Source organism: Vipera berus, assembly GCF_964194415.1.
Source record: "Vipera berus genome assembly, chromosome: 9".
Classification (NCBI taxonomy): domain Eukaryota; kingdom Metazoa; phylum Chordata; class Lepidosauria; order Squamata; family Viperidae; genus Vipera; species Vipera berus.
The window spans coordinates 19,309,707-19,381,795 of NC_138212.1; positions in this window are offsets into that span (position 1 = coordinate 19,309,707).

A 72,089-nucleotide genomic window follows, 5' to 3' on the forward strand; every position below is an offset into this window, starting at 1 on the left:
CCTTTCCTGAAAGCTCAAACTATAAGGCAGGATCAGATCTAACAGACAAGCATCTTCCACACAACACCCTAGACTTAGCAACTGTCGGTAAGAAAGACAAAGTCTGGATAGTGGACATTTTATGAGCTGGAGACCACAGAAGAGAAGAGAAAGAGCTGGAGAAAATCACCAAATACAAAGACCAAAAGCAAGTGTGGCAAAAGAAAGCCAAGATAAGATCAGTAATAATAGATGCCTCGGGTGCAATCCCAAAACATCTGGAGCACCACTTGAAACAACATCAGCATGGACAAAACCATCACCACTCAATTGCAAAAGGCAGCTTTACTTGGAACAGCATACATCCTGCAACTCTTAACACCTTTAATACCATCAAACAACAATTTCTGCCTATTCCAGGTCCTTGATAGGTGGATAGAAATGTCAAATCCAGTCTAAACATCTGGCTGACTGTGACCAATCCTAATAATGTAAAGATTACCCAACCCCAAAGAGCCTCTATGTATTTTTACAAGACCACACTTCCCAAACTCATTACCTGAAACTTTGATAAAACAGCCAGCTTTTATTATTATTGAAAAGTTTTACAAAGTTTTAATGAAAAAAAACCCTCCCCACCAACCCTCCCCCCCTTCCCTCCCCCCCCCTGGATTTCCCAAAGCAGAATACAGGGTATTACATATAGCAATCTTAAGCAAACATATGCTAAATATCTAATACAACATTAACAAACCTTCCACCCTTTAACTCCCTTATAACAAAACTAAAATAATTATAATAACACTTCTATAATTATTAAAAATTATTCATATGCTATTTGAAACTTTCTAGTCCCGTATTTGTTTTGAATATAATCAATCCATCTTTTCCATTCCATTCCATTGGTCTTTCAAATATGCTGAAACTTTTGCCATTTCAGCTACTCCCATTACTTTAAGTATCCATTGTTCTACTGTAGGTAAATCTTCTTTCTTCCAATATTGCGCCAACAACAATCTGGCTGCCGTTATTAAATGTAACATTAATTTAATTTCTATAACAGTACAATCCGGAATAATCCCCAATAAAAATAACTGCGGAGTAAATCTTATTTTTTTCTTAAAAACTTTCTGAAAAATCCACCATATTTTTATCCAAAAAGCTTTAACATTTTTACATGTCCACCATATATGATAATAAGTTGCCTCTTCATTACCACATCTCCAACACTTAGGTGGTTGAAACAGCCAGCTTTTTAAAGTCCTCCAGGACACCTTCACTGTGGGCTGCAATTCCAGAAGTCAAGATCCTGTAGTGTCCAAATCCCTAACTGTGTGCCATTGAATTTCATCTCTCCCAAGAGTCTGCAGACCGTAAGCTGCACATCTCTGATCTAAAGCATATTCTACTGTTCAAATATAAATCCTGCTACACTTAAATCCCAAATTACGTCTCAATACAGGTCTTTCTCAGACCTGCACAGATACTTCTAGAAGAGCCAAATTCCGCTTTAGAGCCTGTGCAAAACAAGCAATGAAAGTAGTAATAAAACCTGGCAAGTTTATCTAATTGTTACTGTTTATTTCATGCTTTTTTATTGTGCAGCTTGCCCGTGAGAGCTGTGGATGGTTATCATAAACAAGTTAATACCCTGAAAACATTCATACAAATGGCTACAAATGTGTAGTGGGCTGGGTTATGTTTTTTGCTAGTGGTTTTTAATCTTCTAATCAAACTGTCGAGCAAACTATCTATCCAAATTGCCACACAACCAACCTGCCTTTCTCTTCTGCTCTGTGTCTTTCATATTCAAAGATCATTTGCAACATGGGTGGAAACTGAAAGTTGTGTGGGGGGGAGGTCCTATCCTGTCTTCCATCACCCATTGAAATTGCTGTGCTGGAGTTAATTCTTGTACTCATTGGGAATCCTTTTTGTGCATGCTCTCTCCATGCTCTCTGAGTTTGGTTGCTTTCTTGCAGATGTTTCACCACCTGAGTAGATAATATCATCAGTGCTGGAAGGGAGTAAGGTTTGCTCTCTTTTTATATACAAGTGGCTTGCCCTGTCCATGTCGGTGGGAGTGTTCTTAGTAGTTCCTTGATTTAAGTTGTTGTTTACAATTTGTTTGTCTCAGTTGGTAGTTCCTTGATTGGGGAATTGTTTAGCACTTGATTGTTGGTCTGGTATTAATCCTAGTGTTAATTCCTGTTTAATGGAATGTTGATTTCTGGTGAGGAGGTGTGTTGGTCTTTTTGTTTCCTTTTAGCTGTTTGATCATCTTTTTTTTGGTTGGTGTGTAAATGTTGTTTTTCTCTATGTGCTTGTTGATGGCTGATCTGTGTGAGTACAATCCCCAGAGTTTTTGGACTTAGCTTGTAATCCTTTTAGAAAATTGATGGGGGGGGTGTTAATATTTTTTCTTCAGTAAACTCTTCCCCACATCCACACTTGAAAGAAACTCTTGGCTGATTCTGATTCGAGCAGAGAAAGTGGGGAGCCATTTCCCCAATTTCCTTAAAAAGGAGAAATTCACCAAGCATTTTTCAGTAGCAAGATTCTTCAAGTGGATTAGGGAAGTATGCCTTGCAGTCCCAAACTGCCTCATGTTTTAAAAGTCAGTCTGATGAAGAGGAACTAGATTCTACCCAGAAACTATTTTTGGATTAAAACTTAACATATGCATTTGGACCACATCCCAGATTTGGGTTCATGTATGTTTAGAGCTTATGTTTCAATTTTATTAGAAGCCTGACATCTAATTTCTTATAGTTTATAACTCTAGTTAGTCACTGACATTGTGTGAACTAGGTAGTTTTGTTTAAAACTTTAGCAAAAATTCTTAATGTTTCTTTTTTTAAAAAAAAAAAGTGATAGAACATATTTCATAACTGGATATATTGAAAAACTACTGTCCAAGATGAGAGACAAATTTGTGTAGTGGTTAAAGCACTATGCAAAACAGGCTGAGTTCTACTCTTACTTTAGCCACAAAGCCAGCTGGGTGACCTTGGGCCAGTCACTCTCTCTCAACCCTAGGAAGGAAGCAATGGCAAGCCACTTCTGAAAAATCTTGCCCTGAAAATTGCAGGGACCTATCCACATAGTATCAACACTGACTTGAAGAGGGAAAAAATATCTATAACATTTCAGACCCCATGTTTCATTACTATATGTTATCAGTTTATTCTTTTATTTTTTATGTTTTATTATTTGTATAAAACATTTCAGAATATTTAAAAGGAAGAGGGATTTCCCCCAATTCATAGGGACATAGACAATAGACAAACTAAGTGAGTACTTCTATATAGTTATTTTTACCCTCTTCCATTCCATTGTGTCTAATTCTTGCAGACTTCCTGGACCAGACCCTGCAGTTTTCCTGGCAAGATTTTTCAAAAGCACTTTGCTATTGCCTCCTTTCTAGGGTTGAGAAAAAGTGACTGGCCCAAGGTCACCCACCTCGCTTTCTAGCTTCATGCCTCATGTATCCATGTATTGTGGTTTGGTATGCTGGTCTGACAGCCGCGGATAGGAAAGTATTACAGAGGGTAGTGAGCACAGCACAAGACATTGTGGGCTGTCCCCTGACACCACTGGATGACCTCGCCAGGGCTCGTTGCCTTGGAAGAGTGAGGAAGATTCTCAGGGATGACTCACACCCTGGACGGTATCTCTTTACTCTCCTACCATCCGGTAGGAGATATAGGAATATAGCCAGCCGTACCAACAGGCTGAAAAATAGCTTTTATCCGTGGGCTGTTAGGCTTTTGAATGGGACATAATTTTATGCAGAATTGACTTGGGAGGCCGGTGTGTGGTGTAGTTGGTTCACATGGTGTGGTAGGATGGAGGGTTTGTTGTCACTGTGTGTTGGGGGGAGAGAGCACGGGGGAGGCTCAGCTAATCTCAATGTACACATGTTGTACTTTGACAATAAAGGTTTATTTATTATTATTATTAACCACCATACCAAACCTGTGCTCAATATATGATATTAGATACTAAATAGCAACTAGGAAGGGAAAAATACAGTAAAATGCCCAGTCCTCTTTATTCCAGCGTCCAAAATTTTAGCAAGGGACCAAACATGTAGATGAACAACAGAAAAACGTGATGGGGAAACCAAAAATGGTTAGGATATCTGAGAGCAAACTTGCTCATTTTACCTATATAGAAATACAATTTCCGGAACTCACCAAATAGCAAGGCTCTGCTTTCAGATCAGAATAACAGTGTTGGGAGGGACCTTGGATGTCTTCTACTCCAACCCCCTGCTCAAGCAGAAGACCCCCATACCAGTCCAGACAAGTGACTGTCCAGCCTCTTCTTGAAAGCCTCCAGTGATGGAGCACTTACAACTTCTGAAGACAAGCCATTCCACTGATTAATTGTTCTCACTGTTAAGACATTTCACCTTAGTCCTTGATTAGGTTTCCATTCATTGCTTCTTGTCCTGCCTTCAGGTGCTTTGGAGAATAGGCTGACTGCCCCTCTTCTTTGTGGCAACCCCTGAGATATTGGAACTATCATGTCACTCTTAGTCCTTCTTTTCATTAAAACTAAACATACCCAATTTCTGCAACTGTTCTTCATATGTTTTAGCCTCCAGCCCCCCAGTCATCTATCTTGTTCTTTTCTGCATTCTTTCCAGAAATCTCAACATCTTTTTTTATAATGTGGGGACCAAAACCTAAATCTCTGGGGTGTGAAAAATACATTGCATTAGGAAGATTATATTGAAAGTTAATCTGGTGCAACAGTCAAGATACTGAACTGTACAGACTGTAAAAACCTTTTCTGCTTTCCTCAGCCTTCTGATTTCTAATTTGGACCAGACTGTTTAGAGCTCCGATTTGGCATCTGTCTTGCACCTAATTCCAGCCGGGAGCTTCCCAGAATCCTTTCAGCTATGCCTCCTTACTCTCTTTTTTCTGGAATAGAGTTACACATATGGCAAGATTCCTCTTCACATCAGCAAAAATATTTCCCAGATTATTATCAGGAGCCACTTCAGTTCCAATGAAACATAAGAAGATTTCCAGATTCTCTAGCCAGGCATTGATGCCAAATTCAAAAGGAGAAATTTACCCTCATCGTATCACACACAGCCTAACTGGCAAACTAGCTGAACAAAAATGAAGGAAAATAAAATGCAAATATGTACACAACGGAGGACCCTGGAGACAGATTATCTAGAAACATAAATTGGAAACATGACAAATGTGAATTATGTTCCTCCATTACCTAAAAAGGTACAACTGGTTGAAAATCTAAGTGTTAAATCGTCCTTGCAACTTGGAATGGGCAAATGTATCTTTGTATATTCATGAACATTATTATTATTATTTTGCTACAGACCTTGTCTAGAAAATTTTTTAGGCAAAGATTTGGTGAGCTGCTTTGAAGAGTTTGGAGAAGTGAAATGTTGAAAGATAAACTTCTGGTCTGGGTTTGAAAATTTGAAATTAGATGGTTCACATTCAGGTCGAAACTTTTTTTTTTGGCAACCCTCTATTGACATTATGGATCTACTGGGTGCTTCAGGGAACACCAATTTACTGGGGGGGCAGTATTATGCCATTTGATACCCAGGGTAAATCTGCTATTGCTGGGAACACATTTTAACTGAAATCAAGAGTTCAAAGGAATTGACTAATTCCAGTAACAGCCAAAGTTGCATAAATCAGTTCTCAGCAATCAGTGTGCAAATGTTAATTCTCTTTGTCCCTCTGAGGAGTCCCTTCAACACATCTAATACATGCTATTCTTATTTCTATGCTTTATGCACCCCTAAAGCTTACTCCTTCCATCTCCACAATGGCCCCCACAGCTAGTCCTCCACTTATGACCACAACTGAGCAACAAATATGGTTAGAGACAAAAATATATGAAGAACGATTGCAGGAATCGGATATGTCTAGCCTAGTGAAAAGAAAGACTAAGGGTGATATGATAGCAGTGTTCCAATGTCCAAGGGGTTGCCACAAAGAAGAGGAGCTCAAACTATTTTCCAAAGCATCAGAAGGCAAGACAAGCAATGGATGGAAACTAATTAAGGAGAGAAGCAACCTAGAACTAAGGAGAAATTTCCTGCCAGTGAGAACAATTAACCAACTTGCCTTCGAAAGTTGTAGGTGCTTCATCACTGGAGGCTTTTAAGAAGAGACTGGACAGCCACTTCTCTGAGATGGTATAGGGTTCCTGCTGGAACAGGGGGTTGGACTGGAAGATCTCCAAGTACCCTTCCAACTCTGATATTCTGATATATTCTGTTATCCCCAGTCTGAATAGGAAGTTTTGGTTATGTGGATGAGTGCCAGAGTTCCACAGTTCCAGGCAGCATAAACATTAAAATGGAATAAAGGAGTTAATCCTTAATGGACTCAATTATAAATTGAAAAGATGGGCTAAATGATAAAACTACTTAGATGAGCAGAAAAACTGAACATTTGAAGAGCCGGAAAATACGCACACGGGCAGTGAAATAATGAGTTATGTCGAGTTTTTCCCTTAGACTCCGTGTAATTATAAAATGAGTGTGGGGGGAATAAATATTTCTGTGAGAGAACAAAGCATTTAGCTAAGTCTGCAATCTGTTCAAGCCTCAAGACAACAGCAGGCGACATTCCTGCAAACTAATTAAAAACTCTACCTTATTCATTTATTTTTAAATATGTGCACCCAGCTTTTCACCTGAGCAGGATTCCGATTTGTCTTTTTAACATGAGAGAGTAATAAATATTATAATAAAGCAGGATCAATTCAACCCCTATTCCTTTAAAAGATCTCAAAAGTATTACAGGTCCAAGGAACACTGGACCAGAGCTGATCTGTGCTTGAGGGATTCATCCCATTTGCTCAGAGGTAAGAAGCTGCCGGGTAAAAAAAGCAAAACTCTTATATTCTGACTGTTGCAGCAATATTTTGAGGTTGCAGGACAGCTGGGTTGGGATGTCATAGTTTAAATATGACATTCTGATTCATGCATGCATCATCCCAGCCCAAGGCACCCAATGCCATACATTGGACACAAACTGCCACCTAACTCCCCGCCTGCTTCCTTTCCTTGCCACAAGTCCTTTTGCCAGAATAGTGGCCTGGCTCCATTCCATCAGTGGCCCTTCCCCTTTGGACGTGCCAACAGGACTAGGTGGAGCTTCAGCCAATCAGGGTTTTCAAGGCATGATTTGGAGCTGCCAATGTTTGGAAGAGTGAGTTTCCTCTCTTTCATCTGAGCAGAATGCAGAAATGAATTCTGATAAAAAGTTGATGGACTTAGCAGAGACGGCTAAATTAACTGCTTTGATCAAAGAAAAGAATACAATTAATTTTGTTCCTACCTGGAAACCCCTTATCAATCAAAATAGAGCTGCAAGGAACCTTGGCGGTCTTCTAGTCCAACCCCCTGGTTGTCCAATCTCTTCTTAAAGACTTCCAGTGTTGGAGCATTCACCACTTCTGGAGGCAGGTTGTTCCACTGATTAATCGTTCTAACTGTCAGGAAGTTTCTCCTTAGTTCTAGGTTGCTTCTCTCCTTGATTAGTTTCCATCTGATGTTTCTTGTCCTGCCTTCAGGTGCTTTGGCAATAGCTTGACTCCCTCTCCTTTGGGGCAACCCTTCAGATATTGGAACACTTCTGACAAGCAAAGTCAATGGGAGAATCTGGATTTACTTAATGACCCTGTAAGTTAAAAACTTGAAAACCAGGATGATTTTAAAAACCAACCATGGCAAGAAAGGTCATAAAAATTGGGTGTGACTCACTTAACAACTGCCTCATTTTGCAATGGAATTTTCAGTCTCAATTGAGTCTTTTTTTTTTTGCTGATTTTTTTTTTATTTTTTATTTTTATTAATTTTATTATTTAAAAACATTGGACACAGTACCAGCGAGCTGACAAACCTTTTTGTCTACAATGTTTAAATATATATATATACATGTATATATGTACATCAAAAATACACTTAAATACACTTATATTACAAATCGATAAAATACCACAGTATTTAAAACAGTGAGCTAGTCTGTAGAACCTAATAGAGACCTTTCTTTTTATCCATCCAAAGATACAATTTGTTCCAAATTCTATAATAGTCTGATTGATCTTTATTCTTTAATTCCAAAGTTAATTTGTCCATTTCAGCGCAATCCCAAATTTTCCTAATAACCTCTTTTTGTCCTGGGATCTCATTCTTTTTCCATTTTTGCGCAAATGATAATCTAGCTGCTGTGATAATATGGATCGTTAAGTATAGCACATCTTTAGGATATTTCTCTTTCGTGATTCCCAACAAGAAAAGTTCTGGACTAAACTCCAGATCTTGATTCAATATTTCTTTCAGCCAAATCCAAATCATTCTCCAAAATTTTTGTGTTTTACTGCAAGACCACCACGTGTGGAAGTATGTTCCTATCTCTTCAGAACACTTCCAACATTTGGGAGATGCTGTTGTGTACATTTTTGCTAAGCGAGCTGGGGGAAGATGCCATCGGTAAAACATTTTAAATAAATTTTCTTTATACGATGAGGCCAGTGTTATCCTTTTATTTCTATCCCAAATTGTTTGCCAAGTATCTAGGTCGATGTTATGTCCTAAATTGTTAGCCCAGGTCAACATGGGGTCTTTCACTTGCTCTTCAAACAGCTTATATCCCAAAAGTAATTTATAAAAATTCCTTATTTGTTTAGAGTCCGGTCCCAATAATATTTTGTCCAATGCTGTTTCAGAGGTATATATCCCCCATTCATTTTTATCCTTCCTAAATCTCGATTGGATTTGTAAGTAGGCCCACCAATCGAGTTTTATACCTTGTAATTCTAGTTCATTCCTAAGTTTCAATTCCCCCTCCTCATTCAGAATATCCTTGTATGAGATTATGTTACCCAAATCAAACAGATTTGGGTAAACTATTGCTTCAAGGGTGGATAGCCAGACCGGAATTTTGGTGTAATTGTGAGATCTAATTTTTTTCCAAGTATTAAGTAGCGCTTGCCTGATCCGATGTCTTTGAAAATGCGAGAAAAGACCTTGTTTCTCCGTCCATAGGAAAGCATGCCAGCCATATTGCAAATCGTGACCCTCTAAAGTTAATAGTCTTCTATTTCTCAAGATTACCCATTCTCTAATCCAGCTCAGGGCCGCGGCATGGTAATATAATTCCCAGTCTGGCAATCCAAAACCCCCATTTTCCTTCGTGTCCTGTAAATATTTCAATTTAATTCTTGGTTTTTTCCCCTGCCAAATAAAACTTAGTGATAATTTATCCAAATTTCGAAAAAATTTAGAGTCGAGTTGAATTGGGATATTCTGAAACAGAAACAGGATTTTAGGCAGAATATTCATCTTAATGACAGCGATTCTTCCCAATAATGAGAGTTTTAGGTTTCCCCATCTTTCCAGATCACCTTTTATTTGGTTCACTACATTATCATAATTATCCTTTTTGAGTGAAGTGCATCTAGCCGTAATGTTAATCCCTAGATATTTTATTTTCTTGACTATTTCTATATCCATGATTCCGGCCAGATTACCTTTTTGTTTATTGGTCATATTTTTAACAATCATCTTGGTCTTATTTCTATTTATTCGCAGTCCGGCAACCTCACCATATTTAGATAATTCTTCCAATAGCTTTGGTCCCGTCTGACATGGATCCTCCATAATAAAAACCAGATCGTCCGCGAAAGCTTGCAATTTAAAGGTTTCCTTTTTAATGGTTAATCCTTTTATCTTTGGGTCATTTCTTATAGTTCTCGTTAATACTTCAAGAGTCAATATAAAGAGCAATGGTGATAGGGGGCAGCCTTGCCGTGTTCCCTTTTGAATTTGAAACTTGCTAGATGCTTCCCCATTAATAATTATTTTTGCTTCCTGATTGTCATAAATTGCCCTAATTATATTTATAAATTTTTCACCCATATTCATAAAGCTAAGCTGTTGGCACAAAAAAGGCCATTTAACGTTGTCAAATGCCTTTTGGGCGTCTAAGAAAAGTAATGCCATCTGTTGTTCGCTATGTAATTCATAGTACTCCAATATATCTAATATTATTCTAATGTTGTGCTTAGTGTGTCTCTTAGTGAGAAAACCATTCTGATCTGCGTGTATGAAATCATTCAGAAATCGTTTCAATCGTTCCGCTATAATTGATGTAAATATCTTGTAGTCCGAGTTAAGAAGTGATATGGGTCTGTAATTTTGGATTAATGTATGGTCCGTGTTATCTTTCGGGATAAGGGTTATGTTTGCCTCTAGCCAAGATTTAGGCGTCCTTGCGCCTTCTAATACTGCGTTAAATACCTCCACTAGGGGTTGAGCTAGGATATTTTGTAATTCTTTATAAATTTCTGATGGAAGACCGTCGGGTCCTGATGCTTTATTATTCTTTTGTGCATTAATAGCTTTTATCACCTCAGATAGTCGAATTTCCTCATTTAACATATTTCTGGTATCTTCTGTGACCTTGGGTAGTTTGGCTCTTTGAAAATATTCCTCCATTTTCTCCACACTTGCCTGACTATCTTCTTTGTATAAACGTTCATAAAATTCCTGGGCTATAGTTTTTTTTTTTTTCCTCCTGGTGGAATATTCTCCCTTCCTCATCTTGTAATTCGTGAATCCAGTTTTTCCCCTTTTGTTTTCCCAATTTATATGCTAGCCACCGGCCCGGTTTATTTGCATTTTCAAAAAAATTTTGTTTCGTGTTTCTCAATTGTTGGGCTAATTTCTCTTTGTCTAGAATGTTAAGTTTGTGTTTAATCAGATCCATAGATTGCTTGATATTCTCTTTTTGTGGATCTTGTTGGAGTATAACTTCTAAGCTCTTATATTCCTCTTCTAATCTTTCCCGTTGTTGTCTTTTCCCCTTATTTTTATATACCATATATGCCCTCGCTACCCCTCTCATCATTGCCTTAGCTGTATCCCAATTGTTTTGTACTGAGGTGTCTATAGCTTTATTTTCCTTAAAGAAAAAACTTAGTTCTCTCTCCATCTTAGATTTGAATTCGTCTTCTTTTAAAATTGCTCTTTGGAGCGTCCATCTGGGTATTTTTTTGGAGCCTTTCCAGATAAGTTTAATAGGATTGTGATCTGCCCAAGTACCTGTCGCTATATGTACCTCGTCTATTTCTGAACTAATTTCTTTCGTCATCCATACCATGTCTATTCTAGACCATGAGCTATGTCGGTTGGAGTAATATGTATATTGTCTAGCCTTACGATTTCTTTCCCTCCAGACATCTTGGATATTTAGTTCCTCAGCCAAGTTGAGAAAAGATCTCGGTAGAGTTCTTCTCTTCTTTTTCCTAAGCGTCTTTCCCATATAATCCAAATTTGTATCTAGGATAGCATTAAAATCTCCTATTAAACAAATCTCCTCATAATCAATGCTACATATCTTATTGTGAAGTGTTTTGAAAAATTGTTCTTGGTTATGGTTTGGGGCATATATCTCTACCATCATGACCTTCCTGTGATTTATTATAACCTCAACTATCAGTATTCTACCCTCTTTATCGTTATAAATTTGTTTTGCAGTCAATTTTGGGTTTACATATAGTGCCACTCCTCTCTTTTTCTTGTGTCGGTCTAAGGAAACGAATAGGTTCCCTATTCTTGGTTGTACTAACAAATATTTTTGTTGTTCCTTTATATGGACTTCTTGTATTGCCACGATATCCAATTGTTGGTGAATAAGCCTATTAAAAAATTTCCGCCTTTTCACTGGCGAATTCAATCCATTAATGTTCACAGACATAATACTACACTCACCTCCCTTCATCTTACTTATTTCTGGTTTTTGTGGATCTCGTGATTCGGGGCTCTCTCTCTTCCTTGTCTCTAGTTCCATGTTTCTCTGTTAACTCACCGGATTTGTTCCTTCTATCCTCTGTAGTTAAGATCTTCCCATCCATTGCCACACGTATTGTATCTCTTTCTCTTACCTCCCTTCCATCTTGATCTTCTAAATCTGCTTCCTCTTGGCTATGGAAGTGACGTTTATAGAAATCTTCTGCCTTCTCTATCGTGTCCAGTCTATGCCTTCTATCCTGCCACGTAACTAGAATACCCTCTGGAGTTAGCCATCTAAAGTTTACATTTTCTCTTATTAATTTAGATGTTAAAAATTGATAGCCGCGTCTCAGATCCCTCATCCTTTTAGGTATCTGTTTAAGGATGGTGATTGGTTGGCCCCGAAATTCTAATGGTTCCTCTCTAGATCTATGCAGAAGCTCATCCCGAATTGATTTTTTAACTAACCTTACATGTACTTCTTTTGGGAGGTTGTGCCTTCTCGCATAATTAGTTTGGACCCTGTATGTTTCATCAATTTCCGCCAGCATTTCCTCCTTCCCTACACCGAGTGCCTTTGCCATCAGTTCTGCCATCATGACCAACAGATCTTCCCCTCTTTTTTCTTGAACGTTTTGGAAGCGTAGATAATGAGCAGCCTTTTCTGCTTCCAGAAAAATAACTGTTGTTTCTAACTCCTTATTAGCCTGAAGGAGTGTATCATTTAAATCGTCTACTCTCTTTTCCTCTTTTTCCATTCTAGCTTCCATATCTTGAAGTCTTTGTTCATTTTTGACTAATTGTTGTTGAATCCCTTCAAATTTATCATCTATCGCTTGGATCTTCCCCTTTAATTCACCAGTGTCGTTTCTTATTTGGCCTATTTCTCTCTTCATCTCCTCGTGATTTTTGGCCATTGCCTCGTGTAGGTTTTGCAAAAGGGCATGTAAATCTTTAAAGGAATTCGAGTTAGATCTTTCCCTTTGCAGCATATCCTCTATAGATTTCTGATTGGAGGGACTTGAGGCCATCCCCTGTCCCTGTGCTGCCGCCTTTTTGCCAGCGCTAGGCTTAGTTGCTCCCGAAATGCTTGTCATGTTTCCCCAATTATAGCAGCGTTTTATCAATGTGTAATACCCTGAGTGTTATATAAACCTTTTAACTCTATGACAAAAGATATATAAAACAGTTACCACCAGATACTTATTACCAACTAAGCAATTTATATAATAGAATTCTATAGTATGAATATATTCAAAGTCACGTTCTTCTTCTTTTTTTTTTTTTTCCCGTTTCCGGCGCAGAAATTGGCACCTTTTCCGTCTTCCTCTGCTGTCAAAGACCAGTAGGTGTCCCACTAAACAAACCTCCAGTTACTAAATTGCTAAATCAAATGGCCGCCCGTGACAAGTAGAGTAGGGTTTCAAAAGTTTCAAAAGTTCACGAATTCAAAATTTACCAGAATAGACCAGACTAGACCAAGCTGATCGCTTTCCACGCCCGACAATCCAGAGTTCAGTCTCTAAGGCTCCAAAGCTCAGACTTTGACCTGTTGTAGTTTATCTCCAGCTAAAATGCAGTCATATAGTCTTCGGCTTTCTTTCCCTTGCTGTTTTTGCCAAACGCCTCCCTCAAGACTTCTATCGCCGCTTATTCCCTCTCCATGAGGCACCCACTTCGAACCAGTACCTCTTTCACAAGCGCTTCCTATTTAATATTCGGATACACTCTCCGTCAGCTCCGCTCTACCGTTGTCCCGCTGCTTACGTGCTAGCTCCGTCCCTCTGTCAGATCTTCATGTCGGCCATTACTGGCCTCCTTCTCCCCGGTTCGCTCGCATCAGACTTTCTCCGGATCTTCAACACGAACCGCCGCTCATGAAGGTTCTCCGGGCTGCCTGCAACTTCGGATGTCCCTACAGGACCTCCTGAAGCTCCGAAAAGCCCCCGCGAACACTGGGTGAGAGGTTGTGCGTGGAGAGAGCTCCGTTCACACAGCCGCCCGCTCTGACAGTTGGCTCCGCCCCCCAGTCTCAATTGAGTCTTAATTGTAAGTCGGGGATTACCTTTATCAGGGTGTGACCAGTGATGGGATTCAGCCGGTTCGCACCACTTCGGCAGAACCGGTAGCTAATTTTTTGTTGCCCAGGCCCAGAATGGACTTCCGGAAGTGGCATCCACCCAGAGAACCGGTTGTTCACCTATTTGAATCCCACCACTGGATGCGACCCACACAGATCAGATGGGGCGGAGGCTGTTGCAGAGGGCAGATACCGCAATAATATAAGCAGAACTGAACCCCACATTATAAGAGGAAGGGGTTCACCTCCCTTATTGGGTAAGCCTCTTTCTATAAGAAAAACCCTTTCCCTCTTTAATTCCCTGGGGTTTGGGGGTCAACTATTGATAATATAAGTACTTACTGTTCCGCTTTGTTACTGTATTTCATGTCTTGGAGTTTTAAGGGTTTATAGTTTAAAACTTGTCATCTTTTAAAGGATTTGACTTCTTTTCCCCAAGGGAAACATTTTTTTAAAGCCATCAGGATTTTTGTAATTACTTCATGCAGTAATGAAAACCTGGATTTAAAGAAAATCACCAATATATGAACAGGAAACATGCTAATCTGTGCCCCAGTTAAACTGAAAGCCTGATTATTATTTTTTAATTTATGTCTCTGTACACATTTGTTAGAGAAATGGTACTACGGCCTCACATTTGACCATCTAAGTTCAGTTTAACCCACCCGTCCCCCAAAGTGGAAAGGAGATAATATGCAAATATGATTTAATTGCTTCCTTAGGTTTCATGCACTATTTTGCTTTAAAATATCATAATGTTTATATATACATGGTTCTGTCCATTTGAGTCCAAATGTCAGGGGATTGAGACTGTATGTTAAATTGCAGCACAGAAGATTTTTTCAAGCCTATATACAAAAATCTAGTCAAATAAAGTTCAATTCTGAACTGACACCAGACAAGGGTCAAAAGAATTTAAGAGGGGCTGGACTTGGATCATTTGTGGCAACGTATGGACTCTAAGCTAATTTAACACATTTAACTCTGCTCCCCCAGGCCTGCCTGCCCTTCTATCTACACTAAAGCAGATAATAGCAGTAGTAGCCCAAAAAAAAAACCCCAAACATTTCCAAATTTTCAAAGACCACAAGGAAAATAAGATAAAATAACCGAAGGCCCTTCCCCCCACCCCACAATATTCTGGAAATGTTAAATTAGGCACTACATTGTCTGAGATTTTTAGTCATTTCTTTAAAAAAATGTTGTTAAACACCTTCAGGGAAGGAAACAGAAATGAGTTAATTATAGCCTTAAAAAACTTTAATATGGCGATCCTGCTAACACAGAATCCATTCGTTTTTCCCAGACAAAGCAACAGATTCATAGCCTAAACTCAGAAAGTTCATATTCTGTCTAAAGTCATATGATGCTAAGCAAGAATTGGGGTTACAGGTGTTCTAGCTTGTTACAAGAAACCCATCCCAACAATAGAATGTTAGTTGAACAATTTATTAAATTTATACTTGGCCTAGTGGTTAAGGCATCAAGGTAGAAACCAGGAGACGATGAGTTCTAGTGCCACCTTAGGCATAAAAGCCAGCAAGATGAGTCTGGGCCAGTCTCTGTCTCTCAGCCCAACACACCTCATAGAGTCATTGTTGTGGAAAGAATAGGAAGAGGAAGGAGCATTGGGGATGTTTGCCACCTTCTGTTATTTATAAAAATAATAAAGGCAGGTTAGCATTCAATAAAGCCAGTGTTTCTCAGCCTTGACAATTAAAAGATGCGTGGACTTCGACTCCCAGCATTCCCCAGCCATTATGCAGAAAAACTGTTATACAGTACATTTTGTTACTGGGCCCAGCTTAAATCAAAATTCAGGAAGATGTGCATGAAGATATAGCCAAAATGGGAGGCACTGCAAAAGAAACAAGCTCTACCACACAGAGATTTGCCCAAAACCAAATTGTCAAAAGTTCTACAGATGTGTTACTCACCCCCCCACTTCCTCTTTGTGCTGAGTTATCTTCATGCTCTTCCACCAGAGGTTCTTCCATGGCCTAAACCTCTAGCAGCCAGGAAGAGAAAGATGAGAATCCTATATATGCCCATCCCAAAAAGGACCAGCTGACTTCATCACTTGAATACAGTCACCTGAATCCAATGGGCAATCCAAACATACCCCTCCCTCTAAAGGAACAGCACATTTATTACAGGTTTGCTTAACAATGTTAGGTGCAGTGTCTGCTTGCAGAAACCAGGTATAGACAGACAGACAGAGACACTGACTGACTGACTGAACCCTGGATTAAGTATTCAGCAGAAAAGGATATGCTTAGAGAATCAACAGAAGGGGGGTACCACAGAGTGTTCTCCTCTAGTACATCCTTAACTCTCTCACTGCTACACCTCACTTTAGTTTTCAACACTTAATGAGTCTGAATGTCTTGTCAGCTAGGCAATGCAAGGGCTGAGGGCCACAACTGAAGGGCTGGGCTTTGGGATTCTATCCATTTATTTATTAAATTTAAATGGCACCCATGTCTCTTTCCAAAGAGACTCTGGGGCATTTACAGTACCATAAAATACAGAAATATTTAAATAACAGGACTCATTTAAAAAAAAAACTATATACCAATAGTGCAAGGGTATTTAATTACTTATTTATTACATGTATTTGCCAATCCATCTTGCTTCTGTGATTCTGTGCAGCTTACAACAAAATGATATTATAAAAGATTAAAACAGTAAGATAACAAATACACTATAATTAACAAAGACATCCGAAGGTGGCAGGGGGTAACCGATAAACTGGAGGTGGGATTTTCTAATCCAGTAACTACCTCCAGGATGACACACACCCCCATCTGGGCCCCAGGCCAACTGCACAGCCAGGTTTTAAAGGCTTTATGGAAGACAAAAAGGTGGGGGGGCAGATCTCTCTTCAGAAAGCGGGGGGGAGGGATGATGTTCCAGAGGGCAGGGTGCCATGGCAGAAATGGCTCTTCTGGACTCCACTGGCCAAAATTCCTTGGCCACTGGGGTCTGTAGCATGCCTCTTCTGCTGATGCCATTGGAGTGGACCAATCCCATTGGTGCAAGACAGTTCCTCAGACAACCTGGTCCCATGCCATAAAGGGCTTTGTACATAATAACCAACCCCTTAAGTTGGACCCAGAAGCAAACTGACTATCAGTGCGGCTCAAGCAATAGGGGTGTTACATGGGCCACCCTAGAGGCTTCAAGGACTATGCAGGCAGCTGCATTCTCTGCCAGCTGTAGCTTCCAAATACTCTTCAAGGGTAGTCCCATGTAGAGCATGTATGGATTTAATCTGGCCCTGGATTGATATGAATTATTGGACAATGCATGGATGGATGGATGGATAGATGGATGGAAGGAAGGAAGACTTGGACTTCCTTAAGTTAAAAATGCTTGAGGAGCTCGAGATCAGGAGATCAGTTTTCAGAACTCTGAGCTTCCTTGTAACACAGAAAAGGAGTTCCAAAGCAAATTCTCCTCAATCAGACAGTGCTAGTAAGCATTAATTCATCCCAGTGCTCCAGTTCCAGTTTCACCCATTTTGGCACCAAAATTCTCCCTGCCCTTTAATATTCCAGTCAGCTTAAATCTTTATTGAGAACATCAGCATGGAAGCTCCACCTCTTATCTGCAAATCAGAGTTTACAAATATTGAAGAGTGAGATGATTGCCATGTAGACAAACCGTCTTAGTTTGGGTTGGGCTGGGTGCTTTGAAGCAAAGCCAGCTCTGCAGGGTGAATTAGCATTGCCATTAAAACTAATTAGATCCCTTGTGGTATGAGCTTTTCATCCTGCCCCATTGCCCACTTTATTGATTGCAACTGTAGAAAAAGCTTAATCATATTTATTTTATTTATTTTATTTTAATTCCATTTATATCCCGCCCTTCTCCGAAGACTCAGGGCAGCTTACAAGCTTAGCAGTAGCCTTCATTCTATGTATATGCCTGCTTATTAGGTCTTTCACACACACCCCAAGCGGTATTTTTTACAAAGTCAGCTTATTGCCCCCAACACAATCTGGGTCCTCATTTTACCTACCTCGGAAGGATGGAAGGCTGAGTCAACCTTGAGCCTGGTGGGACTCGAACCTGCACTAATTGCACGCAGCTGTTGTTACTTAAGGAGGCATTAGCCCACTGCTCCACCAAGGCTCCTATATCAGCTGATTGGGAGAAAAGAGACTGGTTTGCATTTGGGCTGTTCTGCTTGATTTTTTTTCCCTTTTAACTCTTCATTCCTGGCTCTACAAAGATTTACTTCTACAATACTTTTGCGTTGCTGTGATTTTCTGTTTATTTTAGGAAAATACTCACTTAGCCGTTTCAATTGTCCTGATTGTTTGCTTCGTTTGGTCCCAGGAAGGCCAGGTTTTAGCCCAATGCTTCTCAACTTTGGCAACTTCAAAAGGTGTGGACTTCAACTTCCAGAATTCACCAGCCAGCAAATGCTGGCTGGCGAATTCTGGGAGTTGAAGTTCCACATCTTAAAGTTGCCAAGGCTGAAAAACTCTGCTTTTGCGCAATCCTGTTGGTCTCATCAGCCTGTGTGATTTTATTTCCATCCATCCAGGCAAGTCGCTTTCTAGACACCATCATGAATTTATACCTGATTTAAAATCCCTGCAGGGGAGGGGGCTTCAAGGTGGGTTGTTCCAAAATCTTCCCCCTGCAAAGTTTTTCCATCTCTGCTGTGGGGTTTTTAAAAACCTGTACCACAATAATCTGTCTATCACTCACACAGATCTCCATTTGTCTGTCTATCCACTCACTTGCAGGTGAATTTCAGTATACCCATGCAGTTTGCATCTACCAGCTCTTAATTATCACATTCACACAATATAATCCCCCTTGGACTTGGAAACCGCTTTTGAACTTTATGCTTGAGGTGGGGGGGGGGAAATGAAATTTTGATATTGGGTTTTGTTGATTAGACAGGTTTGTTGTTATAGAAATGGCTAGTATGTATTATTATATATAAGTAAAAAGTTGAAGTTTCATGTTATTACCTTATTCTACTGTACCAAAAGGAGTCAGAAGTCAATGTTTTTCTTTTTCTGCTCCATGCTACACTTTTCTCTCTTCCCTTTTTCTTCCTTTACCATTATTTTCATTTTTCTTTGTATTTCTGTATTTTACATTTTGATAAACAAATAAAAAATTGAACAATATGGTTCAATTAACTACCCTTGGTTAGTTAAAGTAGGATTTATTTAATTAACTCCTCAGCAAATTGCATCCTGGCTGACCTTGGGTAGGAGACACCAAGAAATTCCAGGAGTGTGACTCAGATGGGAAATTTAAACAACAACAGCAACAGCAGAACATTTCCATTCTGTTTCCAGAATGGACATGGATGTGTTCCTAGAGTCTTAGGAGGTTGGGTTCAATGGGAGAAAACATTTCATTTACATTTTGCTCAGTTAACCTAGGGTTCACTAGACTCAGACTTTAGTGTGCTTAGTGTCAAGCAAACCCAACTAAGCCAACACCTCTGAGACTTTTCAGGCTCTTAATGCAAAACTTTATTGAGTACACCATATTGGCATGTATGAAAGTAAAACCGGCTCTGACCAAACCCCACCCAAGTCACTAGAGTAAAAGCATTGATTTCTTCCTCCTCCCTCTGGATCAGGTCACATTGCCCAATCAAGGGGAAAGATATTGTTGTGAGAAAGCATTTCTAGATCCAGGCAAGACACCTGGCAATTGTCCTTGGTTCCCCCAGTCCACTTTCTTAATCTTTGAAGTCTGCATTCCAAACCTTTCTCCTCCCCCTGGACTTGTTGGCAAGTTGAGAAGCAAAGTTTGTCGCACCAGCAAGGCTGGACTTCAAGACTTGACACTTAGCTTTGATATGGTCAACTGAGTAAAGTATAAGGTAAAGGTAAAGGTTCCCCCGCACATGCGTGCTAGTCGTTTCTGACTCTAGGGGCCGGTGCTCATCTCCGTTTCAAAGCCGAAGAGCCAGTGCTTGTCCGAGGACGTCTTCGTGGTCATGTGGCCAGCATGACTAGACGCCAAAGGTGCACAGAACGCTGTTACCTTCCCACCGTAGTGGTCCCTATTTTTCTACTTGCATTTTTACGTGCTTTCGAACTGCTAGGTTGGCAGAAGCTGGGATGAGTAACAGGCACTCACTCTGCTACGCGGCACTCGGGATTCGACCCGCCAAACTGCCGACCTTCTGATCGACAAGCTCAGCGTCCTGACCCACTGAGCCACCGCGTCCCTTTTGAGTAAAGTATACTGTACTTTATTATTACTGCTTAGCCCTTAGCATGTGTGGTGAGGGTGTATTTGATAGAGCTGGCTTTCAGGGAAGGAAAATGATATTTAAACACTGAAAAGTGAAAAGCTAAGGAAAAAAAGTGGTGTCTTTCCCTGTCCTGAGAATGACTGAACCTGGTGGAACTATTTCAAAATCTTATCATCAGGAACTTATAAGCGTTTGGCTTCTGCATTCAGCCTTTGCTGCTAATCTGGTAATCCTCAGCAGTACCTGTACATATTTTCTTACTATGCTTGAATAACAAAAGTAATTGGAGGTTTTGGTGAACCAGAAATAATCCAGGCATCCCAAAGGAGGGTGTTAAATGTCTAAGTGACAGGTAGTCCTCAACATATGATCACAATTTGGGGCCAGAATTTCAATTGCTAAGCAAGGCAGTTGTCAAGTGAGCCACACATGATTTAACAACCTTTTTCCCATGGTTGTGAAGCAATCCCTGCCATTAAGTGAATCACACGGTTGTTCATACTTCCCCCCCCCATTGACTTTGCTTGTCAGAAGTCAGCTGGGAAGGTTGCAAATGGTGACCACATGACCCCAGGACTCTGCAACCATTGTAAATACATGCTGATTGCCAAGCATCTGAATTTTGATCAGATGACCACGGAGATGCTGCAATAGTCAGAAATCACTTTTTTTTCAGTGCCATTGTAACTTTGAATGGAGGCTAAACAAATGGTTGTAAGTCAAGGATTATCTGTATCTGCTGCTTTAACTTTCCAATTAGCATCAAACTAGGCTTGAGCTGCATTTCTGCACCGGACATTGTAGGATAATTTCCTTATTCCCAAAATGCAGGAGAATAAAGCAGGCTCCCAAGAAGATACCTGGTAGTCTAACTTTTTGTTGTCCTTCTGAGTGTTTCTCAACCTTAGCAACTTTAATTCCCAGAATACCCCAGCCAGCATGAGATGCAATCATTCGATTACTCCCAAGTCAGTAGCATGAAAGAGTTACTAGGTTGAAAGATACCCAGTATTGTATCTCTGTATTAACTGATTTGGTAAAATTCCATATTTACCACGCTCATGTCTCTGGTTAGGCAGAATCAACAGGGCAGTTTGACTGGATTGCCCCATGTACCATTTTGGGGGCTCTGATTTAACCTTGCCTCCCTCTCACTGAATGCATGGATTGACCTCAAATGGATGTTATCTCTTTCCTATTATCTATTTTCTACTGGTGGATTAATCTATCAAAATGCCAGTGAAAGTTGCTAAATGCCGCTCAACTGGGATTGCTGGGTTTCAGTTACAGTCAAGTAGGGCTGGTCTCTTTAATTATGTCTTTGGAAGAAGGTTGCCAGCATTGAAAGACTAATGGCCCATTTTGTTTTACTGGTTTATGCTGTAGCATTGCACCATTCTTGTCTTCGTCAAATAATAGTCAGAACTTCATCAGATAATAGTCAGTGATGAGAATTCCCCTTTAAAAGGTAAAAAAATTAAAGATTCTAAATAAGCAAAAATGCAAACAAATAAAACCTAAAAATAATCAATATAATTGCTTGCAATAGCAACAGCGCTTACTGTATCGCTTCATAGTGCTTTACAGCCCTCACTAAGTGGTTTACAGAGTCAGCATATCACCCCCAACAATCTGGCTCCTCGTTTTACCAACCTCGGAAGGATGGAAGGCTGAGTCAACCTTGAGCCGGTCAGGATCGAATTCCAGGTTGTGGACAGAGTTAGCCTGTAATGCTGCATTCTAACCACTGCTGCCATCACAACTGCAGAGGGTTTTACAAACAATCAAACAAAACTTAGCCACATTCAAAGAAACTAAAATGCTGGCTAACCACTGTACACAAAATAAATTCAAATAGCCCTTAGATATAACCAGTGAGGAGATATAATACATAATCATGCATTTTAATAAAATTGGCAGTTTGGCAATACCCAGATTGTAATATAAACTGCCTGTTCATCACAAGGACACAGCTTTAAAGGGTAAAGGGTTTTTTTCCCCCTCTAAATATCTCTTCAAGGATGGCTGTTCCCAGTCCATTAAAATGTTCTAGGGTTAATGCTGTCTTAAATTCAGGGATAGGTATTTGGTTTAAATATATTACTACTCTAAAACAGCAGAGGCTGACTACTCAAGAACCTGCCAAGGAAGGCCAGCAAATATTTCTATCTCCGTAACGTAATTTTAAGGCTGAGTATTACCTGTTTATAGTTCACTGTAAGTACTACATCCCATGAAAAGCCATAACACAGCCATTTCCAATGAATCGGTCAATTAAATAAGAATAATTTTTAAACTGCCTTGTCTCCTGCAATCTGGGCTGAAGCAGAATTAAACCATATCTGCTCCTTTATGTTTTCTGAATGTACTTTATGGGAAGGAGGGTTATTTTCACACCACACACCAGCCAGCTCCCACTCGATCTACCTCATTTAGGAAGCGTAGAGGAGGTAGTCCGCAACAGCAAAGCTCAATATCTTCCAAATGAGACATTTCTCCCACATATGGTCTTGCATTACTTTTGCTCCTTTTTCGTTCTGCGAAACAGCAAGTGACAGCATCTCCAAGCCAGACCAAAAAAAACCCCAAAAACCCTGATGCACAACGATCACAATCAATTATGTTCATTGGCCAAGGTAGAAAGGAGCAACAGATTCTCAGGTTGTTTTAATGGCTAATATTTGGTGGGCTTCCAGACTATTTATTGTAACAATCAATGCTAAGAGGCGTCTAACTAATAGGAATGATTAAAACATCAAAGGAAAGAAATTTGAAGGGAAGAACATTCTGCCAGCAATCAGAGCCTACCATATTTCCCAACACTCTTGGCATTAGATATTTCCTTCCCAATTTCACATAATTCATATTCCTTCTGTATCCAGGGTGGAACAAGCTATTTAGAATGGTCTCTTCTGCCAAATGTTTTGGACAATAGTTATCTTTCTCTCTGTCCAAGGCCCCTGCTGCCTAAAGCTGTTTAGGATTATAGTCCAAAACTTCTGACGAGAGCCAAGATGGGGCAGGCTCACTTTGAAAATAAAAGTAAAGAAGAAATGAGGAACTGTCTGTAATAATAATAATAATAATAATAATAATAATAATAATAATAATAATAATAAGAAGAAGAAGAAGAAGAAGAAGAAGAAGAAGAAGTAGTAGTAGTAGTAGTAGTAGTAGTAGTAGTAGTAGTAGTTGGAAGGGACCTTGGAGGTCATCTAGTCCAACCCCCTGCTAAGGCAGGAAACCCTATACCATTTCAGGCAAATCGCTGTCCAGTCTCTTCTTAAAAACTTCCAGTGTTGGAGCATTCACCACTTCTGGAGGCAGGTTGTTCCACTGGTTAGTTGTTCTAACTGTCAGGATGTGTTGTTCTAACTGCCAGGTTCTGTATGTCATGTGGCATTTACAGTAGTCAGAAATGCCCTCTGAAATTCTCCACCAAATGTGTGAGCAGAGAACTTGGATAGACAATTTCTCTCAAGTTCTTCAAGGTAAGAAGGAATTCCCCAACAATTGCTCAAGGGCAGGGCACCCCCTTAACAGTAACAGTTGCATTAGTCCTGGGCATCTTCTGGAAGCAGATCTTTCAAGAACTGTTCCCTAGTCCCTTTGCTTTTTAATGGAACTGTTTAATGGCACTCTTCCTAGCTTCTCCTTCACCTTCTTTAGAATGGAAGGGGTGTGCTTGGGGTAATAAACAAGGAACTGTAGTTCAAGGAGGTATTGTTGGGTGGGAGAAACCAGAGCTCAGCAACTGGGCTAACTAATGCAAAAATCTTGAGCGCAATGCAGTCATCTTCAGCTAAGATTGGAAAAACACAGAGAGACAGAGGTGGGGGAGGGAGGGAGGGAGGCAGCTTCTTCTGTTCCTCAACATAAGTCCACTTTAGATCTTCAAAAGTCTACAATTTAAAATTATAGATGAAACTTTTCTGCAGTCCAGATCTATTTGTTTCTGGAGTCTCTCAGAGCATTTGCTTCCTGCAAACCACCAATTTCTCCATGAAGACTCTGATGAAAAGAGTTGGATGGAAGTGAGGACAACATACATATCTTGATTTCTCCTCTTGGGCAAACCATATTTGCTCTTAGAAGATCCTGGAAGTGTTAGAGATATCCATATTTGCTCTTAGAAGATCCCGGAAAAGTAAGAAATATCCATACTTGGTTTTTCTCTGTGTGAATATACATTCAGTAGCAGCCCCCACCCCAGGTTTTTTGTGCATCATCAGGAAAAAAAAGTAGCGCTAGAGACAAGTAGGGCAAAGTCCCATAACATTCGGTATATTGATCCAAAGTATATCAGGAGCTTTTGAAATTGTCTTGAATGTTTCTAAACCTCTTCTTTGGCTGGTATCTCCAGTCAGTAGAATGGAGCCCAAATGGAGGAAGGTTTAGGCTTAGCAATCAACCATTCATGGGCCATGCTGGAATTTTGTAAGCCTCTCAAATGTAATTTCAGATTATTTGAGACAAGGCTAAAGAGATCCAATGATGCTAAACTTTCCTACCCATGGTCTCCATCAGTCTTCTGACCATTAGACCATTCAATGTCCTCTCCCCTCCCCCCCCAAAAAAAATCCCCCCCCCCGCTCAAATTTCCCCTTTGTCAGGCTGCAGTTGACTGGACACTGGGGAAGTTGATGCAGAGCAGAGTCCATTTAAGCCTATGGATGGGTGACCTTGCAGCTGCTCCAGTAGTCCTATTAAATGGAAACAATAGTTTTAGTATCCCTGAGAATTTGCTAAAAGCATAGAAATAAGCAAAAGGAAAAGAAAAAAAAACTCACAGGAGAGAAATCTTTCCCTCAGAATAAATTGTCTCCCCCGTGGCGAATGAAGAGCTAGGAAGAGATGAGATTAGCTTCACTAAAGCAAGCCCAATGCTTTTTCCTTGGCAATACATTGTGTTCCATCGGTAAGGCCCTGTCAAGCACCACACAAAACAGCGTTCGACACATTCCTGTTGAAAAGGAAACAATTGCGACAAAAATACACATTATGCAAAATACATGGGCTTCCAAAATACAGATACGGATGCATAATGGTTGGCACAGAAGGAGCAGCGAGAACATTAACTTGAAAAAGTTAACCACAAAAAGACAGCTTTGTAGAAACATTCATTCCCTTAATGTAATTCAGGGGGAGAAGAAACTGATTTGCATAAAAATCGAGGGTCCTTTTTCCGTCCAGACCCAGGTTCTAAATCTGAAATATAGGTAGTCCTCAACTCGTAACCATACATTTCACAACTGTACAACATTACAACAGCACTAAAAAAAGGGACTTATGACCCCCCCACACACACACACTTACAACCACTGCAGGATAGCAATAGCAATAGCACTTAGACTTATGTACCACTTCACAGTGCTTTACAGCCCTCTCTAAGCAGTTTACAGGGTCAGCATATTGTCCCCAACAATTTGGGTCCTCATTTTCCACCTCGGAAGGATGGAAGGCTGAGTCAACTTTGAGCTCCATCAGGATCGAACTGCCGGCAGTCGGTAGTCAGCAGAATTAACCTGCAGTTCTGCATTGTAACCACTGTGCCCCCATGGCACAGCATCCTCAGAGGCACATGATCAAATTTGGGCACTTAGCAACTGGCATATATGGGAGTGGAGGTTTGTTCTCTGAGCTTCTGAGTTGGTTACCGAATGTTTTGTTACCAGGCTAGGTATCATCTTCAACGGAATTTAGGAAATTAGGGGATGTTAGTATTGGTGTTCTTCTGCTTCTTCTGGCATCTATTTATGACAGTTGCAACATCCCAGGATCAGGGGATCACCATTTTTTTTGCAACCTTCCCGGGTGGTTTTCAACAAGAAAAAAAAAATCAAAGGGAGAAGCCAGATTTTCTTAACAAATCCATGAATCCCTTAACTATGGTGGTTTACTTAACGGCCATGGCAAAAAGTTCATAAAATCAGGCATGATTCACTTACAACCTCCTTGCTTGGTAACAAAAATTCCTGTCCCAACTGTGATCATAAGCCAAAGAATACCTGTAGCCTAGAGCAAGGGGGCATTGGGGGTGTTATTGTGTTTTGCATTTGGAGTTTTAGTTCTGTAAATCACCCAGAGCCATTATTTCACCATTATGGCACCATGTTGCGAGAAACAGACATATAAGGGAACTGGCTAAACAAGTTATTGCTTATCTGTAAAACTATATTTGTTTTTGATTGTTCAACCGATTGAGTTTAAAGCAAATCTAGGATTATTGTAGAATGATTCTTGAAAGTCAGAAACTAGATTAGCTAATACTAGGATGGGAGACCACCAGAAGATTCCAGGACTCGAGAGATGACGGGAAAGTTGAAATATGTCTCCAAAGGCAATGGCAGCCATTCCATATTGCCAAAAAAAATCCTCCATGAATAGGTCCATAACGTTCCCAGCAATTCAACAAAATTGAAAGGATCCATGCAAATCAAGAAAATCAAGTTAATTTGCTGCTAAACTGGTTGAATGAACACAAAAATAATATGCTTTGTTTAGATTGTATGCTAAAATGCTGTGCAAGCCCTAACCTATTATGCTTCACTAAATAAATCAGGTTAAAACAACGGTGAGTTCATCATGCTGTGTGAAATTAGCCACTGCAAGATTAAGATAAACCCAAGTTTCTGAATGAGGAATATATTGCTACATTTAAAAACCTGACATATTTACCTGAAAGGAAGTATAACTTTCTCATCACATAATTTACCCTTTTTAGACCAATGAGACATCTTAAATGGATGGAGATGAGATTTTGCTGGTCAATCTCCCTTTTTCTGGAGGCGATTGTCTCAAATTCAGGCTCTTTTGCCATTGAAATACACCAGTGTCAAGGATAAAAAGATTTCTCCGCATTTAAGTTGAACTACAGGGGAGTTTGTTTTCAAGGATCTGCGTTAGAAGAAGTAACCTCTGAAGATACATGGCCCAGAACTCAAAGACGTTCTCCAATGCTACCTTGGGTGTTATTTCATTTTTTATTCATTGTAGGTTTTTATATCCCTTACTTTCTCTCTCCATGCATGTGTGCATTTATGACTTCTGAAGCAAGCTACAGTCTCTTTCACAGCCGATATATTTGTCAAGACCCCATTTTAAAGTGTCAAAGGAAGGTATTTTTATACCTTCTGATCAGGAAGTGAGAAAGAAATTAATTGAATTGAATCTGTAAATAACTCACTTGCCTGGGATAATAATATTTCTTCACTGGTGTTATAAGCAAAATAAGTGGAACCCCTATTTGGATTTGTGAGATTAAAAAAAAAAAGTAATGAAACCTGTTAAGGTCCATCCCCTTCCTCCCAACCCATTTTTTCTTCCTCTCCGAGAGAAGATTAGCAGAAAGCGTGCAAGCATGACCTCGCTAGCTTTTCTTTTACGTGAAAATGGGAAGGCATGCAAATAAAGCTGCTCTGAAGAAAAAGTATTTAACAAGAATCCAGGCATATGAGCCGAAATGAGAAATTCAGAGCTGTTGATTGTTCAGTCTGCAGAATCCAATCTGGGTTGGTCACCAGGTCTATGGACTTAGTCTTTTGAGCTTTTGGCTCTCCTGCTGGAGCCCATCCTCAGGAAACTTCTCTCTAGCAGAATGTGTGCTTTGGGCTATTCTAGGTGTAGTATTTATGTGGTGCCTGGTTGTGTGTGGCCTTTTAGTTGTTTTATTGGGGTGTTCTTCACTCTCCCAATTCTGCTCCAGGCATCATTTGGAAGTGTTAGGACATTATTTCTAAAGGGAACCTGGCGGCATATTATAACCTCATTCAAACTTTCATATTTTAACACACAACTTTTTAAAAGAAGAGTGTAAATGCTGGAAAAAGGTGAAGGAAAGAGAAGAAGGTGGATGGATTTGATGATGACTGCAATGAATGTGCCACTGAGAGGGCCAAAGAGCCAAGTGGAAGGCACACCATTCTGGAGAAAATATATGTAGTTGCTTCGAATCAACACCAACTAGATGGCAATTAGTCAATCATTGTTAATTGTAGGCCTGTTCTGCAATGCTGGCTCAGTGCATCACCTTTATGATAAGCCCAGTTTTGACATTATCCCTATCTCGTTCCCAACCCAGGAGAGTCAGTCTTAATTCATTGCTAACTGTAACGCTGTGTACTGATCTATCCATGTGGTCATTAAGTCGACAATGACATGACAGTACATAATCAATCAGTAGTGTTGTAAATGTTGCCTTCTCTTCTTAGGATGGCATTGTCCCATCATAACTTCAACATAGGTAGCAGACCTAACACTTGGAGGCTAGATTTGTGATCTGTTGCAAGTGTGATCAGTGGCGTGCTTTGGGAGTGGTGGATGATGGGACACACCACCTCCTCTCTGATCACTAGCAAGTAGTTCTATGCAACCCTTAAGATTCAGATCCAAAACAGTTGCACAAATAACCCCCATTGCAGCCATATCTCTCACAGTATGTGCCCCTCCCTCCTCTGTGTTGATGTGGTGGAATCTGCAATTGAAGTGTGGGGAACAGTTAAGCAATTGGCTAGCGTGAAATCTTTGCAGGAGAGGAAACAATGAAGACCCGATATCACCCCCACCCACCCCCAAATCTCTGGAGTGCTTGCCTGTTGTCAAGAAAGTGTTCTTAGCCTGATGAGATTCTTGTAAATAGGAGAGTAGCAATAAAGTAACTTCTCTGATCAGCTCACAGTGTCCTTCTGGTTCCTCATGCCTGATAGCTATTCATGCTTTCATGTCTTCCCATGTGCTTCCTTCTTTTACAGGATTTTAACTTTTGAGAAGCCCGCATGGGCTGGGGAAACAGTGACCCCAAGCCCAGTCTGAAGAGATAAGCAGAGTCTCCAGACCGCCCAAGGAAATCAGACTCATTCATACTGCCATGCCCATTTGGTGGTTGTTCTTGTTGCAAGCTGCAGCCAAGTAGCTCCCTTGCCTATTAGAAGGTGCAACCCTTATCAACCGGGCCATGCTCTGAATTGGGGGCTCATTGATGGGCAATCTTCCACTTCCCTAGAAACAAACCTGTGTTCATACACTTTGCAAATGCAGATGAAGAAAGTTGGAAGACTTAAACGAGAAAAGGATGGGACCCACGGGTGATACGTGTGGGATTTTGTCCTTCTCGCCGCCCCCCCCAACCTTTTCTTTAAAATTACAATCTTCATCAGAAAGCTTTTATCCAACGCTCGTCTCTCCACGCCACTATCTCCACCTTGCCAGAGCAACAAATCAATTGTCCCTGTTTGACATCCGCCTCTTTGCAAAAGCCAGATGAGTTATGGCAGCTGACAGGCAAGTTTCATGGGGCAGGTAGATGATGAGATTTCACTGTATCTTATCCCTGCCTGCTTTGGCTTAAGATTGGAAAAGCAATTGGCAAGTGGCATTGCAGGCTACAGATGAAGAACTTAATTCCTTGTTCTGGGGGGAGGGTGTGTGTGGAGGGGCTTGAGAGACAGGAATTTCTTAAGCTACGTTATAATTATTTCTTCACTAAGGGAACAGTCATAATATTACCCAAAAGAGAATAGCCAACCTTTAAAAAAATATCAGTGTATATATTGAACATGCTTCCCTGCCAGAAAACATTCTCTGCTCAGATCTGACAGTTTTCTTATCAACTTCCTGGTGCCTTCCTTAAATCTCCTGTGTCCTAAATCTCTTGGCCATGGAGATTGTGTTAAATGGGATAGAATCTAGACTGGACAAATTTACCTTCCAGTAGGACTATTTCATAAATGGAAATCCTTCCCTCCCTCCTTCAATCCCTTTCTCCTCTCCACTCCTCCCTTCTTTCCTTCCTTCCTTCCTTCCTTCCTTCCTTCCTTCCTTCCTTCCTTCCTTCCTTCCTTCCTTCCTTCCTTCCTTCCTTCCATCCTTCCTTCCTTCCTTCCTGGAAATGATGGATGAAGGAAGAAAGTCAATATATTCTTGACCTGCCACTGTTTGATAGCCAGGAATGCCAAGGTCTCTGGGCACCTTTGCATATCTAATTGGTCTCACTTCAGAGTCCAGCTATCCAAAGCCTTCAGTTTTTGCTTCTTAATGAGGCAGTTCCATACTTCAGTACTTTATTGCATTCCAAAGCCATGAAAATCTGAGCTCATTTTAATAAGTATTTGAAAAGCCACCGTTCCTTTCTAAAGATAGCCTTTGGCACTACCGGAAATTGGCTGCCTCTCAAATACTCATTCAGCCACTTATGTGAAGGCCCACGGAAAAACCACTTTCCTGCCACGCCATCCAAAGAGGGCTATGCAAATCAGCCAATGCAAGGAAAACAGGAGCTACCTTGAACTCAGCTTGGCCCATGAGACAATTCAAGTGATGGTTGTCTCCTGCCTGATCCCTCATGAAAACTTTAAAATCCTACAGATTAGTTTATTATAAATAGCTGGGGGGGCTATAATTCCTTGACATATCAAAAGGATGATTATTATTTTTTTAAGAGTGGGGGAGGATGGAGAAGTGGGAAGGATTTATGACTTGCCATATGGAATGGAAGTATTTGGCAACTGGGAACAGGGACCGGATGTGGTTGGCCTCTAGGGTCACTGCAGAGTTTCAGCAAAACTAGAACCACAGACAACTCAGGAAGTTCTAGCACAGAGCTGAAAGCTTCTATCCTGTTAACTGCCCGTCTGGTCCTGCTTTCCTCAACACAATATGTTTTTGAAGTTTGGGGACTGCAGTTCTCAGAATGCCAGAAGGTATATTAAAAATTGAAAAACCTATGAACATTTGAACTGAAGATCCAGTGTAACTGGGAGCCAGAAAGCTGGAGAAGGTCCTGAACTTGATTAATTTTAAAAAAAACAAGAGAGCCAGTTTGGTATAGTAGTTAAGACATCAGGTTACAAATTGGGGGACCCTAAGTTCTAGTCCTGCCTTGGGCACAAAGCCAGCTGCGTGTCCTTAAGCCAGCCATTCTCTCTAAGCCCCGGGAAGGAGGCAAGGGCAAGGCACTTCTGGAAAACCTTGCCAAGAAAACTGCCTGGGTTTGTCCAAGCAATCTCTGAAAAATCAAACGTGATTGAATGAAAGGGGGGGAAAAAATAAAACAAAACTGCCAATCAAATTACATTGCCAACTCACACTACAAGCTGTCCTTGAATTACAGCCATTTGCTTAGCGACCAAAGTTACAACACTGAAAAAAGTTGCTTATGACCAGTCCTCACATTTACAACTGTTGCAGCATCCCCATGGTCACATGATCAAAATTTGGGCACTTGGCCACCAGCATGTATTTATACACTGGTTGCAGCATCCTTGGGTCACACATGATTGCCGTTTGCAAGCTTCCTAGCTAGCTTCCAACAAGCAAAGTCAATGAGGTAAGCTGGATTCATTTAATGAGTGTGTGATTCAGTTACAAACTGCAGTGACTTGTCTAACAACCATGGAAAAAGGCTCATAAAATCAGGCACGACTCATTTAACAACCATTGTCCTTAGCAACGCAAGGCCTGGTCTCAATCGTGTTTGGAAGTCAAGGGCTACCTAGACTACTATAGAGGTACATTCATACTTTAAAGGTTAGCTGCTTTCTGTGGCTGCAATCTGATACCTACTCACTGTTCCCATCAGTGTCAGCAGGACTTAACTTATATGAGCACAGCCTGAATCCAATCTAGTCTATCAGTACCATTCTCCCCATACAACTGTGGGAATTACAAAGTGGACTTTTCTCAATAATCAAAGGAGCAGCTGAGAGTGCCACTTGTTGTTGTTAGCTGCGAAGTCGTGTCCGACCCATCGCGACCCTATGGACAACATTCCTCCAGGCCTTCCTGTCTTCTACCATCTTCTGGAGTCCATTTAAGCTCACGCCTACTGCTTCAGTGACTCCATCCAGCCACCTCATTCTCTGTCGTCCCCTTCTTCTATTGCCCTCGATCTTTCCCAGCATTAGGCTCTTCTCCAGTGAGTCCTTCCTTCTCATTAGGTGGCCAAAGTATTTGAGTTTTAGCTTCAGGATCTGGCCTTCTAAAGAGCAGTCAGGATTGATCTCCTCTAGGACTGACCGGTTTGATCGCCTTGCAGTCCAAGGGACTCGCAGGAGTCTTCTCCAGCACCATAGTTCAAAGGCCTCAATTCTTTGGCGCTCAGCCTTTCTTATGGTCCAACTTTCACTGCCATACATTGCAACTGGGAAGACCATAGCCTTGACTATACGCACTTTTGTTGACAGGGTGATGTCTCTGCTTTTTAGTGTGCTGTCTAGATTTGCCATGGCTTTCCTCCCCAGGAGCAAGCGTCTTTTAATTTCTTGGCTACAGTCCCCATCTGCAGTGATCTTGGAGCCCAGGAAAACAAAATCTGTCACTACCTCCATTTCTTCCCCATCTATTTGCCAAGAATTGAGAGTGCCACAGTGCCCATTAAATTGGATTCACAGTTGCTGAAGGACCATCATCATGGAACTCAGGCAACTGGGGCATGGAACATTAAAAAGTCCAAAGCTATTTACTCCCTCTATTCCCCTACTGGGCCATATCCAACTTTGGACTCAGAGAAGATAGACTGAAGTCCTCCAGCACCATCAATCTTGGACAGACCAAACTTTCTGGTTGTAAGGGCCAGGATTGTGGTTGTGGAATCCTGGCCCTTACAGCAAAGGGCAACTTGAGTTTCAACTCAGCAAGCCAAGATGCTTGGGCAGGACCTTTGCCACAACCCACCGAGGATGTGGTCCAAGGGACGAAACACGAAAACCCTGGCAGTATTCAGGACATAATTACGGTATCTTTATTGTATCCAGTTGGAAATACTCCTAATTTAAAAGTGGCCAATATGATGCAAAGGGGTCTGTGTAGAAATTACATTTTTCTCCTTCTCCTTCCCCCCCCCCAAAAGTTCCTAGTGAAGGCTGGTCTGGCAGGCAAAGGCCAGGCTGTTCAGAGATGAAGGGGAGTCGCCTTAAAGAAACTGCCATCAAAGAAGGTTTTGCCTGGAGGAATGCAATGACAAACTCTCCACTGATGGAAAAAGAACTGAAGGCTCACAGGGGTGACCACCTGCAACAGAACATTATATAGGCCAACCATCCACTAAGAGAAAGAGGGATGACAAAAAGCCAGACCAAAAAGTGTGTAGGAAGATACGTATAAAGTGGCTTTCTGGAACTTTTTAATGCTCCCCTTTTGAGCACCCTATTGGGTTCCTCTGACAGCTGATTGACTGGGGGCTTAGAGAAAATGGAAGGTTTTATTACTCCTCCAGTATTGATGACCCTTGTCAGAGAATGGTGAATTTCTCTCTGTGTCTTACTGGCATACAGTGATTTAGCAACCCTAAGTCTGGCTTCCCAGGAGAATCACGCTCTCCAAGTCTGTGCCCTAGAGGGAATCAGTGACTAAACATGTCCCAGGGAGGGAAATCCTCACTCTTTGACACTCCATGAAACTTTTATTGCCACACCTCAAGTCACCGGATTTGTTTAGGGGATGATTGTCCAATTACTGCCTACCTGGTGTCGACCCAGCACCAGGCCTGATCCTAAACGTAGCAGATAGGGGTACTCTGTCATATGGCATTTCTCAGTCTTGGCAAATTGAAGCTGTTGTGCGTGAGAACATTGTGGACTTCGACTCTCAGAATTCCCCAGCCAGCCATGTAGTATATAGGAGGAAGTGACCTATTATAATTATTTGGATCACTGACAGAGTCTTACCAAATGCCGTCCTGGGGATAGAAAAGAAGGCATCTTGTTATGCAGCCTATTGTTGGAAGCTTTCTGCTCAGTTATGTCCCCTCCCCTGTTTCTCTTTCAGTAAGGGTGCAGAGCTCAGATGGATAATAATAATACTAATAGTACTACTCCTACTACTATTGCTGCTACTACTACTACTACTACTACTAATAATAATAATAACAACAACAACAATAATGGCAATAACAATAATAACAATAACAGTAACAATAATAATAATAAAGTTGGAAGGGACCTTGGAGGTCCTCTAGTCCAACCCCCTGCTCAGGCAGGAAACCCTATACCATTTCAGACAAATGGCTGTCCAGTCTCTTCTTAAAAACTTCCAGTGTTGGAGCATTCACCGCTTCTGGAGGCAGGTTGTTCCACTGGTTAATAGTTCAAACTGTCAGGAAGTTTCTCTTTAGTTCTAGGTTGCTTCTCTCCTTGATTAGTTTCCATCCGTTGCTTCTTGTCCTGCCTTCGGGCACTTTGGAGAATAGCTTGCCTCCCTCTTCTTTGTGGCAGCCCCTGAGATATTGGAAGACTGCTATCATGTCACCCCTAGTCCTTCTCTTCGTTAAACCTGACATTCCCAATTCCAGATTTTGTGCTCTAAGATCATGTCCAATGGTTGTTCCAACTCAACAACTTTGAAACCAAGATTTCAGGCTTGTGAGGGATGTAGGGATCTTTTTTGAACCCTGGAGTGTTATTGCAAAACTGGGAAGGGTGAGGATGTCATTTTCCATATAATTAAGGCAGAGGGTAATATTCTGCATTCTTCCACTCAGCCTTATGCAATTCCACTTTAGATAACTTGTACTCTAAGAATAAAGAGCCTGTGTGTGAACGTCAGTGAACATTTATGTGAGTGGGTAGAATAAAAAATGATGTGCAAGTGAGCAGTTGAGATTACAGGTAGTCCTCAACTTACGACTATGATTGGACCCAGAATTCTGATCATAAATCAAGTTGTTAAGTGAGTTACCCACGTGACTGCCTCACTCAGTGACTGCAATCCTACATTCCCTTACAACTGGAATGCTGCCAAATGCAATCTTTCTGAAAGGCTGGATACAGCCTTTCTACTCTTTGGAAAGATCATGTTCACTAGCTTTCTGACCAGAAAATCAGCATAAATGATGATGTTTTTGAAGTATGGAAAGGCTTTATCCAACCAGCATCTTTTTTTTTATTAAAGAGTTTTACAAAAACAATTTTTTTACAATATATCCCCAAATCCCTCCCACCCCAAACCCCCCCACTTCCCCCCCCACTTCCCAGAGCTAAATACAGGATTATAGTTACAATAATCATATTCTAAATAAAAATTATGCATAATATACAATTAACCAAATTCATAATGCGCTTTAACTCTCTTTTAACATAACTACAAACAACGTACCAATAACAATATCCCACTAAAATCTACTCATAAGCTAAATGGAACTTTTTAGTCCCATATTTGTTTTGAATATAATTTATCCATCTCCTCCAAACTGAAATATATCTTTCCTGTGAGTGATCCTTCAAATAAGCAGAAATCTTAGACATTTCTGCAAGATTCGAAACTTTAAACACCCATTCTTCTACAGTGGGCAAACTATCCTTCTTCCAATATTGTCTCACCAGTAACCGTGATGAGTGACAGGGTTGCTTGGCTGAGCGACTCCGCCCCACGCAGAGCGAAATCGATCGGACAGGCAGCCCATCTGCTCTCGAAAGAGATGCCTGAAAAAGGTCCACCCCAAGCAGGGTCCTGACAGACCCTTTTCAGCCAGACCCCAGGAACCAGATAGGTGACAGCAGTTTAGCAACCTGTTCTGTACCAGCCTGCTACCGGCCCTGCAGAAAAGGCAACCCCTTTATAAACGGCAAGAGGCTGGAATGACGTCTGCCAAATTTATTACTACAAAAAACAAACAAGACACGTACCAAGATACAGGAGCTTTGAAACACTATCTGAGCGGTTGCTTTCAGCAAACCAGCCCTCCCCACACAAGTCCTTTATAAAGAGTTCAGGGCGTGGCCTCTCTCCCCCTCCTTCCAAGAAGCCCCATTGCCTTCCTCTGTTTACTCCTACTTGACTGCCTCCTGCGTCGGGCATCCTTGAACAGGGCCAGCTGTGGGTCATCTTCATCCACGCTGTCAGGCTCACACAGCTGGGTCTCCACCAGGTAGGAAGGGCCTGGCTGGGGGCTCTGCGGAGCCTCAAAGCCATCATCAGCAAGTTCTTCAACACCCCCCTCCTCCCCCTCATCTGAGTCATCCGACCCAACTGCCGAACCCACAGGCTGACCCTGAATCACAACACAACCTTGCGAACAGACTGGCAAGAGCCCAGCTCACAGTCACGTGATGACGGGGCCAATGCACCGGGCACAACTTCAAGTGGCAGTCATAGGTCCATTGATTCAATGCTGTCACGATTTCGAACAGTCACCGAACCAATATTTGTTAAGCGAGGACTAGCTGCACGGAATACTATATGGAACCTTAAACCCCAGTTAAGAAAATATCATTGATATGTTGTTTTCATAATGTGTGCAGTGTGCAAACAAACATCCCATATTATGGACTTAATATGGCGGCCCAGTTTGTCATTTCCAATAACCCACTCAACTCAGGTTCACCCTAGGCTAGCAATGTTGCTGATATGCCAATTGAAAATAAAAATGAGGTGAACTCCAGCTAGGGCAGGGGTAGGCAACCTCGGCTCTTTTATGACTCATGGACTTCAATTCCCAGAATTCCTGAGTCAGCTATGCTGACTCAGGAATTCTGGGAGTTGAAGTCCATGAGTCATAAAAGAGCCGAGGTTGCCTACCCCTGATCTAGGGCATCAGTTGCATTCTGCGGGGGAAAAGTGGACACATTTGTTGCTGCAAAACTCCTTCCACCAGCAGAACCAGAAATAAACCTGCAGGCTCTCATCTTCCAGCAAGAGAAACCCGGGGGATAGTCCTGTACAGCCGGCCCCTGGCCATGGTGGATCTGAGTTCAAAGGAGCTGTTGCTTGCTCTTTCTTCTCTGATAAATCCTTTTCAATCCTCTGTAAATGCTTGCGCCAAAGGGTTTCAAAATTCCTGGGTGTTTTTTTTTTCCTTCTTCTTTTTGTCTTGTGTTCAACACAAATGCACGCTATGAGTGGGTGGCCTACAGACTTCTGAGCCCCTGCCATCAACAGTTAGCAGAATGGCCAGATCTGGGCAGCACAATTTCATCCTTTTTCTCCCTGGTTTGGAATCATTTTAAGAATGAAGGTGGAAATACTTATCTCAAGGAAGATTCCCATTCATACCCTGAGCTCTCCTCCCCTCTCATTAAGGGCCAGATTCTGGTTTTACCCTTTTGACTGAAGTCAGCAACTGGCTATGAATGGGAAGGTTTGACACTACCCACAGTGGTGGAATGGTTGGTGAAGATGATGGAACTTGTGGCTAATTGGTTAAATTAACTTCTTTGATCAGAGAAAAGATAATATCTATATTTATGGTTGACTGGAAACCGCCCCCCCCCCGACATTTGGATGAAATGGGGGGGGGAAGCACTTATGTGGTTTGGTTGAATAGGAAAAAAGTGGATCGTGAAAAAATGAGATTTTCTTTTTTGTAATTATAGAGTAAGAGATAATTTGTAACTGTACTTATAATTGCCACAAAAGAAACTGGAAGTTTCCTTCCTTCCTTCCTTCCTTCCTTCCTTCCTTCCTTCCTTCCTTCCTTCCTTCCTTCCTTCCTTCCTTCCTTCCTCCTCCACCTTTACTTTTTGTGTTAGCTTTTATGATTTGTCAAACTTTTAATAAAATTTATATTAAAAAAAACAATTACCTGTGAATGGCAACTTTTTAGTCCTCGGATATGAGGAGAGCTCACACTTTGCACAGATTTATCAGTCTGGCAACTTAAGAACGAGTAAGCTTCACATTCTAGGACAGTAGTGGTGAACCTATGGCACCACATGCCAGAGGCAGCACTCAGAGCCCTCTTTGTGGGCACACATGCCATGCCCTGGAGATGGCAACCATCCTTCTTCAACCAGCCGCCCGAGGTCCCACGTGGCCGGATGCATCTCGGCACAGCTGGTTTCCCTCCCCCCCCGTCCCGTCCCTCCTGGCCTCGCATCTTCTCCTTTTCCTGGGCACAACCCACTGCATCGCCTCCTCAGCTGTCATCCAGCTGTCCAGCTCAGAGGCAGCTTCTCTGAACTGCTTGCGGCGGGCTGCGGAGCTCCAGAGTGCTCCGGTCAAGAAGCCGGCAGGCTCTGGCTGCTGACGGACACCGTCAGCCCCCATGCACTCGCTGGCCTCTTTGTGCGGGGGCCAATGGTGTCAGGCAGCAGCTGCCCTGGCCCCTGCCTCACCTTGCCCCATGGCAATGGCACCCCCATCCTGCTTCACCTCACTCCGCAGGATGAGCCTCCTGCCCACCACCCCACCTGCCAGAGACCCCATGGATCTCACCCAACCCTGTCCAGCCCCCACAGGCGTCCCTCCCCTCGAGCAACATTGGGTGTGTGGCCACACCCACCCAGTCTGCCATGGCCACCACAGCCACGCCCACCCAGTGGGGCACGTCCCACCTGGCACCCAGTGATAAATAAGTGGGTTTTGGGTTGCAGTTTGGGCACTCGGTCTCTAAAAGGTTCGCCATCACTGTTCTAGGAGGTCATCAAGACGCTGCCTCATTGCCCTACCAAATTATGGGAGCAACAATATCCTGCCCAAAGAAACAAAGACTCATAATCCTGGTAGGTTGAAGACTTTATTTTAGGGCTGTGTTTCATCCTGGACCATAAATAATTAAAAAAAATGATTTTAGGGCTTTGTGGCATTTTGGATTCTATCTCCAAGAGATATTTTAGAGCCGGATGGAGGGAGCATGCTGCTGTTTGTTTCCCAGTTCAAGTGTTTTTGGACTTGCTGCTTAATTGTTCTGGCAATCGTTTGACAAGGAACAGTGTACTCTGTGCCAAGGCATGCCAGTTATCCCTGCCAGATTTTAAACACTAAGGGTGTGCAAATATTTCATTTGGAGATTCAGTTCAGAGGTTATTCAAATCTCCAAACTGAAACATGTTTTTTTTTTCTCCCCAAAGTTGACTCAGCAGATCACTTCAATTTGTGAGATTGAACTTAATGCTTCCAAATCAATGACTGATTCTGATGACTTTAGCAAATATGTAAATGCTGCTTTTTCCACATGTAACATACACACCAAATCAAATCAGCTCTTAAATCCAGACCAAATCAACAGTTCACTTTGGACTATCTCTGAAACACACACTTACTAAATGCCAGCATTCAAATCCTGGCAGCGTTCCTTTGTGTCATTTGAAAGGACTTGTTATGGGAAGATATAATTTCAGGGACAGCTTAGCATGGCTCCATGTAATGTTAGTTTGGTTCAACCATACATTCCTCCCTGAAAACTCTTAAGATTTTTCTATCTGAGAGATAGAGGAGAGAAAATATCTGCTGTGAGCTCTGGGTAGGTGTCAGGAAGGGCCTCCAGCCAGTAAACGCTCAGCTCCATTCACTCGCCGAGACTCAGCCTTGATAAAAGGGATTACAGAATCATTAAAAGAAAAAGAAGGGAACAAGTGGGTAAGGGGGTTGAGAAGATGGACTGGCTTCATACATGGTTACAGTTTTATTATCTCACAGCTTAATGGCAGTGATGGTGAGTAGTTCATAAATAATCTGTCCATAAGATGTGATTTTGAGATTTACAAGTAGTCCTCAACTGAAGGCAGTTTGTTTAATGATGGTTTGAAGTTACAATGGCCTCAGCAAAAAGTGACTTGCAACCTGTCCTTGACTTGTCACGCAACCCCCACAGTACACAAGATTGCAGTTTGGGTGCTTGGCAACTGGCTCACATTTATGAGAGTGGCAGTGTCTTGCGATTGTGTGATCACAATTTGCAACAATCCCAGCCAGTTTCCAACAAGCAAAGTTAATTAGGGAACCCGGATTTACTTAACAACTTGATTCATTCAATGACCATATGATTCCCTTAATGACCATGGTAAAAATAGCTGTAAAATCAGGTCTAGTCACATGATAACTCGCTTTATGACTGCACTGATGTATGATGGAAATTCCAGTCCCAACTGTGGCTGTAAGTCAAGGCCTACCTGTACTGTGTATGCCTTGTTAATAATTCTCAACCTTCTGTAGCAATAGCACTTAGACTTATATACAGCACTCTCTAAGCAGCTTACAGAGTCAGCCTATTGCCCCCAACAATCTGGATCCTCATTTTACCAACCTCAGAAGGATGAAAGGTTGAGTCAATCAGGAGCTGGTCAGGATCAAACTTCTGGCTGTGGAATGCAGAGTTAGCCTGCAATACTGCATTCTAGCCACTGCGCCACCACAGATATATATATCTGTAAGTCTGAGGTGAGAGGGTCCTTATACAGCCCAGGTTGTGATGCAGAATGGGTTCCAGATGACAAATTATTCAGCTCCAGTGTCTTGTGACTCTGAACCTCCATAATAAAAGTGGAATTAGCAGATATACCATCGTCTTTTACTTGAGAAAAATATCATTCCTTACCTGGTTATGAGCCTCTTGCTTCAGTGTTTTGGCTACACACTGAATTGTCTGAATTGGTTATGTTTTCCTCAATAGCCACTCAGAGATCCACTTCAGACACATAATGCATAAAAAACATCACTGCAAAAAAAAAAAAACAACCCAGCAATTCTTGGATACAAATGCCATCTTCTGATTGTGGGTTAAGGATTTCTTTTCTTTCTGTCTTTCTCTCTCTCTCTCTTGTCTTCCTTCATTGTGGAATAATGTGAAGAACTGCCTATCAGCCCCCCGTCCGACGAGGCAAAAGAATGCGACCGGAACGAGAGCTGGTTCTTCTGAGCAACGTTTATTCCGCACCATAAACAAACGCCCGAAGACAAACGAAGTCAGCGTTGGTTGCACAGCCCAACCAACGCTGCTAAATAGTCGATGAGGCCCACACCCTTCACCACGCCCAAACAAGCCAACAACCCACACACCCCTACTTAAGCACCACCACCTCTGGCCTCCACCCTTTGGCCCCTGCTCTCCACGTGGACCACCATCCCGTACCGCACGTGCGTACCCTCCCTGGTCCTGCCCCACCACCACTGCGGACGATAAGCCACCCCCTAGACAGGGCGACCCCCCTCGCGGGCCCACGTCCGTACACCCCCGTCACCCCCCACAGGTCCCCGAACCGCTGTGGCCTGCACAGCCTGGACTGTCCTCTGTTGCCGCCTGTCCCGTGGCTCCGCAGCAAGGCCGGCAGCAGGTGGCCTTTGTGCCGGCACTGCAGGCAGGCCCTCCAGGTCCAGTTGCAGGCCCCGGGGAAAAACAGGCAAGGCCCCGGAATGGGCCGTCTCCTGGGGAGGGCCTCCAGGGGAACACTGTGCAAGCGCGCTTTCCCCCGGCCCGCCGAAAGTCCGCCGGGTCAAAGTGGCAGACGGTCGCTGTGGCGGCCTGGCGGGCGCACTCTTTCCTGGCCCGGCAGAAGGCCCCAGTGGATGCTGGGACGTCCTGGCGCTCGTCCCCGACTCGCCGGGAGGCCTCAGAGAGGAAAGGGCCGGTTGCGGGCGTCTACGGCTGGTCACGAGGCCGGTTGCGGGCGTCTGCCAGCCCGCCGGTGAATCGTCCCGGGGCCTCGTCGGATGTCGGGCATGTCGGGTCCGACACTGCCACTTGATCAAAGGAAGGAAGTGGGGGTTGTCTTCTTCAACAAAAGTAATGCCGTCAATCAATAATTCACCTATGCTTATATAGGACTGAAATGGCTGCATATTTCAACTACGTCCACTTATGTTCAAGCTCTTCCTTATGCAATTCTTTTCTCAGACTTCTATCTTTTTAGAGATGGTTCAGGAAGGCAATTTATTTATTTATTTAATTAAATTTTTATACCGCCCTATTCCCGAAGGACTCAGGGCGGTTTACAGGGCAGCATAAAATATAATATAAAAATAGTATAAATTAAAATAGATTAAATTACATAAGCCCAACAATTAAAACAATACTAAAAGCTAAAACCCCTTCAGTCCAGGCCTGATAGATCAAAAAACCAGGTTTTTTGAGGCAGCAAAGGCAGAAACGTTTATTCCGCTTGAATATTTGGATGGATTTTGCTAAACCACATTGGCTGAATGTAAATGACAAATGAAGGGAAGGGTAGAGCAAATTTGGTCCTTTTTAGGGGCTGGTGACATTGTAACCTAAAAAATACCAACCAAAGTGGGTATTTTATTTATTTATTTGTATTCTGCCTTTATTATTTTTACAAATAATTCAAGGCAGCAAGCTTGTCCAATACACCTTCCCTCCTCCTACTTTCCCCACAACAACCCTGTGAGGTGGGTTGAGCTAAGAGAAAGTGATTGGCCTAAAGTCACTCAGCTTTAAGGCGGGACTTGAACTCATCCCCTCCCGCTTTCTAGCCTGGTGCTTTAACCACTAGACTAGACAAAACTGTATATTAAAGAAATGCTCTTAGGAAACTGCATGCACGTGGAAAAAGTACGCACCAAAATATGTTAAAACTGAGGAAAAATCACTGGTAAAAATGGCGCATATAGAAAGATTACTAGAAAAATGTTTTCAGGCCCGACACACATAAAACTGTATGCAAATTCTCTTACAGATACATAACATGTCTGGCTTGGATGAATTGTTGCAGGTGTCACAAGCTTGACCTTTCAGATGGACCCCAGGGGATGCTAGTGGAAGGGGACTGTCATTATTGGAGTGTATTTCAACCATCCCCTTGTTGAATAAATCTCATCTTTATTTCCTATTCCACTCATGAGTTCAGGGAGGGAGAGCTGCCGTCTTTGAAAAATAAATCAAAATCTTTGTCATGTCATGTGATTAAAATTCTGCAGCACCAACCAGGCTTAGGCTAACTCCTAATGGATTAAGCATCATTAGCGATGCAGAGACTATTCTAAATGAGTTTCCTTTGTCTCTTTCCTTGGTTTCCTACCCAACACTCTGAACTCTCCACCCTCTTTCAAAAGGCCCCAGTTCTGCAGTCCCTGAACGGGGATAAAGGAGCAGAGAGGGATTTGGAGAGAAATGTTTTTCCTAAGGTATCTTGCAAAGTGTGTGTGTTTCATAGAATCAGGAGAATGAAAGACAGGAGGCACAATAGAAACTGCCCTATACCAGGGGTCCCCAACCGGTGGGCTGTGGCCCATGATCGGGCCATGGCCTCTTAGCCACTGGGCCATCTGAAGGGATGACCAGTGCCTGCGCATGTGTGTATGCACTCACCCCCACACTCATGCTAGTGCCGCTGCGAGCATCCCTCGACACTAGTGCCACCCCAAACATCACTGCCCCATGCTAAGCGTCCCGCCAGCACTAGCGATGCCCCATTTGTGGCACTCGCGCTTGTATGGCCCTGTTTGTGTGTGAGTACATGCGCTCATGTGCAGCCCATTTGCGTAATGGTGCCTGCCTCCCTTTCCGGGCCACCAAACCAAAAAGGTTGGGGACCTCTGCCCTATACCTCTGCCCTTCCATAAATTAATCTTCCTAGGAAAATCTAGTGGTCCTTGACTTACAACCATAATTCCTTGTTAAACAAGGTGGTGATTAAGTGAGACCTCGCATGACCACACCTGATTTTGCAACCTTTTGTGCTAAGGTTTTAAAGACATCATGTGATCCTGATTTGCAACCTTGCTTGCTGGCTTCTGTATTTTGTCTGCTTGTCGGAAGCCATTTGCAAAGTCCAATCATGTAACCACAGGATGCTGCAAATGTGGTAAATGTGAGTCAGTTGCCAATTACCCAAAATGGAGATCATGTGACTGCAGGGATGGTGCAACAGTCATAACTTCGAGGACTGGTCTTCATTCATTTTTTTTTTCAGCACTGTCAAAATTTCAAACTGCTTTTTCCCATTCTTAATTTTTATTTCTTGTTAATGAATAAAGAAAGAAAAAGAGCAAAATGCATAAAATACTTATGTTTGGATAATGATGTATACACAGTAAAGGTAAAGGTTCCCCCGCACATGCGTGCTAGTCGTTTCCAACTCTAGGGGCCGGTGCTCATCTCCGTTTCAAAGCCAAAGAGCCAGCGCTTGTCCGAGGACGTCTCCGTGGTCATGTGGCCGGCATGACTAGACGCCAAAGGCGCACGGAACGCTGTTACCTTCCCACCGTAGTGGTCCCTATTTTTCTACTTGCATTTTTACATGCTTTCGAACTGCTAGGTTGGCAGAAACTGGGACGAGTAACAGGCGCTCACTCTGCTACACGGCACTCTGGATTCGACCCGCCAAACTGCCGACCTTCTGATCGACAAGCTCAGCGTCCTAACCCACTGAGCCACCGCGTCCCTGTATACACAGTGGTGGGATTCAAATACCTAAACAACAGGTTCTCTGCGTAGATACAGGCCTGGGCCTCCAAGGCCTAGAATGGACTTCCAGAAGTGACATCCATGCACTTCCTGTGGGCCATTCTAGGGCTGGGCGGCCTCCTCCAAGCCTCCGAGGCCTAGAACGGACTTCCAGAAGTGATATCCATGCACTTCCTGTGGGCCGTTCTTGACCTGGCCTCCGAGGCCTAGAACAAACTTCCAGAAGCAAAGAGGGTTCAGCCGGTTCTCCAAACTCAACAACATTTAGCTACCGGTTCTCCTGAACTGGTGCAAACCGGCAGAATCCCACCACTGTGTCTACTGTACATTATCAAAAAGAGGAAAACAAGCACATGTAAAAAGCTAAAAAAGTGCAACCAAAAAGCATAATATGATATGGTATATAACAGCAGTTACAATTCTATGTTTTTCTAATGCGAATATTATTCCAGGCGTACATGTTTATCATTTCAAACTGTTGTTAAGAATCCTGGTGGCACAGTGGTTAGAATGCAGTAAAAGGTAAAGGTTCCCCCGCACATGCGTGCTAGTCATTTCCAACTCTAGGGGGCGGTGCTCATCTCCGTTTCAAAGCCAAAGAGCCAGCGCTTGTCCGAGGACGTCTCCGTGGTCATGTGGCCGGCATGACTAGACGCCAAAGGCGCACGGAGCGCTGTTACTTTCCCACCGTAGCGGTCCCTATTTTTCTACTTGCATTTTTACGTGCTTTCGAACTGCTAGGTTGGCAGAAGCTGGGATGAGTAACAGGCGCTCACTCTGTTATGCGGCACTCGGGATTCGACCTGCCAAACTGCCGACCTTCTGATCGACAAGCTCAGCATCCTAACCCACTGAGCCACCATGTCCCTTAGAATGCAGTACTGCAGGCTAATTCTGCTGACTGCTGGCTGCCAGCAGTTTGGCAGTTCAAGTCTCACTGGCTCAAGGTTGACTTACCCTTCCATCCTTCTGAGTTTGGTAAAATGAGGACATGGATTGTTGGGGGCAAATATGCTGACTCTGTACACTGCTGTAAAGCATTGTGAAGTAGTATATAAGTCTAAGTGCTATTGCCATTGCTATTAAGCAAATAGTGGTAAGTCAAGGATTACTTCTAGTGTTCATACTGGCCTGATGTAAACATGACGCTCACCTGTCTTGATTTCAGCATCACTTTCCTCAATTGCTTCTGATGCTTGGAAATTACACCCACCGCTCACAGTGATTATGTGTCACTGCGTGTTTTTTTAGTTTTGCCAGCTTCGCTCATTTCTAAGTGTACATCTCTTTCTGCTCTGCACCTGTGTTATTATCTTATCATGTAACCATAGTGACTCCAGCTATGTCCAGCCATGTTTTGGTTTTAAACTGTTTTGTGCGCATGCCTAGAAAAAGTTTCCTACAGTTACTACCAGTTACTTTTACTTTGTTCTTCTGCCTGATGGAAGAATGTAGTCAGTCTACGTCTTTTGTTGTCTCATTAAAAGTTTCACTATAGAATATGCCTTGGATCTCTTTTCTTTGATATTGACCATGCAAATGAACCACGGTCCATCCACCTCTGGTCGGACTGTTAATTGTTCTGCGACATTATGGTCATCAGCAAGACAAGCTTATAAAACTGATTCATGTCAGCGAGAAGATGACAGCTTGGATACAGCGAACAGAAAAGCAAGAGACAGTTTAGAGCCAGGAAAGAAATGAATGGATAAAAGGAAGTCAAAAAAATATTTGGGCAGTTATTTAGCATATGGGCAGAAAGATGAGAGAGAAGGAAAAACAAAGTAGATGTGCATTGGTTTCAAAGTTAAGAAGATTCTCATGGAAATGATTGAACAACTTGACTACTGTGAATGCTATTACAGATCCAGCAGATCCCCTATATCCAGGCTGAAGAATGCATCGGGTGATATCCATATGCATCTTGCTTTTGTCATTTAGCCTTCTGCTAAAAAAAAAGCTAAAAGTTTCCACTGCCAGTCATGTCTGACTCTAAGAGGTGGTGCTCATCTTCTATATACTGAGGCACATGGAACACTATTACCTTCCCACTGAAATGGTACCTATTTATCTACTTGCATTTGCATGCTTTTGAACTGCTAGATTGGTAGGAACTCAAGCAAGTAATGGGAGCTCACCCTGTCTTGCAGCACTTGGGTCAAAAAACCTGGGCTGTCAGTTTTCCAGCTGACAAGCTCAGCATCTTTAACCCCTAAGCCGCTTCCCCTAATTAATACAGCCTTAGCTCTTTCACTGCCCTACTTTATGTTAGTTTTCAGAATTTAATGAATCTTAATGTCAGTTAAGCAATGGAAGGGCTGAGGGTCACCATTGTTGGGATGGGCTTAGGTCATCCATCAGTTTATCTATCTATCTATCTATCTATCTATCTATCTATCTATCTATCTATCTATCTATCTATCTATCTATCTATCTATCCATCCATCCATCCATCCATCTATCTACCATCATCCTGTTTGTGTCTGTCTGTCTGTCTGTCTATCTATCTATCTATCTATCTATCTATCTATCTATCTATCTATCTATCTATCTATCATCTATCTATCTATCTATCTATCTATCTATCTATCTATCTATCTATCTATCTATCTATCTATCTATCTATCAATCTATCTACTAAATTTATAGGTCCAAAGATGCTTCCATGGTCTTGTGGCTGGCATGACCTTATATTGAAAGGGCATGGAATACTGTTACCTTCTCACCAAAGTGCTAGACCAGTGATGGCGAACCTTTTAGAGACTGAGTGCCCAAACTGCAACCCCAAACCCACTTATGTATCATCGGGTGCTGGGTGGGTGTGGCCCTTTGGGTGGGTGTGGCCAATTGGGTGGGCATGGTTGTAGTGGTAACGGCAGACTGGGTGGGACTAAAAAGTTCAATCAATCAATTCCAACTTTGCGACAACTTTTTTTCCCGCAAGAAGTTGAAATTGATTGATTGATTGAACTTTTTTTTTGCACATGGTTGCGGAGGCCTAAAGCGAAAAGGCTTTATAAAACCCAGCTGAAGGCCAAGGACTGGGGCAACGGCGCACATGCCCACAGAGAGGGCTCTGCGTGCCACCTGTGGCACCCGTGCCATAGGTTTGCCACCACGGTGCTAGACAATTGAATCAAAATAACATTTTAACATTTCAGAGAGAAAATGTATTTGAAAAATTCCCACTTGTCGTTGAATTTTACATCAAAACTCATGTGGCAAGTTCGTATGCAAATAGAAGAACAGCATATTCACTTGAAAATATTAGTAAATGAACCTATAACAAATAGGAAAGCTTTATGATTCTTGGCAACTTCGCACGTAAGAATCATTTTTGTGGAATCCTTGGTGCTCTTTGTGTTTGGTTCTTTACTTGCAGACATTTCGATACCCAACTAGACAATGCCATCTGTGCGAGTGTGGGGTTTGCTCCCTGTTTATATACAGCAGTTTGTCCTGCCAGTTTCACCCAACTGTCATCACATTAAGGTCTTTTTTCCAGACCTCCCTGTCCAGCCACCCTTGTAGTCTTTCACATCATTTACCTTCGAACAGGGAAACCCCAAACTGGCAACCCCAGTGAAGCAAGAATGAGCTGTTTTCAAAACTAATTTTAGACATCTTACAAGTTAATCCAGAAGATGAATGGACTTGTTGAAACTCTCAGAGAGGCATAGAACAGAAGTGATGGATTGTGTTAGATTGTTTTCCCAACAGAAAGCTAGCATAGGTAGAACTCCCTCCTCTTCACTTGTCCCACAGCTACAATCTCGTGAAGTCATTTGAATTAAGAAAGAAGGACTGGCCCAAAGTCACCCACTGAAAATCCATGCCTGAAGATAGACTAGAATTTGGATCTCCAGTCCAACTTCTTTGCCACTTGATCAACCTGGCTTTTGGGCTGAGAGAAAGGGATTGGCTGAAAGTCCTCCAGATAGCTCCATGATATAGAACCTGCTCCTGGTCAAAGACCTGTGCTATTCCACATGCAGGTACTCTGTGAGGAACATCTCCATAGCTACAATACGTACTGTTGTGTGTTTCTAAAATGCAAGACTTGGTCCATGTTGTTATTAGTTGTGAAGTCGTGTCCGACCCATTGCGACCCTATGGACAACATTCCTCCAGGCCTTCCTGTCCTCTACCATCCATACAGAATGGTCCATACAGAATGTCAATCACCAAATGCTGGAGAAATGGAGGAAGAGGGAACTTTCCCACTGTGTTGATCTCTTTCCCACTGGCTGGATCTTAATCATCAGTCAACTGGTGGAAATTTTAGAAAGAGTTTTTAATAGCTCACCAAGTTCTGCTCTAGACCTGGATTGTAATGGACATTACTGAACTCAAGCAATGCTGCTCATTTGTTGGATTCATTCTTGGCAGTAGATCCATTTAAAACAAAAGTGTTTCTAGGCTCAGCCACAATAGTTATGTTCAAATTAAAATATAATATATAAAATAATATGTGTCACAATTAAATTTAATGCACCATATTCACCCAGACACTAAAAGGCTGCTTTCAATGTTTTTATGGTCCATGATCATACAATAAACTTCAGAACAACCTGAAAGTGGATCTTTCTAGGTCAGTGGTAGGCAACCTTGGCTCTTTTATGACTCGTGGACTTCAACTCCCAGGCTCAGCTATGCCCACAAGTCATAAAAGAGCCAAGGTTGCCTACCCCCGTTCTAGACTTCTGTTATACCACAATACAGGTAATCCTCAACTACAACTATTCATTTAGTGACTATTATAAAACTCTAGTAAGACCACACTTGGAATACTGCAACCAGTCTTGGTCACCATAGTACCAAAAAGATGTTGAGACTTTGGGCAAAGTTCAGAGAAGAGCAACTAAGCAACTAAGATGATCAAAGGCCTGGAGACTAAAAATATGAAGAACAGCTGCAGGACTTGGGTTTGGCTAGTCTAAAGAAAAGAAGAAATAGGGGAGACACGATAGTAGTGTTCCAGTATTTGAGGGGCCGCCACAAGGAAGAGGAGGGGTCACATTACTCTCCAAAGCACCAGAGGGCAGGACAAGAAACAGTGGTTGGGAACTAACCAAAGAGAGAAGCAACCTGGAATTAAGGAGAAAATTCCTAACAGTGGAGACAACTGACCAGTGGAACAGCTTGCCACCAGAAATTGTGGGCGCTCCATCACTGGAGGTTTTTAAGAAGAGACTAGACAGTCACTTGTCTGAGATGGTATAGGTCAGGGGTAGGCAACCTCGGCTCTTTTATGACTCATGGACTTCAACTCCCAGAATTCCTGAGCCAGCTGGCTCAGGAATTCTGGGAGTTGAAGTCCATGAGTCATAAAAGAGCCGAGGTTGCCTACCCCTGGTATAGGTTCTCCTGCTTGAGCAGGGGGCTGGACTAGAAGACCTCCAAAGTCCCATCCAGCTCTATTCCATTCTATTTGAACTTATAATTAAAAAATGACTTACAACTAGTCCTCACACTAATTACTGCTGCAGCATCCCCACAGTCACATGACCACAATGTATACTCAGCAATTGGTCTGCATTTGCAATGGTTGCAGCATCTTGGGAGTCACATGATCACCATTTTGTAACTTTCCCAGCTGGCTTCTGACAAGCAAAGTCAAAGGGGGGAAGCATATTTGTTTAATGACTGTGTGATTCACTTAACAAATGCAGTGATTTGTTTAACAACCGTGGCAAAAAAGGTCTTAAAATCAGATGTGACTCACTTAACAACTGCCTCACTTTGCAACAGAAATTCTAGTCTCAGTCGTGGTCATATGTCAAGAACTACCTGTGGGTCAAAAATCTCTTGGCTGTATAATGTCAAAATTTCAAGAGGAAAATACACGGGTGATATCTTTAAGAGAAAATATAGTATATCATCATTTATTTCTCTGATACTCACTAAAACTGGTTTTATGAGATTCAAAGAATGATTGGCCAAGGCAAATCCAACATCTCACTAGAATTGCTCAAAAGGCAGTTACTACAAAGCAAGAGAATTTATAGATGCCAAAAAAAATTTTTTGTTGTTCCTTTGGGGCATGAAAATATATCACGATTAAAGTTGCTCCAACTGACCCTTTAATTTAATTAGAGCTTTTTGTTGCCACTTTTCTTCTCCCTGCATCATTCATGATTCAAAACATCAGGTTCTCCTACTCCACAAAGGTGCTTAAATCTTATTTATGGCCTGCACCCCAACACATGACAAGTGTTTCAGCAACTTTTAAGGAGGCCATTTGAACCCTGCCATCTGATGCTTTAAAATGCAAAGCCCTTGTCTCCTTTAGCGGGGAAGGCAATTCATTTGGCCTTTTTTTAAAAAAAAATTGAGCGGTCAAAGCTCAGGCTCACTTAAGAGCAGCCCGATTGATCCCTCAAATAATACTCCCATTGAGACTTGGCAGGCTTTAAAATGGGGATTGCAGACTCTATGCCAGGAAAGCAAAATAAGATCTTGACTTCAACATGACCGGTTGGCACATGCTGCTCTGTCTGCGGGAAACTCTCTTCCTCTGGGTGTAGGCGTGAATATGGGAACATACGTTTGCATTTCAAATCGGAAAGCCAACTTTTCTTTCCAAATAGCCATGGCAAAGATTAAGCATGATGCAGTGTAGATCTCTGAGCTTGATGGTTTTTTTGCAAGACGTTTCAGGATTGCAGGATCCAATCTGGGTCGGTTATTGGGACTAGAGGTTTAGTCTTCTGAGCTTTCTGACTTATGCATCCTCACCAGAAGGTTAGCTGAGGGTGGGCTCCAGCCCAAGTCAGAAAGCTCAGAAGACTAAACCTCTGGTCCCGGTGGCTGACCCAGATTGGATCCTGCAACTTTATCCTGGGACACATATATTTGCCTTCATTCGTGAGATGTTTCATTACCCAAACTAGGTAACATTATCAGTGTCAGCGGATGATGCTCCCTAATTTGGACAATGAAACATTTGCAAGAAAACAACAAAGCTCAGAGAGCACCAAGGACCCCTCCTTTAAACCCTGAGCTACAAATATACATGTAGATCCTCCCACATGTCTATCATGAAAACTGGGACATTTCCTAAGGATTCACTATCTCCTACCAAGAATTACACCAAATTACACCCACATGGCATAGTGGGTAGCTTTGCCCTTTTGTCTCAGCCCATCCCACTCATTTAGGCAGGGAAGGCTCCAGCAATCAAAAACTTTTGACTGGCAGAGTCTTGGAAGAGGGCTTTTTCTGCCGCTGCCCTTGCTTTGTGGAACATCTTGGCCTCAGAGGTAAGGAAAACCTCCAATCTTTTGGCTTTCCACAAAGGGGTTAAAACTTTCCACAAAGGGGTTAAAACACAAGGCCCCATACAGTCCTGGGGCTGGTTGGCCCCATGATAATCCTCTACCTGACTTGTATTAACAACTCCTAGTCTTCCCGTCTTTGGAACTTTCCATCTTTTGCCATTTTACAATGTTTTATTTTATTTTATTTTTAAAAATTAACCTTAAATTATTCGGATTTAAATGTTTTATTATATGGATTAAATTGTACACCACCCAGAGCTCCACTATGAGGGAGGTGGGTGCTTAAGAGGTTTGACATATAAATAAAACAAAGAAAGAATTATATGGTGATATGCAAACAAATACATTTGCAAGGTTGCCAAAGCAAATCTGAAACCAATTGGCACAACTGGGCAATTTTTTTTCTCATCAGCAATTTCTGCTATGCCTTAAATTGCTTATTTCTTGCATCAGGAAGAACATTAAAATCAGTTCATTCGCTACAGCCCCCATCAAAGTAAAACTCAGGGCAACAAGAGCTGGTTGAAACTGTGCTAAGTTAAGGACAAGTGATGTAAAAGTGTGGAACATCTGCCAAAAAAAGAACTCAGCAAAGCCTATGCCACGGGATGGAATCTGTTGACGTCTCTATCTGTCTGTCTGTCTGTCTCTCTGTCTGTCTGTCTGTCTCTCTGTCTGTCTGTCTGTCTGTCTGTCTGTCTATCTATTTATCTATCTATCTATGAAAAAGAACGTCTATTTCTAAAAACTGTGGTAGCGTTTTCAGCTCCTAAGAATGTGTTCACTACTTTTATTTAAAAGAAATAAAAATAAAAACTTCCATTATGAAATTCCAGTTTAACCATCCCGCATGGGAAGATCAAAGGACAGACTAATCTAGTGGTTAAGGCTCCAGGCTAGAAAGTAGTAGACTGTGAGTTTGAGTCTCAGCTTAGGCAAGCAAGCCAGCTGGGCTGCCTTAGGCCAGTCACTCTCTCTTGGCCCAACCCACCTCACTGGGTTGTTGTTGGGAAAATAGGAGAAAAGAGTATTAGGTGTGTTCACTGAATTAGTTATAAAAAATAATAAAAGCGGGATTTTTTAAAAAAAAATCTATTAAAAATGGATTACTGAGATTTGTATTTCACAAAGTTGTAAATCTGGAATACTGAAGATGAAAACTCTCCAAAAGAGGGAAAGTTGCAAATTAAACTGGGAGGGGTTATTCCTGACAGGTTTTTTTTAATGAAATGTACTAGAATATAGCCTTGCTAGCAAGTATGGTAACATGGGATGGACCTATGAAGATAGCTCTACTCAGTAGCATTTGCAGAGGGAAACTATACAAAAGTCAAGACAGTGGCTGCAGCCACTAATACCACTTTACAATGCTTTGGTAAGGCCACACCTGGAATACTGCATCCAGTTTTGGTCACCACGATGTAAAAAAGATGTCGAGACTCTAGAAAGGGTACAGAGAAGAGCAACAAACATCATTAGGGGGCTGGAGGCTAAAACATATAGGGAACGGTTGCTGGAATTGGGTTTGTGTAGTTTAACGAAGAGAAGAGTGAGGGGTGACATGATAGCAGTCTTCCAATATCTCAGGGGCTGCCCCAAAGAAGAGGGAGTCAAGCTATTCTCCAAAGCACCTGAAAGCAGGACAAGAAGCAACGGATGGAAACTAGTCAAGGAGAGAAGCAACCTAGAACTAAGGAGAAACTTCCTGACAGTTAGAACAATTAACCAGTGGAACAACCTGCCTCCAGAGGTGGTGAATGCTCCAACACTGGAGGTTTTTAAGAAGAGACTGGACAGCCATTTGCCTGAAATGGTATAAGGTTTCCTGCCTGAGCAGGGGGTTGGACTAGATGACCTCCAAGGTCCCTTCCAACTTATTATTATTATTATTATTATTATTATTATTATTATTATTATTATTATTATTATTATTATTATTATTAATTATTATTATATTTGTGACTCTCCCCAATGCTCCTGTCTCTATTTAAATGTGTTTGCTATAATAGCTTACTGCACAGTGTTTCATAATGATTCAAATATAAACAAACTTGAATTTCAAGAAACTGATTTCCAAGAGAAGGAAGTAGGCAAGTAGGCAACTCTTTGTCACTAGCTCTTTCTAAAATTAACAGAATAACAGAGTTGGGAGGCACCTTGGAGGTCTTCTAGTCCAACCCCCTGTAAGGAGTCTCTATACCATTTCAGACAAATAGTTGTCGAATCTCTTCTTAGAAACCTCCAGTTTTGGAGCAATGACAGTTTCTGGTGGCTAGCCATTCTACAATTAATTATTCTAATTGTCAGGAAATTTCTCCTTGTTTCCAGTTGGTTCTCCCCTTGATTATTTTCCATCCATTGTGCTTTGAAGATTAGGTTGATCCCTTCTTCTTTGTGGCAGCCCCTTAATACTGGAACAGTGGTATCGTGTCACCTCTAGTCCTTCTTTTCATTAAACTAAAGGTAAAGGTAAAGGTTCCCCCGCAGATGCGTGCTAGTCATTTCCGACTCTAGGGGCCGGTGCTCATCTCCGTTTCAAAGCCGAAGAGCCAGCGCTTGTCCGAGGACGTCTCCGTGGTCATGTGGCCGGCATGACTAGACGCCAAAGGTGCACGGAACGCTGTTACCTTCCCACTGTAGTGGTCCCTATTTTTCTACTTGCATTTTTACGTGCTTTCGAACTGCTAGGTTGGCAGAAGCTGGGACGAGTAACAGGCGCTCACTCTGCTACGCGGCATTCGGGATTCGACCCGCCAAACTGCCAACCATCTGATCGACAAGCTCAGTGTCCTAACCCACTGAGCCACCGCGTCCCTTTCCATTAAACTAGACATAACCAATTCTGAGCTTGGCTGTTTTCTGGCAGACATTTCATTACCCAAACTAGGTAATGTCATCAGTACTAGTGACTAGCACTGATGATTATTATTATTATTTATTATTTATTGAACTTATATACCGCCCTTCTCCCGTAGGACCCAGGGCGGTTCACAAGGCAATTAAAACAATATTACAATACAAAAGTTAATAACAATTAAAATAGATTAAATTATCCTTGATTGAAAATCTAAAACCCCTATAACTCTGATTAAAAAACCCAATTACAATAAGTTAAAAATTAAAAATTCTCAGTCCTGGCTGGAAAGCTCAAAGAGCCAGGTCTTCAGGTCCCAGAGGAACGAACGAAAATCAGGGGCAGTCCTGAGCTCTACGGGTAGCTGGTTCCATAGGGCAGGCACGCCCACAGAGAAGGCCCTCCCCCTGGGTGTCGCCCTCCGGCAATCCTTTGCTGGCGGCACCCTGAGAAGGCCCTCCCTGTGGGAGCGCACAGGACGATGGGAAGTTGATGCCGGCAGCAGGTGTTCCCTCAGATATCCCGGACCCAAGCCATTAAGGGCTTTATAGGTCATCACCAGCACCTTGAATCTCACCCGGAGGGCAACCGGAAGCCAATGCAGCTCGTGGAGTAGAGGTGTTACATGGGAGTATCGGGAAGCCCCCATCACAACTTGCGCGGCTGCATTCTGCACCAGCTGAAGCCTCCGAGTGGTCCTCAAGGGCAGCCCCATGTAGATGATATTACCTAGTTTGGTAATGAAACGTCTGCAAGTGTCTATGGAGATTCACAGCCACCCAGGTCATGGTTGTCCTAAAGGTGCTTTTTCACAAGGCAACTGGACTTTCTTTTTTTCTTTTTTTTCTTAGAAGACGTTTCGCTTCTCATCCATGAAGCTTCTTCAGCTTCTTCAGAGCTGAAGAAGCTTCTTAGATGAGAAGCGAAACGTCTTCAAAGAGAATAAAAAAAAGAAAAAAAGAAAGTCCAGTTGCCTTGTGAAAAAGCACCTTTGGGGAAATGTCTGCAAGAAAACATCTAAACTCAGAGAGCACCAAGTGTCCTTCCTTTCAACCCTGAGCCACAAATATTCTCCTTTATTGATAAGCAATTCCTGCAACTCTTCAATGGCCAATGGAATTCAGGACTTGAACTGCTTTTGGGAATGCAACGACTCTAAGCTGCTGACGTGCTTAACTCCACCTCCAGCTCTGCCTGCTTTTCTCCTACATTCTGACATCCATAGGGAAAGTCTCTAATATTTCCATGAAAGGAGCAAAGACTTTTCCCTTCACTGCAATTTGCATAATTCCCAACTAGTTGAAATCACACGCATCTGGAGGGCACCCGCTGAAAGAATATTAATCTCCCAGCAATTGGATTGAGCCTATTTTGAGCTCCTGCCATTCTAACACACCAGACAATGCTTGCTTAGAAAATGGGCAGCTTATGAAAATGAGATGTGAAGAACTGGCCATTTTCTGTCCATCTGTATGCAATTGTGGCCTGAACATATGAAGCTGCTAATTATAATGCAATCGGGTGTCTCAGAGGTTAATTTTCATTTTCAAACTCAGACACTTATTCCCTAGATTAAACATTTTGCCAGTGGCTGGGGGGAAAAAAAGCTGCCTTGGTAGTGATGGTGGGGGCAGAAAACAGCATTTGTATGAAAGGGAAGGTTCTATTAATTCTTAGTTCACCTGATGCATATTCAGTTGGCATAAATGAAGCACTCGCTGTTTCAATTAGCATTAATGCACCATTCCATTTTTTTTCTCACCCTCTGCATTTATGTCACTCTAGCAAAGACATTAGGTGCTTCTTTCCCCCCATTTTTACATTTGTATGTTAATTTGATGTTTAAAATAGCCTTCTTTCCTTTTTGTTTTTTAAAAAAATCCCAATTATAAGAGAACAGAGAGAAGTTTGAGAAGCAACAACGTAGTATTTGTTGCATCACAATGCATATTTGCACAAATAACCCCACTTCTTGGAAAACGGCTCATATCATATTTGGCTGGGTTTAGCGAGAGAAGAGAGAAAGCATTTAAGTGTGCTGCTGCACAACCACAGGACGCACTGCAAAGCATCAGAAATGGGGAAAAGGACGTGTACTGGACTAAGACCTTGGAGTGGGTGCTGGGTTCAAGGGGAAGAAAAGCCAGCAATATGGGGAAAGATGAGAAAAAGAAATGCTTTGTTGCAACCTCTTGAATCTCAGAATCAAGTTCCTTTGATATCAGCAATTTCAAAGCAATATACGGTGCTGTCCAGAGCACGTCCCATCAGCAAAATACACATACTTCTCTTAGTGTGTTTTACCAAAGTTCTGTTGCTGTTTTGTTTTTTTTAAAAAAACAAATATATATTTTTGTTAAAAGGCAACCATTCTTTGCTTTTTGATACGCCACTTATCTATGTGATGGGCATTTTGTGTGTAATGTGTTTCTTTTTTTCCCCTGAATATTTTTGTATGCAACTTTCTCATCTATATGCATTTCTGCATGCAGCTTTAAATTCTGGTATATGTTTTGAAGCAGATGGCACTCAGTGCTGTAAACAACACACTTACTAGCCAGGGGGAAGAGTTCTGTATTCCCAACTCACACTGCTGGATTTCTCTGACGTCTTGACTGATCACTGTTGGTAAAGGAATACAGACTGTTTAGAAAGGATTCAAAGCACACTAAACACAAAGGCATTAAACACCCAAAACTTATGTGGAATGAAGCTGGTCCAGTTTGCAAAGAAAAGAAGAATTTACTCTATTGTGCCCAAATTGTAAAATGAGTTATAGTAGTTGACATGGATTCTAAAGTCTCTTTCATCCTAGAGAATTTTCTAGCTGGCTGTTTTTGCAAGTGCAGCTTGATGATTCAGTTGGATTTAATACTGGATTTTTAAGGATGTTCCTAAATTTTGTTCCCACCAAACTCCAGGAAAGTATTCCTTGGATAAGAAAGAGAAGGAGAAGGCAATAGGTCTCATGCTGTACTTTGGCACGGAAACAATTGATTGACAGCTAGCCCAGATACTGTTAGATCTCATCTCTGTAGAGCGGGCATGGATAATCTGGGCCCCTGTGCATCTTCATTCCCATTCGTGTAGCCTTAAAATTGTGGTGGAATGTAGTCTGGATTCGTAAGAGGGAGGGGCTGCATCCCAGAGGCCAAAGAGGCAACAAAGGTTGAAGACTTTCATAGGGAGCAAGAGGGTTAAAACAACTCCTTTCCTAAGTGTATCTAGAGTTTTGCAGAGAGTTACTTTAGTCTGGCAAGATTCTGTCTATAGGTGAGGAACAATAAAGGAAATTACTCAGAAGTAATTCTCCATGTCACTCTTGGTTCTTGGGGCCTGACAAAAATACATATTTTTCTATTTTACTACATCTTCCAAAGTTCTCCCACAATATTCCTGTGGGATAGGTTGGGCTGAGAGAAAGTCTGTCACAAAGAAGAGGGGGATCAACCTATTCTCCAGAGCGCCTGAAGGCAGAACAAGAAGCAATGGATTAGAGAGAAGCAGCCTGGAACTAAGGAGACATTTCCTGAGATTGAAAACAATCCATCAGTAGAATACTTCCTCTTCAGAAGTTGTGGGTATTATTATTATTATTATTATTATTATTATTATTATTATTATTATTATTATTATTATTATTATTATTATTATTATTATTATTATTAATAATAATAATAATAATAATAATAATAATAATAATAATAATAATTTTATTTGTATACCGCCCTTCTCCCGAAGGACTCAGGGCGGTGAACAGGGCAATACATATTAAAAAAAAACAAGATACAAAAACAAGGTACTCCATCAAAGGGAGGTTTCTAAGAAGAGATTGGACAACCATTTGTCTAAAATGGCAAAGGGTCTCCTCCCTGAGTAGGGGGTTAGACTAGAAGACCTCCAAGGTCCCTTCCAATGCTGTTAATCTGTTAAAGGAGCTGGCCCCAGATTGCCTCGCTGAACTTCTAGGCTGAGGGGATACTCCCCACTTCAAATCTAATACCTTCCTCATTGTACTACATGAACTGCATTAGCATATATTCTCTTTTTCTTCCTTTAATTAAATAAGCAAAATAAGCATGTGAGCACTATGAACAATCTATAAACAATCAATTATCAAAACAGATTTTTGTTTGTTTGTTTGTTTGTTTTAAAAAAAGACCCTTTGATGTCACTTCTTATATTTTTGGAAGATATGTTTTTAAGGAAGCGTTAAAGCCTTTGAAAAGTTGCTCACTTGTATTGCATAGATTATTTTTTTGAGGGCTGAATAAATGTTGCCTGGAATGTGTGACAAACTGCCACAGGTTCTAAGCTTTAGCTTCATTGAATATTCGAGAAACACTATTGCAAAACTGCTAATTTGCTTTGCACAAAGCAATAGAGGATCTTTTTTATTATGAAATGCTAAATGAAGAACAACCGCAAATATTTAAGCATTTGGCACTGTAAATTAGTAAACAGAGCCATTGTTTATGTTGGTATTAAAGGGTAGATAACACAAAGGACATTTTGGTGTTAGGGATTTATGTTGTTTGATACTGACATCCGACCTTCATTTTGCCAAGATAACAGTCATGGAGAGAGGCTTTGATATTGGCACAGCAATAGCTGGATGATGTAAGAAGACACTATAAATCATGCATGAGGAATTGAACAAAGAGACAAAGCAATTTTGTAAAGAATTCTGGATAATTCATGCCAGAATTAATGAACAGACTGTTTCGGATGCTATTCTAAAGATAAAATTCTGCAATAACACCCATGAATAAATAAGAAGAGATAAAGAGTATAATATTTTTTTTCTTCCATTCAATCATGTCCAATTCTCAAAGACTGCCTAGACAAGCCCCTTGCAGTCTCCTTGGCAAGGTTTTTCAGAAGTGGTTTGCCATTGCATCCTTTCCAGGGCTGAGAAGGAGGGACTAGACCAAGGTCACCCAGTTGGCTTTGTGCCTAAGATGAAACTAGAATTCACAGTCTCCTGGTTTCAAGCCTGGTACCTTTATCACTACCCCAAACTGGCTCACACTATAAAAATTATATCCAGGGTCTTAAAATTATATCCAGGGTCTTTGCTTGTCAATAAATGTTTAAATTTTTTAAAAGAGGGAAGCTTGATATCCAAGCACCTAGAATAATTTGTTCACATAGATTTAAGCTAGTAAATTTTAAGTTAGATACTGTTTGCCAAAAAAAGGCAGCAGTTAGGATTTTTCACATATTTCAGTTAGATGGAAACTTTCTGAGGATAGAGAATCTGAGGCCTAGATTGATCAGATGGCTAAACAGTGAACAACAAGAGTTGTCCTAAGCTAAATTCAAGGATATTCTATTTGCAGTATATTTCTTTCTCCTATCCTGTCCCTAATTTCCTGGTTCTCCTTAGATCCTGTAGTGCCATATGGGCATACAGGTAGTCCTCAACTTATGATCACAACTGAAACTGGAAAGAGATCATTGTCAATTTCAGAAAAGGCAGGCAGAGCCACACTTCTCTGTGCATTAATGATTCACCTGTGGAGATGGTTACCAGCATCAAGTTGCTGGGTGTGCAGTTAACAAGTAGGCTAGTTTGGTCGCTCAACAGTGAGACACTGGTGAAGTGAGCACAGCAGTGCCTGCATTTTCTGCGTCACATGAGAAAAGCACATCTTTCTTCCCCTGTCCTGACCACTTTTTACAGAGGGACGATCGAGAGCATCCTGTCATACAGCATCACAGTCTGGTTTGGAAGCATCACTGCTTCAGACACGAAGGCGGTGCAGAGAGGATGGCTGAAAACTTCATTGGCAGTTCCCTCCCCTCCATCCAGCACATGGCACAGAAGAGTTGCTTGAGCAGGGTCCGCAAGATTGTCTGGGACACCACACACCCTCTTCACGACCTGTTTTCCTTGTTACCTTCTGGGAGGAGGGGGCTTCGTGGTATCCGAAGCAGAACATCCAGATTCAGCCACAGCTTTGCTCCATACAGTATTAACCTTGTGAACTTGTGAGCTTCCTCCTTCCGTTATGTATTCAGGATGGACAGTGATTAGTATTTATATGTTGCTTATATGTAAGAGTGTAGGTCTATCCATATGTTGTATATAAAGTATATTTAAATGTGTATTGTGTATGTCTACACTTCGAGAGCAAGCAACTAAATTTCATTTTTAATGTGTACCATTGTGCCCCCAGGAAAAAAAATGACAATAAAGTTTATCTAATCTAATCTAAAACATCTGTTGCTATGCGAGGAGGTTGTTAAGAAAGTATGATCGTTTTTTTGCCACAGACATTGAGTGGATCACTGTGGTCATTAAAGTGAATCACATAGTTGTTGAAAGAATCCAAATCCCCCCCATTAACATGGCCTGTCAGAAACTGGCTGGGAAAGTTGCCCCAGGACATTTCAACCCTTATAATAAATACCTGCCAGTTGCAACTGCCCAATTTTTGATCACGTGACCACAAGGATGCTATGATTGTTTAAGTGCAAAAACAACTTGTAAGTTGCTTCTTTCAGCACTGTTGTGACTTTGAAAGTTCACTCATTAAACTGGTGGTAAGTCATCATCTGTCCTCTTAAAGAAGGAGCGTAAGGATGGTTACATTAGCTTAGCCCTGAAACAAAGGAAGGGATGAGAAAGAAATTCAACGTTCCCCCACCCACCTTGATTCTCTATAGCACAGGCATCAAACTCGACTGTGTCACGTGACGTTTCATGACCTATTGCGATGTCTTTTGCCTTTGCGGAGCTGGGATGGGCGTGGCCTGTGTGTGATGCATCTGGCCTGTGAGCCACCAGTCTGACACCCCTTCTCTATGGTATAAGAGGAGAGAGAGAGAAACCCTGTCAGCCTTTTGAGATTCTATCATTCTACCCAAGAACAATAGAGTTGCATCGGGCTTCGTGGATTCTGTTTCCTGGCCTGTCTCAAAGAGGCAGCAAATCCATCATAAATTTCTTCATATCATATTTAATAACATGACCCCAAGTTCCAAAAGTGCAAAAGTGCAAAAAGTGCAAAAGTTGGGTTGAAACTAAACATTAAGAAAACCAAGATCATGGCATCCGGCCCTCTCAGTTCCTGGCAAATAGATGGGGAAGAAATGGAGGTAGTGACAGATTTTGTTTTACTAGGCTCCAAGATCACCGCAGATGGGGACTGTAGCCAAGAAATTAAAAGATGCTTGCTCCTGAGGAGGAAAGCCATGGCAAATTTAGACAGCACACTAAAAAGCAGAGACATCACCCTGCCAACAAAAGTGCATATAGTCAAGGCTATGGTCTTCCCAGTTGCAATGTTTGGCTGTGAAAGCTGGACCATAAGAAAGGCTGAGCGCCAAAGAATTGAGGCCTTTGAACTCTGGTGCTAGAGAAGACTCCTGCGAGTCCCTTGGACTGCAAGGCTATCAAACCGGTCAGTCCTAGAGGAGATCAACCCTGACTGCTCTTTAGAAGGCCAGATCCTGAAGCTAAAACTCAAATACTTTGGCCACCTAATGAGAAGGAAGGACTCACTGGAGAAGAGCCTAATGCTGGGAAAGATTGAGGGCAATAGAAGAAGGGGACGACAGAGAACAATGGAGTCACTGAAGCAGTAGGTGTGAGCCTAAATGGACTCCAGAAGATGGTAGAGGACAGGAAGGCCTGGAGGAACGTTGTCCATGGGGTCACGATGAGTCAGACTTGACTTTGCAGCTAACAACAACACAGTTCCAATACTGGGGAACTTGAAATTAAAAAAAATGCACTTCTCCCAATCCACATTTTCCACCACAAAAGTCATTTATAAATCTCACTTGGGGGTTTCCCATTAGTTGACTCCAAACTAAAAAAAAACACAAAACCTTGTAGTGTTTCCTAGGATTGTTACTGTAATCATGTTGGCTTCCTTTCCTTGAAAATTTTCAAGTTCTAAATGAAGATATTACCTTGAAAAGACATCTGGAACCAGTTCTTCAAATAAAACCAAGAAAAGGGCATTTAGTTGCAAAACCTTTCCTGGGAACATTCCATTATTTCTTTTTTTTCTTTTTTTTTTAAATAAAGCAACCTGTGGCATCTTCCAGGAATGGAACGATGACAAGGAAATGGACCTGAGGTTTGTTTGTATACGGGAGATCACAGCTAGAGCCTAAGCTTTTTTTTCCGTACAGAGACAATATAAATCAGCTATTGATTAAAAATCCTTCAAAACTGTTGCCAAGAATGCTGTGCAAGCACTAAGTGCAGATGGAGAATTATTTCTAATAGAAGAATGGGTTGATGAAACCCACTTCATTATCTCTCTGACATCCCCTATTCTCCCAAATATCAAATTTTAAAGAGCATGCTAAGTCAGGCTAGTACGATTCATGTATTTTGAATGTTCTGCCTGACAGCAGCTCCTAAGACTCACTAACAAATGTTTTCCCTGCCTGAAGGTGTTAGCCTTGAACAAAGAATTTTTCTACATGGCAGCAAAAGACTCCAGTCCCAGCCTTCTTTTAGAGAACGGCAATTGCCTTGAGCTGTCAGTATGAAGGGAGAGGGGGGGGGGTCAAGCAAAGTGGGTTTGCTATTGGAAAAGATCAGAGAAATAAGTACTTTCCAGTAAACCTTTTTAAACTCTGAAGGTTATTACAATATTTGGGATTTCCTATACCTTCCCATTTTCTGAGCTGTTGACATCAATGAGCAAAAGAACACGGAGGGGGGGGGGAAACAGGAGATGGAATGGAATGCAACTGGGAAGAAAGAGTGTATAGGCAATAAATTCAAATGGATATTCTGACTCCAGGCTGCTTTATTCTATTTAATATTGAGATCAGGCCTGTTTAATGATCAGATCGGGTAGAAATAGTCCTCAACTTATGATGCTAATAGAGCCCGCCCATTATGACTGTAAGTTGTAAAGCAGGCCACCCACATAACCGACCCAATTTTACTATCTATTTTGTGGAAGTTGTTAAGCAAACCCTTTGTTCGCTATGGGCGTTTTTGCCAAAACTCAAAAATAAATGCTGGTTTTCAGCAAAAAAATGTCATAAACGGTAGTCATGTGACTATGGGACTCTGCAAATGGCTGTAAATTCAGGCCGGTTGCCAAGGACCTGAAATGCAGTCACGTGACCAGGAGGGCAGCCTTTGAACTTTGGAACTGGGTCCATCATAATTTCGAATGTACGCTAAGTGATCGGTCATAAGTCAAGGACTACCTGTAGTCCAGACAAGAAACCTCAACCTGGAGTACTAGCTCGATCTTTATTGTAAGATACATTAGAAGAATGAAAAAATTTCTCCCTCCCTTCCTTTCCTTTTACTCTCTGGAAAAATAGGGAGGATCCCTTTTGGAGGTAATTTCTGAAGCACTACCCATACCTCCCTGCCTTCTGTGGGTTGAGATATCTTTGGCGTGCCAGTGGTTCAGGTAATTCCCACATACCATTTACAGGTCTCATCCCCCAACATGTAGATCTCAATTCTCCTGGGAATTCTAGCTTTTAGAGGATTGCCTCAAGGGAACAGGGTGCAAAAGCAAAAATTCTGGTTTCTGGATCTCTCCCATCCCCCGGGAGAGAAAAAAAGAGAGAATGCAGATCAAAGGATGTGGCTTGAGATACTTGGAATACAATATCTGACTTTTTTTTCTGCATCAAGATAGTTTTCGTTTTGGTATCCATTTCAGATAGATTGTTTCTTCTCTTAAATACAAAATATTGCCTGAGGAGAAAATTTACTCCAAGGGAAGAGAATATGGTGACATTGAAAAAGAGAAGAAATTCAAGTTCCATTACCATGGCAGATCTTGCAATCTCTTTTGTTATTATGATACAACAGCCAGTTTCAAAAGTGAACTAATTTAAGTGAGGGAGAGAGCTATCCAAGTACAACTTCTAGCCAAGGGCAAGAAGACACAAGAAGGGAAATGGGTGGTCTTTAAGAAACTGCTGGATGCAAATTACCACCTCTGAAGAATCCTCAGATGTTTTCAAGCTCTTTTGTTATCCAGATGCCCTGTGGCCATGACACTCCGTGTCAGTTGATGCTCAGGTCTGGCTTCATTCCTCACCATAATACATATTTATTTATTTATTCGGTTTATATACCGCCCTATTCCCAAAGGACTCAGGGCAGTTTACAAGGCAAAATTTAAAAACAATCCAATATAAAATTAAAATAAATTAAATTAAGTCTAGCCGCAAAAATTAAATCACAATTTAAAAACATTAAACCCCTCAGTCCAGACCAGATAGCTCAAAGAGCCAGGTTTTTAGGTCCCGGCGAAATGAACGAAGGTCGGGGGCAGTCCGGAGTTCCATTGGCAGTTGATTCCATAGGGCAGGCGCGCCCACAGAGAACGCCCTCCCCCTGGGGATCGCCCGTCGGCAATCCTTGACCTTGATCTGTAGGTCTTTCATCTACCAGGAAAAGTATTGTGGGATAGTCTCAGGAGACTTTTTCATCCAATGGTGTGGTAGAATGTAGTCTGGATTCCCAGGAGGGAGGGGCTTCATTCCAGAGGGCAAAGAGACTGCAGAGCTTGGAAAGAAGAGAGTTAACACAGATCTTCTCTAGCTTTTCTTAATTGTGCAAATAATCACTTTAGTCCAGCAAAATTTCTATCAGCAGGTGAAGAATAATAAAGGAAACTACTCAGAAGTAAGCAGATGTGTTGTTCTTGGGGCCTGACATCAATCTTGACAGACTAAAGCAATTCTTTGCATAACTACAGATATATTCTGGGAACTGCTAGGGAGGAGTCATTTTAACCCTCCTCCTGTCAACCAAACTTTCAAAGCTCTGTTGCTACTTTGCCCTCTGGAATGCAGCCCCTCCCTCCTGGGAATCCAGACTACATTTCAACACAAATGGTGGAAGCATATTAATTCATCACCTTCCTACTAATGGGATGTAACATTTTTTAAAATAGAGAATTTAAATCATAGGTGTCTAACCCTTTTGGCTTGCCTGGGCCACATTGAGTGAAGAGGAATTGTCTTGGGCCAGATATAAAATATATAATTTAATTAATGTATAGAAATCATATAATAATTTTAAAATTTTATGATCTGGTGGGGCCATGTTACTAAATGTCCAGGGTTGCATGTAGCCTATGGGCCACGAGTTGAACACACTGGACTTAGATGTTGGATTAGGCTTGTGGGAAAGCCATTCCCCATGTCAGCTTTACTCCTCACTAGATGTACTGTGAAGTTTGTTAGCATAAACCATTGTGGGATGTGATCTGGAAGTATAGACTGTTGCCATATCTGGGATCTAGTAGTGGGCCTGTGCAATATATTCAAAAGAGCCACTTCTTAAAGCACAGTGGCATGAACAAAGCAACCATCAGGGTCCTTAAGATGTTTTGATGCAACTCAAACTCAACTTCAAACAGTCACTGAAAAAAATGGTCATAACTCCGGGACTACCTGTATTATAAAACTAATATCGTTGAATGATTGCTGTGTCATGGTGGTTTCCATGTAGAGAAAGCAAATGCTCTGAAATTATCTGAAGCCTAGTGTTGTTGTTGTTGTTGTTAGCTGTGAAGTCGTGTCCGACCCATCGCGACCCTATGGACAATGTTCCTCCAGGCCTTCCTGTCCTCTACCATCTTCTGGAGTCCATTTAAGCTCACGCCTACTGCTTCAGTGACTCCATCCAGCCACCTCATTCTCTGTCGCCCCCTTCTTCTCTTGCCCTCAATCTTTCCCAGCATGAGGCTCTTCTCCAGTGAGTCCTTCCTTCTCATTAGGTGGCCAAAGTATTTGAGTTTTAGCTTCAGGATCTGGCCTTCTAAAGAGCAGTCAGGGTTGATCTCCTCCAGGACTGACCGATTCGATCACCTTGCAGTCCAAGGGACTCGCAGGAGTCTTCTCCAGCACCAGAGTTCAAAGGCTTCAATTCTTTGGCACTCAGACTTTTTTATAGTCCAACTTTCACTGCCATACATTGCAATTGGGAAGACCATAGCCTTGACTATACACACTTTTGTTGACAGGGTGATGTCTCTGCTTTTTAGTGTGCTGTCTAGATTTGCCATGGCTTTCCTCCCAAGGAGCAAGCGTCTTTTAATTTCTTGTCTGCAGTCCCCATCTGCAGTGATCTTGGAGCCCAGGAAAACAAAATCTGTCACTACCTCCATTTCTTCCCCATCTATTTGCCAGGAATTGGGAGGGCCGGGTGCCATGATCTTGGTTTTCTTCATGTTAAGTTTCTACAGAACCTAGTAGCTCTGTAGAAAACCAGAAAAGTATCTCTGCCACTGTTTCTGATGGATGCAGTTGGTTTACTGTTTAAGAAGAAGAGCTTTCCTCATGCTAATACACTGTGTGACATGCCCCCTTCTAATGCTTTGCACAACTTTAATATAGCTCACCATGGTATGCTTTAAGATCTATACTTTAGGGTGCTCATCCACAGCTGGCATTCCTAAAAATCAATATTAAAATAAAGATTTCTTCCATTCAGAAAATATGCACCCACCCTAGGTATTATGTGTAAACTCTATGGAAGGCCCAGGTTCGCATCCCACCAGGCTCAAGGTTGACTCAGCCTTCCATCCTTCTGAGGTAGGTAAAATGAGGACCCAGATTGTTGGGGGCAATTAAGCTGACTTTGTAATAATGCCGTTTAGGGGGGGTGTGTGTGAAAGCCCTAATAAGCAGGCATATACATAGAATGAAGGCTACTGCTAAGCTTGTAAGCCGCCCTGAGTCTTCGGAGAAGGGCGGGATATAAATGGAATTAAAATTAAAAAAAATAAGAACATTCTGAGTTTGAGAATCTTTTCCTACCAAAGAAGTGGGAATCTTCCTTTTAGATAGGAAGGAATCAAGGTCTTCTCTTAACATTGCTCTTAATATTTTGTGTGTTCTATACGCTGAATCAACATGTTTATGTACAATTCACTTTAATAAATGTATTCTAGGGTGCATTTTTAAGCTGCCTCTAGCATGACAGAATTCTGAAAAGAAGGATTTTTCATGCACAGTTCTGGTTCATTTGGTATTTAGATTTGGTAAGTGTAATGGAAAAAAGTAGATAGAAAAACTTTTCAGATGAATTTCCTTGCCATCTCTACTCATTGGACCATAAAACAGAAATAAGAAATGAGCAAATGCTTGAGTTAAACCCACATTAGGTTACAGTAACCTGCATCTGCTTCGGTTTGGTTGGAAAATTAAGTTTGGGCCTTCCGGCGAACCTGTGAAGACTTGAAAGCTGGTGGAGGATGAGGTCACATGTTCAGTGCAAACATGTCTTCTTTTGAAGCTTCGGATATTCTTCCAGAGGGCTGGAGAAGGTTGCATTCAATTGAAAGTGAGCATAATTCTCCTGACTGAGCACTGGGACCATCTCAGCTCACTTCAAAACTTCAAAACTTTCAAGCAAAAGCCAGAAGAAAGGATGATAAATAGCTAGAAACTGCAGAATGTTACTTGTCTGATTATTCAGAGAACATTAATCCAGTCTTATTTTAAAGTTTCAGTTGGGGGCTCTGTGGCTTTACAGTCAATACAAAAAAGTTCTTTAAAAAAATCTGAACTGCTGAAGGGACAATTTGCTTACAGTATTCATGCATGAGGCTCTGCTGCAAAATTATTCATTCATCCTTCCACCATCAGTATGATCCGTATGGTTAAATAAACTACTGGCCAACTAAATGATTCATGGAATTGGATTCTGAGATTTTTATTCTGGGAGTTCAAGAGGAAAGAAAGGAACCCCCCACCCCAATTTAATTTTCACAACTATTAGATTAAGGCAAAAATTAATGACCAGATTAAATCTACCCATTAGCTCTACAGTTGAGTGAAGTCTTTAATTTGCATCTCCTCAGTCTAAATCCAGTCTCTTAACTACTGTACTACACTGGCTGTCAAATGGACTGCCAGCCCCATGTCCCAAAGGCGCTTTTTTCAAAAAGCAACCGGATTTTGTTTTTCCTTGAAGACATTTCTCTCCTCATTCAAGAAGCTTCTTTGGTTCTTCAGAATTGAAGAAGCTTCTTGGATGAGAAGCGATACATCTTCAAGGAAAAACAAAATCCAATTGCCATTTGACCTGGATAATAGAGAATCTCCATAGATACCAGCCCTATCATCCCTGGCCAACATATTCAAGCTGGGCACAGTGTGAATGATAATCTAATACATCTCATTTTTCCTCAATCTCTTTAATCATCATCACACACTTGAGTTCTTCCAAAGAACCTCTGCTCCTTCCAACTTTATTTAGCCTCAAAGCAGCAGACAATTGGGGTAAATGGATGTCAGCCACATTCTGGTACAGCAGCAGAGTTTTCTGTTGTTGAACACTCTCTGCAGCTTATATTTCAGCAGAGGTCCATCCCTGCCTGTGAAAACTAGCTGTGGGTCTTGCAGCCTTGCAATGTGGAGCATGCTAGCCAGCCTCTCTAAGAATACTCTATTCCAGCTGGCTGGGGAATTCTGGGAGTTGAAGTCCACACATCTTCACATTGCCAAGGCCGAGAAACACAGCTCTATTTCATTCACATTCTTTGCTCAAGTTGCCATTTCCCCGTTAGATAATGTCAAATATTTCATGGCCATTGAGTTAAATTAAATTAAATTAAATTAAATCATTAAATTTTTACATTTAGGGAGGAAAAATCAAAGGTTTAAGTACAGATTAGGCAAAACCTGGCTCAAAAACAGTTACTGTGAGAGGGACCTTGGAGTCCTAGTGGATGATCACTTGACTATGAGCCAGCCGTGTGCGGCAGCAGCCAAAAAAGCTAATACAATCCTGGGTTGCATAAACAGAGGCATAGAATCAAGATCATGTGAAGTATTAGTACCACTTTATAAAACCCTAGTAAGACCACACCTGGAATATTGCAATATTTTATGCTACAAAAAAGATGTTGAGACCTTGGAAAAAGTTCAGAGAAGAGCAACTAAAATGATCAAAGGCCTGGAAACTAAAACATATGAAGAAGCGTTCCAGTATCCGAGGGGCTGCCACAAAGAAGAAGGGGGTCAAACTATTCTCCAAAGCACCAAAGGGCAGGACAAGAAACAATGGTTGGAAACTGATCAAAGACAGAAGCAACCTGGAATTAAGGAGAAACTTCCTAACAGTGAGGACAATTAACCAGTGGAACAGCTTGCCTTCAAAAACCGTGGGTGCTCCATCCCTGGAGGTTTTTAAGAAGAGACTGGACAGTCACTTGTCTGAGATGGTATAAGTTCTCCCGCTTGAGCGGTGGGCTGGACTAGAAGACCTCCAAAGTCCCTTCCAGCTCTATTCTATTCTATTCTATTCTATTCTATTCTATTCTATTCTATTCTATTCTATTCTATTCTATTCTATTCTATTCTATTAAGGAATTTGTTGTGCAGAGGTCTCCTTGTGCTACCAAAGAGTTGCACAGACAAGGAAGGGTACTGAGAGCAGCAAGAGTCACACAAGAATACACTGAGTTGTAAAAGCAAAAAGTATTTTACTTTTGAGGTGGTGTAAGAACAAAAATGCACAATCAAAAATAAACAGTACAGGTCATAAACAATAGCAACAGTCCAAAGAGTAATCCAAACTACAAAGTCTTCTTACCGGTCCAGAGGTCAATACACAGTTCAGGTTTACAACAGTAGTAAACCAACAGCAGAGCAAAAAATCAGTAATAGTAGAGAGCAGTGAATTCAGAGAGAGAGAGAGAAGCTACATTCCTAGCTTCCTCTTATGGCCATGAGAACACTTACACACCCATTGGCCAATTAACAACTTAAAGACATAGCATTATGGTTAATATATTTTCAACCCAATATATAACTCTTACAATCTTATGCACATTCTTTCACAATTAGCATTGTGTTGCACAGCACTTTGTACCTTCGTAAAATGGTCTGCAATATTTACATCAGATGAACAATACTCTAGCTGTATTAATTTATCCTTGATACATTGTCTGACATTTAAATAACGAAGGTCAGTATGTTTAGATCTTGTTCTTACTGCAGCATTATTTGCCATCTTTATCGCAGCTTGATTGTCCTCATATACAATACAACTCATTTACATTTAAACCCATATCTAACAATAATTGTTTGTACACTAGCAGTTCTGTACATAACACTGATAGACATGAAAATTCAGCCTCCATTGTAGATAAGCTTATGTGCTTTTGTCTAATGGACTTCCATCCAATCAAAGAATCACCCAACATTATAGCCAACCCTGAAGTAGATTTACGAGTGCTTGTATCAGAGGCAAAACTCGCATCTGCATATGCAGTAAGGATTAACTCATGATTTGGCTCTAAATATAACGAGTAGTGAATAGTCTGTTTCAAATACCTTAATACTCGTTTAGCTGATTGCCAGTGTCTAACAGTTGGATTATTGTTGTACCTAGCCAATTGGTTTACACAGTAAGAAATATCAGGTCTAGTCCAATTACTAAGATACATAAGGCTTCCTATCAAAGATTGGTACATAGTCTTATCAAATACAGGACTCTCAACATTAGTGTCCTTAAAATCCATAGCCATCGAAGTTTTTGTTGGTTTACACATTTCCATATTGTATCTCTTTAATAACTGAGATATTTTACTGGCTTGTGACACCTTAAAACCCCTATTCATTTTCACAATATCTAACCCCAAATAGTGGCTTATTTCCCCAAGATTGTTGTGAATTATTTTCCAATCTTGAAATGATTGTGAAATTATTTTCCAATCTTTTCCAATTTTCCAATATTCTATTCTATTCTAAATCAAGGCTTTTCAACCAGTGGTACAGGTACCACCTGTGGTACATTGGCACCTGGCAGGTGGTACGTGACCATCCTAGAAAAGTGGTAGCGGGAAGGGGAATGAGCTGAACTGGTGACAGCACCGCACAAGCCTGAGCGAGAGATGGCTGGAGCTGCAGGGCTGTCAGGGCTCAGCGGAAGCGCCAGGATCAGCGCTTCTTCGGGGCTGTCAGGGCTCAGCGGAAGCACCAGGATCAGTGCCAGTCTCCAGCTGGAACTCGGCGCTGATCCTGCCATGTCTGCTGAGCCCAGAAGAAGCGCCAATCAGCTGGAATGTTGCAACATCTCCAGGGTCTTGTGATTTACATTCAGATGCTTGGCAACTGATTCATATTTATGACAGTCACAGTGTCCCAGGGTCATGTGAAGTGACCAAACCTGCTGCAAGCACCCAGCAGAGGGGGGGAAATAAAAACCAAACACCCCCCCCAACCCACCCCCACTGCCAATCCTCAACAGAAATGCTCACAACAATGAAAACCTCAGACAGGAGGAAGAGCACTGCCGGGCGGGCAGGCAGGTGTCTTGCTCCGCTGTGGCTCGGGGGGGGGGCACTTTTTCCAGTGCCGTTGTAACTTCAAACAATCACTAAGCAAACTGTTGTAAGTCGAGGACTACCTGTACTTCATCGCTTTTTTTCCTTTTTTTTTTGGTCATCAAGATTTTGACCCCTTGCTAGGCGACTGGTGGTACTGGGATGTTGCCATATCCTAAAAGTGGTACAATGGGTGAAAAGGTTGAAAAGCCCTGTTCTAAACTAATCAAGGAAAAGGGGAATCCTTTCAGGTGTTTTTCCCTCCACCTGAGTTATCTTCTTCTGGAAAATCTTGCCTTTCTCCTAAACTCACGAAGCTCTTTCTCCTGTGCACGAGTAGTACTGTGTTGACTCTAGGAGCAATGGCCTTTACGCTAGAAATTGAGTGAATCTGGGCTTTTGTTTCTTGGATCCTATCATTTGTGTTACACATTATGCTTTGAACCCTGAGGGTAAACTGCTCTGGGGAGACCTTTGTTCCAAGCAAGATGCAG